General features: G+C 49.0%; 8 protein-coding genes across 9 annotated transcripts in view; 3 read left to right on the plus strand and 5 right to left on the minus strand.

Moving 5' to 3' along the window:
• Positions 1–8,719: 8,719 nt before the first annotated feature.
• Positions 8,720–11,505, minus strand: LOC128335315 (protein shisa-8-like). Its single transcript, XM_053273341.1, has 2 exons — positions 11,106–11,505; positions 8,720–9,982 (listed from the first exon to the last, which is right to left on the minus strand). Exons 1-2 carry the CDS (start codon positions 11,380–11,382, stop codon positions 9,465–9,467), a joined length of 795 nt encoding a protein of 264 aa, XP_053129316.1. The 5' UTR covers positions 11,383–11,505; the 3' UTR covers positions 8,720–9,464.
• Positions 11,506–21,775: 10,270 nt separating this feature from the next.
• LOC128335311 (protein shisa-2-like) lies at positions 21,776–25,440 on the minus strand. The gene is made up of 2 exons (XM_053273333.1): positions 25,047–25,440; positions 21,776–23,321 (listed from the first exon to the last, which is right to left on the minus strand). The coding sequence occupies exons 1-2, from the start codon at positions 25,315–25,317 to the stop codon at positions 22,765–22,767; spliced, it is 828 nt and encodes a 275-aa protein (XP_053129308.1). The 5' UTR covers positions 25,318–25,440; the 3' UTR covers positions 21,776–22,764.
• A 2,177-nt stretch (positions 25,441–27,617) lies between these two features.
• Positions 27,618–31,436, minus strand: LOC128335302 (protein shisa-3-like). Its single transcript, XM_053273321.1, has 2 exons — positions 30,989–31,436; positions 27,618–29,715 (listed from the first exon to the last, which is right to left on the minus strand). The coding sequence occupies exons 1-2, from the start codon at positions 31,281–31,283 to the stop codon at positions 28,937–28,939; spliced, it is 1,074 nt and encodes a 357-aa protein (XP_053129296.1). The 5' UTR covers positions 31,284–31,436; the 3' UTR covers positions 27,618–28,936.
• A 1,611-nt stretch (positions 31,437–33,047) lies between these two features.
• Positions 33,048–37,488, minus strand: LOC128335326 (protein shisa-2 homolog). The gene is made up of 2 exons (XM_053273361.1): positions 37,030–37,488; positions 33,048–34,451 (listed from the first exon to the last, which is right to left on the minus strand). Exons 1-2 carry the CDS (start codon positions 37,319–37,321, stop codon positions 34,201–34,203), a joined length of 543 nt encoding a protein of 180 aa, XP_053129336.1. The 5' UTR covers positions 37,322–37,488; the 3' UTR covers positions 33,048–34,200.
• Positions 37,489–40,398: 2,910 nt separating this feature from the next.
• On the minus strand, positions 40,399–43,608 carry LOC128335623 (protein shisa-3-like). Its single transcript, XM_053274204.1, has 2 exons — positions 43,155–43,608; positions 40,399–41,270 (listed from the first exon to the last, which is right to left on the minus strand). Exons 1-2 carry the CDS (start codon positions 43,447–43,449, stop codon positions 40,588–40,590), a joined length of 978 nt encoding a protein of 325 aa, XP_053130179.1. The 5' UTR covers positions 43,450–43,608; the 3' UTR covers positions 40,399–40,587.
• A 4,474-nt stretch (positions 43,609–48,082) lies between these two features.
• On the plus strand, positions 48,083–53,465 carry LOC128335310 (protein shisa-2-like). Its single transcript, XM_053273332.1, has 2 exons — positions 48,083–48,625; positions 51,589–53,465. The coding sequence occupies exons 1-2, from the start codon at positions 48,283–48,285 to the stop codon at positions 52,029–52,031; spliced, it is 786 nt and encodes a 261-aa protein (XP_053129307.1). The 5' UTR covers positions 48,083–48,282; the 3' UTR covers positions 52,032–53,465.
• A 2,492-nt stretch (positions 53,466–55,957) lies between these two features.
• LOC128335320 (uncharacterized) lies at positions 55,958–60,020 on the plus strand. 2 transcript variants are annotated; one of them, XM_053273353.1, is made up of 3 exons: positions 55,958–56,071; positions 56,243–56,499; positions 58,509–60,020. In XM_053273353.1, exons 2-3 carry the CDS (start codon positions 56,283–56,285, stop codon positions 59,792–59,794), a joined length of 1,503 nt encoding a protein of 500 aa, XP_053129328.1. In that variant the 5' UTR covers positions 55,958–56,071; positions 56,243–56,282; the 3' UTR covers positions 59,795–60,020. The 2 variants fall into 2 exon arrangements, with proteins under 2 accessions (XP_053129328.1, XP_053129327.1); XM_053273352.1 differs by lacking the exon at positions 55,958–56,071 and having other exon boundaries at positions 56,080–56,499.
• A 3,144-nt stretch (positions 60,021–63,164) lies between these two features.
• LOC128335573 (uncharacterized) overlaps positions 63,165–67,910 on the plus strand; it is a 6,515-nt gene continuing 1,769 nt past the window's right edge. The window contains exons 1-4 of the mRNA XM_053274100.1: positions 63,165–63,181; positions 65,410–65,420; positions 66,091–66,303; positions 67,794–67,910. The exon at positions 67,794–67,910 is cut by the window's right edge and continues 1,769 nt beyond it. Of these exons, the coding sequence (XP_053130075.1) occupies positions 63,165–63,181; positions 65,410–65,420; positions 66,091–66,303; positions 67,794–67,910 (358 nt within the window). The remainder of the gene's footprint in view (positions 63,182–65,409; positions 65,421–66,090; positions 66,304–67,793) is intronic.

Below are 67,910 nucleotides of genomic sequence, written 5' to 3' on the forward strand. Positions count from 1 at the left end.
AAAACTTAAAACAATTTAACAATTTAAAAATCACCTACAAATTAAAACCTTAAAATTTTAAAGAACTGAAAAAGCTTGGGTAAAGAGGTGGGTTTTCAAATGCTTTCTAAAAATGGTCAGAGATGGGGAGGATTGTATCTCAGTAGGGAGCGCATTCCACGGTCTCAAGGCAGCAACCGAGAAGGCCCGTCTCCATGTGGCCACCAGCCGAGCTGGCGGCAACTGGAGACGGATCTCTCTGGACCGGATGTTTGCTCTGGTTTTTAACCGTTTGAATGTTTAATTGGTTTTGTTCTGTTTTTATAGTTTTGATTTTCATTGTTAACTGGTTTTAATTGTTTTTATTTTCGTTGTGAGCCATTTTTGGAAGGGCGGTATATAAATCGAATAAATAAATAATAAATGCATAGACAGACACTATGGCAGGTCCCCATTTTCTGCCTCTGGATCCTTCCACTCCAATCACACCAGCAAACCCTCTCCATTGACTTGCCTTTCAGAGGATAGGCAGCAGGACCATCTATTGCTTCACCCACAGCAATGGCTACTGTAGAGCCATTCGGCCCCCTCTTTCCTACTCAGCACTGAAAATCATGCCAGACCCCCATGCGGAGTTCCCAGAGAGGGCCGTGGGAAAGAGACCTGAGCAAAAGCCATTTGCAAGCACCAGTTTGTTGCTTAGGAACCAGGAATCGAGTGGGGAGGCAGAGCTCAGTGGTAAAGGGCGTGCCTCCACACCCCCAGGTCCAGCCTCCCATTTTAAGACAACACATCAAGGACTTCTTGAGACCCTGAAGAGCTGTGCCACTGAATAGGAGAGACTAGGTTAACCCTAACCCCTGAAGGAGAGCTGGTCTTGTGGTCGCAAGCATGACTTGTCCCCTTAGCTAAGCAGGGTCCACCCTGGTTGCATATGAATGGGGGACTTGATGTGTGAGCACTGGAAGATATTCCCCTCAGGGGATGGAGCTGCTCTGGGAAGAGCAGAAGGTTCCAAGTTCCCTCCCTGGCAGCATATCCAAGAGAGGGCTGAGAGAGATTCCTGCCTGCAACCTTGGAAAAACTGCTGTCAGTCTGGGTAGACAATACTAAGCTAGATGGACCTATGGTCTGACTCAGTAGATGGCAGCTTCCTATGTTCCTGAGCAAAGAGACCCTTTAAAGTGGCGATTCTCTTCTATTTAGCAGGGGGGAAGCCACGGGCCCTAGCCATCCCCAGCACAGCATCTTTCCAGTGGCTGCTGGTGGTGTCTGCCTTATGTTTCTGTTTAGATTGTGAGCCCTTTGGGGGTTTTTCCTGCGTATTTTTCCTGTGTAAACCACCTTGAGAACTGGGGTTGAAGAGCGGTATATAAATATCCGTAGTAGTAAATCTTGAAAATTCAGCAGTTGGCCTAAGTCAGCGTCCTAGGATCTCTCTCAAGAAGCAGAAGGTTTTTCCACTCCAAGCAGCCAATCGTAGAACTCAATGGCAGAGCAATAGCTTTGCACGCAGAAAATTCCTGGTCTCTCCGGGCGCTTCCCGAGGCACTGCAGCACTTGAGGAAAGACACGAAATCCTGCCTTGCCCCACACCCCCATGGGGGCCAGCAGCACCTGTTCAAAACCAACCCCTACCCAGGGGTGGATTGAGGGATAGGCAGAGGAAGCACCTGCCTACCGGCGGCAAATTTGGGCCCAACCCCGCTGGACTCCAAAGATCTGGGGGCGGGAAGCAGCCTGGAAGAAGCTTGGCCAGTGGGAGGGGCAGCCATGTTGGCCATCCCATCGGCTTCTCCTGGCAGCTGCCGTGGGGACGGGGCGGGTGGGCCAAGGGGAAAGTTCCCCCATTTAGCAACTCGGGCGAGCGCCTTCCAGCTCCCCTCTTCCCTCTGAACCGAATGTCTGCAGTCCATTATGGGCCTTTCCTTGCACGTCGAGAAAGGCCCGTAACACAGTTATTTCAGAGGGAGTGGGGAGCTGTGAGGAGCTCGCCCTCGCCGCCTGCACAGTGGTGTTGCTAGAGGGGGAAACTTTCCCCTTGGCCCACCACCACCACCACCACCATCTCAGCCACTGCCACCCCATTCTGCCACCAGGGCGACTTTTTAAAGGTAAATGGGGGGGGGACATTCCCCGGGCCCCCCATCCCCGCAGCTGACTTTGCTGACCTCATCCCACTGTGCACAGCAGCGGTTTTTAGAAGGGGGGGGCTTTCCCCTCAGCAGCCCTACCCTCGCTGCGATGGTGAGGGTGGCAAATCCTTGGTTTTATCTGCACAATCCTTGCAAGCTTTGAAAGTGCCAAGGCAAGGGTGGTGAACAGCCTCGTCTTCGCTCCTGGGGCTTCTTGCCAGGCTTGCACACAGAGAGAAGCACTCTTGAAAGGGTCAGATCAGCCCCAAAGGGCTGGCTCTGATAGTAACGGCAGTTGGGGGAAATCCTGCTGCCTTGCTGCTACCCCGAGAATCCCCTGTCTGAGGTGACTGTCTCAGCATGCCTCATGAAAGGCCTGGTGAGACGGACCAGGCAGGGCTGGGAAAGACTCCGGCCTGAAATTTTGGAGAGCTGCTGCCAGTCAGTGTAGACATACTGAGCTAGATGACCCAAAGGTCACCGTCTGACTCAGTATAAGGCGGCTTCCTGGGCTCCTGTGAAGCCACCAGTCCTCTTTCTGCTGCTACAGATCTCCAGCAAGGAAGTGCAGTCAGTATTGACTGGGAGCCAGTGCAGTTCGTTAGGGAATCCTACGTGCAAGACCTGTTCTTAGATTTATGCATTCACATTTATGTGAAAGGAGATCATCATCACTGCAAACATTAGGACCTCTGTTAACCTTTGCAGGTGCTGCAGCTGAAATCCTTGGTTCTGACTATTCAGAAGATCTAATGCTGATGGAGTGGTTGCACTCTGGCATACAAAGGCATACTGCTCGGAAACGTAACAGCCACATGTGCCTTCACACAGTCATTGGATGAGAACCAGACACTTTATATTGGTTTAGCACTGAGGATGTTATTATCCTAATCCAGATCGGAAAGCTGGCCACCTCCAAGAGTGATCTTGAGCTAGAAATTTGGAAGCAACCAAAGAAGAAGAGATTCTTCTAGTGAGAAGTATCACATATATATACCTGCTTTTGTGTAAGAGAGTTGCCTACGGAGAACATAAACTTTATTTCAATGTTAGCTGTAGTCTCCAAGCAAAACAAACACCTGTGCTATTAAGCAAAATTAATCCAAAGATTGCTCAAACGATTGTAGACTTGTTTAACTCTTCTAAACACCTCTCTTTACTGTCAAAGCAAAGTTCAAAGCATTTTGTGCCAAGGTTCATCTCTTTCAAAAGAGCAGATTGCAAGTCACTACAAATCTATCTTCCAGAATAGCTGTCAGTAAAAGGACTGCAAAGATCACATTCCAGCCAAGATGCTATCAATCTGCTTCCCAAGTCTCAAAATGTGAGGGAAACTCTGCCTCTAATTCTCTCTTCCCATCTTGTAAATAGTTCCTTGAAGCTCTGTGCAAAGACTGCATTGTTTTGACTACCTCGGCCTACTGAAGACTGAGCAAGAGCCCATGATTTGAAACAGCAAAAGCAACTGTCATCAAAACTCCTACTTTTCATGTAAAGAGACACCACCACATGGCCTTCTGCTGAGTGAGTTGAGTCAGGTAAAGGTAAAGAGTGCTGTTGAGTCGGCGTGGACTCCTGACAACCACAGAGCCCTGTGGTTGTCTTTGGTAGAATACCGGAGGGGTTTCCCATTGCCTCCTCCCGCGCAGAATGAGATGAGGCCTTTCAGCATCTTCCTATATTGCTGCTGCCCAATATAGGTGTTTCCCATAGTCTGCAGCAGGGATTCTCAACATTGGGTCCCCAGATGTTATTGGACTTCAGCTCCCATAATCCCCAGCCCCAGTAGCCTTTGGTTGGGGATTATGGGAGTTGAAGTCCCATAACATCTGGGGGCCCAACATGGAGAATTCCTGGGCTGGAGCATAGGAAGCTGCCATATACTGAGTCAGACCTTTGGTCTATCTAGCTCACTATTGTCTACACAGAATGGCAGCGGCTTCTCCAAGGTTGCAGGCAGGAATCTCTCTCAGCCCTATCTTGGAGAAGCCAGGGATGGAACTTGGAACCTTCAGATGCTCTTCCCAGAGTGGCTTGGCTCCATCCCTTGAGGGGAATATCTTACAGTGCTCGCACATGTGGTCTCCCATTCAAATGCAACCAGGGCAGACCCTGCTTAGCTAAGGGGACAGGTCATGCTTGCTACCACCAGACCAGCTGTCCTCTCCTAGACCAACTCTCCTCTCTGGGAAACATACCAGTGGGGATTCGAACCGGCCACCTCTGGCTTGTCAGCCAAGTCATTTCCCCGCTGCGCCATTAGGTGGCTGAGTTGAGTCGGACAAGTGCCTAATTACACAAGTGCCAGGTTCCATCCAAGAGGAGAAGCCAAACATGATGGAGGCTTCAACCTTCCTTCACTCATAGCCTACACTCAGGCCACAAGAGCGAAGAAGGTTCTATCTTGACAAGGTGATTCAGATTGACTTAACCAGAAGGGTCTCAAGACCTTGTTGGAAACAAGCTGCATCAACCACTTGGTCACATCTTGAGATCAAAGATGTACCTACTCAAGGAAAGAGTAGGCACCCAAGAGGGAACCACTACCATGAGGGGTGAGATGGTATTTTAGGAAGAAGACAACCGTAGGGAAAGAGAAAAGTGGGTGGTCAAAACACAGGAATTAAAAATACACAGCTATGAGCTCTCCAATCTTGGAGATGCCACCAGATGGCTCTCAGGGCTTAAGCTCAACTGCTCCCACATGGGAAGCTAGAGAAATCTTACCCATTAGCTGCAAAAGGGGCTCAGTTACCCCCTTCAGCTGGCCAGCAAAGAAGCAGCCGGTCTGGTCGAGGGGAGCCTCCCCCGACGAGCAACAAAGGGGCAGGGCGCAGGCCCCACAACAGAATGTGGCGCCCGCCCCGTCCAGACGCTTCAGGCACTGGAAAGCTCCTTCCAAAGGCTCCATCCCATAGGTCCAGCTGCGACAGGCTTTGGCCTCCGTCCTGGCAGTGCAGAGCCGGCAGCAACAGGACCAGGGTGCACCGCAGGGTCTTTCCCATCGCGCACACTTTGCAGGGAAAGCATCTCGGAGCAACTTTCCCCTTCCAGAAAGGCACCAGCCAACCCTCTTCTAAAGGCACTTAAATCTCTGGAAATAGCCAGGCACATGCTGGAGAGTAACCTGTGCACACAGAGAGGCAGCCTTTATCTCACTCCAAGAAGGTCTCCTTAATGAAGCCAGGGAGCGCAGATCTCCTCCTCCAGCTGGACTGGCCGGATCCCCTCCTTCCTCCCAAGAACCGCTTATCAAGATCTTCGGGAGAGGTCCACCTGGGGCTGCCCTCAGCTCCTCTGGTGGTGACTCAGGGCTGGGTTTCTTCTATAGCTGCCCCGAGGCTCTAGAACTAATAACTCTCTGTTGTAAGAGCTTCCCCTTCCCTAGCAGGTTTTAAAGGAGCGCTCTTCTCCCCAGACCTAGCCTCACCCAACACACTGACCAGGACAATATGCTGGCTCTCTCTGTAGGGTCTCTCTATTGTTGGGCCAACATCCACCGTTCTAAAAGATAATGGGAAACGTAGTTCAAGGAGGCCCAAGGTTGGGAACCTAAACAAAAAGGACGGGCCAGCTCAGAGGATACTTTTACATGCACAATTTAGTCTATCTGCAGTTTTTTATACCCATGTGCAGGAAAAGTTCAGATAATACTTTTCAACACATGATTGCATGTGGGGTTCTTGTGAGCTCATGGAATAGGGATTCAAATGAACCCCACTGCCCATTGAGATCATCAGGAGAGGTCCGTCTGCATTTGCCACCCGCTCATCTGGTGGCCACTCAGGGACGGGCCTTCTCCGAGGCTTTGGAATGCGCTCCCTAGTGAAATAAGAGCCTCCCCATCTCTGACAGCTTTTAAAAGGTCTTTAAAGACACATCTGTTCACCCAGGCTTTTAATTAATATTGTTTTAATGCTGTTTTAATGTTGTTCTTAGAATACGGTTTTGAAATTTTAAATTGTCATGTTTTAAATTTCTTGTTTGTTGTTTTTTAACTAATGTTTTACTTTTGTTTTTATCTTGTTGTAAACCACACAGAGACATAAGTTTTGGGCCATATAAAAATATGTCAAATAAATAAATAAATAATGAGCTACCCAATCATCTCCCTGATGTGTTTATTCAGTCCTACTGCCTCAAACTCAGTTGTTAGGGGGTGGGCAGAAAGAGAGCATTTAGCAGTACAAATGATCATTTAATCCAGTGGTTCTCAACCTGGTTTCCTCCAGATGTTGCTGAACTACAATAGGTTGTATCTAGGGATGCTGGGAGTTTTAATTCAGCAACTTCTGGAGGAACCCAGGAACCCACTGATCTAATCCCATGAAGTTGTACCCACATTTAAAACCCCACATTACATCTAGTAGTTAAATCTTGGGTAAGAGATTGAGGTCATTCACCCAAACAAAAACTGTATTCTCCCCGGGGAGATGTGTGTGCTCACAGTTTTTGCTTGTGTGGAAGCAAGATAGGAGCCTGGGTAGCTTTTCCCTCCTACCTTGCTTCCACACAATCACTTCTACCCAGGTTTGCCTCCTACCTTGCAGCCACACAAGTGAAAATTGTGAGCACACACCACTCCCAAACCCAAGTAGAACACAGTTCTTGGTTGTGTGAATGCCCTCAAAGTATGTTTAAACATAAACAAAGTATGTTCAGATAATCATTTGTATCCATGTAGAGGAATCTAATCACAGGTTGAAAGGATCATCTTAGGGAGGAGAGCTGGTCTTGTGGTAGCAAGCATGACTTGTCCCCATAGCTAAGCAGGGTCTGCCCTGGTTGCATATGAAAGGGAGACTAGAAGTGTGAGCCCTGTAAGACATTCCCCTCAGGGGATGGAGCTGCTCTGGGAAGAGCATCTAGGCTCCAAGTTCCCTCCCTGGCGGCATCTCCAAGATGGGGCTGAGAGAGATTCCTGCCTGCAGCCTCGGAGAAGCCACTGCCAGTCTGTGAAGACAATTCTGAGCTAGCTAGACCAAGGGTCTGACTCAGTCTATGGCAGCTTCCTAGGTTCCTATCTGAACTGGCAGCACTGCATTGGTGACAGGTAATGGCAAACTTGATGTTGGAGGAAAAGCATCCCAGTGGGAGGATGCCCACTCCAAGATGCTTCCTTCTCCCTGGCTGTTTGAGGGAGGCCTTCCCTTTTCGCCACCTGTACCCTGCCTGCATCTGAAATGGTACATCCAACTGGCCTCGACTGGAAGGGCCAGGCCCGCCTGAAGCAGCTGTTTGTTGATGCTCTACCATATTTTTATTTTATTTTTTACATTTATATCCCGCTCTTCCTCCAAGGAGCCCAGAGCGGTGTACGACATACTTAAGTTTCTCTTCACAACAACCTTGTGAAGTAGGCTAGGCTAAGAGAGAAGTGACTGGCCCAGAGTCACCCAGCAAGTATCATAGCTGAATGGGGATTTGAACTCGGGTCTCCCCAGTCCTAGTCTAGCACTCTAACCACTACACAACCCTGGCTCTCATGTGTTAGTCACTGTACCATCCATGTTTTGCCAATAACATTAAAACAAACGTGATTTCTAATGTGTAATCATGTTCACAGACTTTTTCATTCAGTGCATGGCAGCTGTGAAAAAGGCAAATTCCATGCTAGGGATCAAGGAGACTGAAAATAAAAGGAGGGCATTGTAGAACTGGGAAAGGTGCAGAAGAGGGCAACCCAGATGATCAGGGGCCTGGAGCACCTTCCTTATGAGGCAAGACGACAGCATCTGGGGCTCTTTAGTTTGGAAAGAGCCGACTACGGGGAGACATGACAGAGAGATAAAAATTATGCATGGAGTAGGAAGAGTGGACCAAGAGAATTTGTTCTCCCCCTCACTATACTAAAACCAGCAGTCATCCCATGAAACTGAAGGTTGGAAAGTTTAGGACTGACCAAAGGACTTCTTCACACAGTGCATAATTAACTTATGGAATTCTCTGCCACAGGATGTGGTGATGGCCACTAGCTTGGATGGCTTTAGAAAGGGGCTTAGACAAATTCATGGAGGACAGGACTATCAATGGCAACTAGTCTGGTGGCTGTAGGCCATCTCCAGCCTCAGAGGCACAATGCCTCTCAATACCAGTTGCAGGAGAACAGCGGCAGAAAATGGGGCATTTGCCTGTGGGCTTCTTGGAGGCATCTGGTGGGCCACTGTGTGGACTAGATGAGCTTGACCCAGCAGGGCTGTTCTTATGTGTAACAAGAACCACCTACAGTGCACGGCTGGACCTCTTTTAGTTTTCATATGCAATATTACATAGCACTGAGGTCAGTCTAGCTCTCCCAACCCAAGTGGGAGGTTCTGCAGTAGCTCAAATATCTGTGCACCTGTGCCAACTCACCCCGCTTTCTCCATTTGAGGAGAGAGGAGGTTATCTGGCCACGCTGCTGATAGCCCAGTAACCTGCTACTCAAGTTGACTACCTCACCTCGCCTCATGGAAGGATTGCCCTTGGCTAGTATGGACCCAGTCATTCCACCGTGCTTAGAACTGCATCCTTCAAGATGGAGGAAATCAGGAGAACTGTGTGGGCCACAGAAAAGCATCTTGTTGCATCAGAGGGCAAAGCAAAGTCACAGCAAGAGGCCAAGATAAAAAAACCACACACATTTTATTGATTTAGTACATATGCTTATAAAAGTATATATATATATATATATATTGGTCAAGTGACTGTGCTAGAAAGGGCTTCTCACGGCAGAAGCCTTTGGACTCCGGAGGTACATGCTGCTGCTTGCCTGTTTTACCTCTTCAGGGTTAACACACACAAGGGGTCGTGATCATACACAAGTTTCAAGTTTTTAAAAAAAGCCTTGGGCAACTAGAGACAGACATTCTTCTAAGACCAGAAGGCAGACATTGCATCTCAGCCAGAAGACTTTTCATCCCAACCAGAGCACCAAAAGGGAGCAACTTCCAAGAATGTGCCCCCTGTGCTTAGCAAATCCAGAGCTTCCAGAAATGCACCCCACCACATGACCATCTGGGGAGCAGGGAGGAGGAGGGAGATGTGGCCCCAGGCAGACCACTGTAGGCCAGGCTGACCCACCCAGATCTCCCTGCCTCAAAACAAAGATTGTTCAAACTTACCACCTGCAAGGGTGCAGCCAAACTGCAGGCGATTACACAGCCCCAACAATATAAAATCCATTCAGTGCTCAAGAGCCCAACCCTCGGATCTTGGAGGATTGTCCAGTCTTGCCCCAGTGAAGGAGCCCACCAGACCAATGAGATCAGACTTGGAGATCTAGCCAGGAGTTTTGCTCTTGTAGATGTATTTGCAAGTAGCACCCCTGATGAAAAGGCTGGCTGGATACCCCACTGACCAGATGAAGCACTAAAGGAAAGGATCAAAGCTGGGCTGGCCAGCTGGAGGAGATGAAACAGTTCTAACCCGAAGAGCTCCTGGAGGCAAGTTGGTTTGCTTAGGGGCTGCAGGATCTGTATGCTGGACAACAGGTGCACTGGCAGAACGGAGAAGAGAGGGACCCCGAGGGTCCTGAGCACCTGAGGATGTTCGGTCCACACCGGATTCACGGCCGGAAGGAGGGTCAGAAGGCAAAGGAGGGGTGCCCTGATGGACCTCAGCTCCTGCAGATGCCTGGCTCACACACGCACCATAGCTATGGGGAGCATCAGTGGCAGGGCGCCTAAAGGGGGAGTGGAAGTCCTCAAACAGGTCCTCGGACTGGGCCAGACGCCGCCGTGCTGCTCTGACTGCTCTGCCTGAGTGCCACACATCAATGAGCCTGGGGCAAATTTGGCAGAAGTACAAGCAGACAAAGCAAGAAACAAGACCGAGGACCAAAACCACGATGTCGGTGGTGGTCATTTCCTCGGCAACTGCCCCGGTCCCTGGAAAGAGAAGAAAGGAAGCGTCGTTATCAATTGCCACAGCCCCTGCCCCCCCCCCCCGCACGCAAGGCCCTCCCTTCTCCCGTATGCAAGGCAAGCCTTCCTTGGCCGCCCTAGTTGTACCTTTGCTCCAGCCCAGCAGCCACCCTAGCCGACCTTCTCCATTTCCTTCCCTTTCAGAAAATTTCACGGGCAGGGGACACCCCCACCCAGCTTCCAGCCCATATATTGTTCAATCCACAGTCACTGCAGCTTTCTGGCTATTCATTCCCTTCCAGGCCACACAAGTTAACAGAACCAGTGTTCCCTTTAACAGGGATTCCCAGACGTTGTGGACTACAACTCCCAGAATCCCCAAGCAAAAGCCATTGCAGCTGGGGATTCTGGGAGTTGTAGTCCACAACGTCTGGGAATCCCTGTTAGAGGGAACAGTGAACAGAACGCTGGACACGGGCACTGGATCAAGGTTTGCAGCCAAGGCCGAAGCAGGAGGTCTCTCCCCACCCCCCCCGCCATTTGCAAGCTCCCAGTTTGATGCTCAAGAACTAGAATTCAGTGTAGAGGCAGAGGTCAGGGCTACAGGACGGGCCAGCTGCATCCGCCAAGTCGTTCTCCAGGATGGAGAAAAGAAACCCAGCAGAGCACTTCTCTTCCTTGAGAACCCACCTCTCTCTCTCTCTCTCCCCCCCCCAGCGATTGTAAAGCCACCAGTCTTCGCTCTACAGGAAGGGAAGGTCATCTAGTATTGGCCAAAAGGTAAGGTAAAGTGTGCCGACTCCTGGCGCCCACAGAGCCCTGTGGTTTTCTTTTGTCGAATACAGGAGGGTTTCCCCATTGTCTCATCCCGCTCAGTGTGAGACGATGCCTTTCAGCATCCTTCCTCCTATCTCGCTGCTGCCCAGCGGGATTCGAACCTGCAACCTTCTGCTTGTTAGTCAACCATTTCTCTGCTGCGCCATTAGATGGTTTGGCTAGGAGGCTCCTCTACCCATTTAGAGCCCCTTCTCAAGTTTGTTCCTCTCTCTCGGCATTAACTGGAGACAGCTAAGAGGTCTCTCTCTAATAATACCCCGCGCTGCTGCGCTCGCCGCTACCCGCCCGCGGGGCTGGAGCAATCTCTCACCTTCGGGTTTCCCCCGAGGCTGCTTTCTCGCTCGTGGCCGGCCGTCAGAGAGACACTGGCGCTGGTCGAGGCGCTCCTTTTCCGACGAGCAGCAATAGGGCAGTTCGCAGGTCCCGCAGCAGAACTGGGCGCCCTTTCCGTCCCGCGTTTTCGGACACCAGAAATCATTTTCCGTCGACTCGGTCCCGTACACCCAGCCACGACACACTTCGCCCGCTTTCTTCGCGGAGCAAACGCCGAGGAGCAGTAACAGCGCAGACCACCGAATGATCCCCATCTGCCTACTTACGGCAAAACAACTCCTTCTGGGTGATTTTCCAAAACGGTGCCAGCCAGCCCTCCTGGAAACGCGATCTCTGAAAACCCTCAAGAGCCCCGCCTTAGTCAAACCTTGCCCGCAACCAGCCTTTATATCCCGGCAGGGAGATCTCCTTAATGAGGGCAGGGAACGCAGCTCACCTCCAGCTGCGTTGGTCCCGATCCCCGCCCTGCTCTCAAGGAGGACCCCGCCGGCCTACGCCTACTCTTCTCCTCTGCTCCGAAGGGGATTAGAATGGTTCCGAAGCGACAGCTCCGGCCCCTGATTAGTGGGCCTCAAGCAGCCGGGATGCTGTGTTTACTCGGAAGTAAACATCTCTTACAACTTCCAAAACGGCAGTCAAGACGCCCAGGCTTTTAATTAGATACTGCTTTAATTGTGTTTTAATAGTTTTAACTTTTTAATTTTAATTGTTGAAATGTTTTAATCTTTTATTGGCTATTTTTATTGTTTTGTAAACCGCCCAGAGAACTTGCGTTTTGGGAGGTATAGAAATGTACTAAATACAATAAAATATGGGACACTAAGTTCAATGAGGCCGACTCTTCAGTAACACAGCCCGGTTCTTTTGCATCCTTCCTTGGAAATGGCTCTCACTTGGTTCAAACAGGACTTACTCCAGAGTAAGTGCTATTGCTATAACCCCCTTGGGAGTAACTCCCCAAGGATAAATCAACTTTACTTCCAAGAAAGCGGCAGTGGGCTCAGGCTGCGAGTCTTACACTTACTCAAGAGTAAGCCTCACTGAAATTACAGGTGAAACTCAAAAAATTAGAATATCGTGCAAAAGTTCATTAATTTCAGTAATGCAAATTAAAAGGTGAAACTGATATATGAGATAGACGCATTACATGCAATGCGAGATAAGTCAAGCCTTAATTTGTTATAATTGTGATGATCATGGCATACAGCTCATGAGAACCCCAAATCCACAATCCCAGAAAATTAGAATATTGTGAAAAGGTTCAACAGTCTAGGCTCCAGGTGTCCCACTCCAATCAGCTAATCAATCCATAACACCTGCAAAGGGTTCCTGAGCCTTTAAATGGTCTCTCAGTCTGGTTCATTAGGAATCACAATCATGGGAAAGACTGCTGACTTGACAGTTGTACAGAAAACCATCATTGACACCCTCCATAAGGAGGGAAAGCCTCAAAAGGTAATTGCAAAAGAAGTTGGATGTTCCCAAAGTGCTGTATCAAAGCACATCAATAGAAAGTTATGTGGAAGGGAAAAGTGTGGAAGAAAAAGGTGCACAAGCAGCAGGGATGACCGCAGCCTGGAGAGGATTGTCAGGAAAAGGCCATTCAAAAGCGTTGGAGACTTTCACAAGGAGTGGACTGAGGCTGGAGTTAGTGCATCAAGAGCCACCACACACAGACGGATCCTGGACATGGGCTTCAAGTGTCATATTCCTCTTGTCCAGCCGCTCCTGAACAACAAACAACGTCAGAAGCGTCTTACCTGGGCTCAAGAAAAAAAGAACTGGTCTGTTGCTCAGTGGTCCAAAGTCCTCTTTTCTGATGAGAGCAACTTTTGCATCTCATTTGGAAACCAAGGACCCAGAGTCTGGAGGAAGAATGGAGAGGCACACAATGCAAGATGCTTGAAGTCCAATGTGAAGTTTCCACAGTCTGTGTTGATTTGGGGAGCCATGTCATCTGCTGGTGTTGGTCCACTGTGCTTCATTAAGTCCAGGGTCAACGCAGCCGTCTATCAGGAGATTTTGGAGCACTTCATGCTTCCTTCCGCAGACGAGCTGTATGGGGATGCTGACTTCATTTTCCAGCAGGACTTGGCACCTGCCCACACTGCCAAAAGTACCAAAACCTGGTGCAATGACCATGGGATTACTGTGCTTGATTGGCCAGCAAACTCGCCTGACCTGAACCCCATAGAGAATCTATGGGGCATTGCCAAGAGAAGAATGAGAGACATGAGACCAAACAATGCAGAATTGCTGAAGGCCGCTAATGAAGCATCCTGGTCTTCCATAACACCTCATCAGTGCCACAGGCTGATAGCATCCATGCCACGCCTCATTGAGGCAGTAATCGCTGCAAAAGGGGCCCAAACCAAGTACTGAATACATATGCATGCTTATACTTTTCAGAGGTCCGATATTGTTCTATTTACAATCCTTGTTTTATTGGTTTCATGTAATATTCTAATTTTCTGGGATTGTGGATTTGGGGTTCTCATGAGCTGTACGCCATGATCATCACAATTATAACAAATTAAAGCTTGACTTATCTCGCTTTGCATGTAATGCGTCTATCTCATATATCAGTTTCACCTTTTAATTTGCATTACTGAAATTAATGAACTTTTGCACGATATTCTAATTTTTTGAGTTTCACCTGTATTGGGCGCTGCTTCTAAATATACATAGGATCGCCTCCTACTGAACTCGGGAAAGAAGACACAGAACTCAGAGGGAACTACTTCTGAGTAAGCAAGCCAAGTATCACGCTGCCCGGCTGTACCCGATGCAGCTGCGTTGCCCAAACCTACGGATGTTTACTCAGAAGTAAGCCCATTGGAGGACCTTTCTTCCCAGTAAATAGAGCCAGAACCGGTCTGGCAGAGATCACACCAATCAGGGACAAGGAGGTCTATTGTCCGATTAAAGGACAGTCTTCACCAATTCCTCCGAGGTTGGAAGGGTGTGTGAGGAAAATGGCTGAAGCGGTGAAAGGACAGGTGGGAATCGTGGCCAAGCCCAGCTGCATTTCTTGACCTTGATAGAGAGGGTTTATTAGCTAACCCAGCAAAGAGACATCTCTTAAAGTGGTGGTTCTCTTATATTTAGCAGGGGGAGAGCAACTGGCCCTCTCCAGCCCCAGCACAGCATCCCTCCAGTGGCTGTTGCTGGTGTCTAGCTTACGTTCCTTTTCAAGATTGTGAGCCCTTTGGGGACAGGGGGCCACCTTATCTATGCATTATTTGTCATCCCCCCCCCCATGTAAACTGCTTTGAGAACTTTGGTTGAAGAGCGGTATATAAGTATTTGCAGTAGTAGGATATAAATATGGTTTGGGGGAAGAGAGTCTGTGTTGAAAGCAGTGCTTAGTTACACAAGGATAACTATTACTAGTGGGTGGGGTGGGATGTGGGGGAGAAGGTGCTTAAATGCAGCCTGGGGAAGTTTGAGGAGGAGTATTCCAACTTATCCCCCACAAGCTGGGGTTCATGTGCCCACAGCAGCTTCTGCTGGGTGCCCTCTTGAGTCACACTAACATCCATGGTCCACTCAATCTCAAAATGAAAACTGTTCAGCAATGTGTTGGAAGTTAAGGACTTTGCGCTGTCTCCTCTCAGACAGTGGAGGACAGACTAGTGAGTCAGAGGCTAGAGGGTCAAGACAGTGGTCATCCCTTCTCCACTGCTCTGACACTATCCCTTTGAAATGTAGATTGGTACTCTCAGGGATTAACTTCCTTCCTCTCTCTCTCTCCCCTACCTGCCCTTCTACCTTGCAACATGGCAAGCCTCTCTCCCTGCACCATATGTGCAGAGAAGATGCAGAATCCATCTGCATCCAGCTAGAGAGACAGATTAGCGATCCTCACTCCTCACTTTCCTATCTAGAATGGAGTTCCTTAATAAATGCCTTATATATTGATTTGAAACTATGAACTGGCTCCAAGTTACTTTACTCTGAGCATACGCACATGCCTAAGCAAATTCCACTGTGTTGTGCCTCTGTGCACTCCGCTATTATGAAAAAGGGATTCTCTCACCACAGAGAATTTCCAACAGGTTATGGGCCCAGCACTGGGCCTCTTTTAGCTGCTGCAGACAATAAACACCATTCAGACGATCCTCTCTCTTTTGCCTCCAAGAAGCCACCTAATGGCAGAGCAGGAAATGACTTGACTAGCAAGCCATAGGTTGCCGGTTCGAAGCCCCGCTGCTATGTTCCCCAGACTACAGTCAACACCTATTGGGGGCAGCAGCGATATAGGAAGATGCTGAATGGCATATTCTCATACTGCACAGGAGAAAGCAATGGGAAACCCCTCCTGTATTCTACCAAAGACAACCACAGGGCTCTGTGGGCGCCAGGAGTCGACACTGACTTGATGGCACACTTTACCCTTAGTTTGAGTCAGACTCCCCTCCCTACAAACACCAGGGCAAGCACAAACCCAGCCCCTCCAGGGAATTGCATCTTGCAAGATGGTGACAGGCAGTAGTGTGGGGCAGCCAGAATTTACAGGGGTGCAGGAAACTATCTCAATGCATCAGATCACATTGCAGCCTTTCTAGCTGAACTAAGTTGCTGCATATAGGTCTGAAATAAGAAACTCGTGCCTGCCTCAGTGCCTTCACACTAAACACAAATGAAATCAAGCCTTCTGCTACATTAGAATCCAGCCATTCCCCACCAGAATCTCCTTTTGAAGTAAGAAGCCAACAGTGGAAAGTCCTGGGAGACTGAAACCTTCTCCCACTTCTGAAGTGGGAGAAGTGTTGCTGGTGTTCAAGGTATGCCCATTTAACCGATGGCAGAGGGCTGGGCTTAGCCAACCTTGGGCTCATCACTGTTGGACTAGTAGTGCAACTCCCATCCAGAGATCTGTGCAGGGCAGCCAAAACCTTTGGCCACAGGAAACCCGCCTCCTTGGAACAGCTGCTAAAATAAAGCTACTCCAGGAGGTCAAAACAAGCATTTTATTGATTTACTATCTACTTACGAAGCATACATTTGACAAGTGGTTGTCCTCTCATGGTGGAAGCATTTGGACCCAGGAGGTACAGATTGCTGCTTGCCTGTTCTTGCTATCCAGGCCTTCTCCCTCTTTCAGCATTTGGAAATTGAGCAACACAAGAAATCCCATAGCCTTCCCAGCTCAGAGTGAAAGAAAACCCTTCAAGTGTCCTTAGGATGGTGAAGAATGTTACCCATGCATGGACACACTTTGCGTTTAAGCAGATGATCTGCAATTAGGGATGTGCATGAATCATTTTTTAAATTCAATTTGTACCCGAATCGAATCAGCCCGATTTGTGTTGGATCTGAATCTGGCCAGCTAGCACAGAGGCTATTTGTTTTATCCACCAATCTCCCCAAACAGGTAGATCTGGGTACAAATCATTTTGTACCCAAATTGATTTGCACCTTCCTATCTGCAATGCTGTACTGGGACAAATGTATAGGACTGTCAGGTCAAACAGTTTCCTACCCTCCTCCAGCACAGCTCCCCAGTCCTTAAGACAGCGGACCGTCGGTGGTGGGGACACAGATTTTGCCCTTCAGGTGGGGTCCCTCAAATTACCCTATTAAACGGGAGCGGGGTGGGGGGGGAGGAGAGCAGCATTCTGAACATGTGCCCTAATCTTGAGGAGACACCAGTCTCTTGTTTAGGGAAAAAAAGGCGAAGGACAGCTTGGACAAAATAACTAAGTTTATTTAAAAACACCTAGTTCATGCACACTCTTAAAATCATCTGTATAGGGTCAGTTGATTCCTTTGATTCTAAAACGTGTGTGTGTGTATGTGTGTAAAAGCAAGGAGTTTTACTCTGGCAGAGTTACTTGACAAACCACCTCCACTGGAGAGGGTGGTTAGACTAACCGTTAGAGGCGAGTTTCCAAGAGAGGGATGAAGATGGGCTCCACAGAAGGAGGCGAAAGGGTTCTAAGCACCTCTGCAGAGGAGTTTGTTTCCTCTGGCTCCAGGGCTCCAGCATCTGCCTGCTGGAATGGCCCCAGAGGTGTTTCAGCAGATGCAGAGGGCAAATGGGAGATGCTTCGAGGGTATCGAGCACCAGAGGATGCTCTGCTCACACAGGTCTCATAGCTGCAAAAAGAGTCATTGTCTGAGGATGAATGAGCAGCACTCTGAGGGTCCTGAGCACCACAGGATGCTCTGCTCACATAGAATCCACAGGGAGGGGGAGAATGAGAGGTGCCTTCCTGGTCCTCAGCACCTCTGCTCACAGAGGTACCATGGCCGGAGGAAGGGTCAGCGTTCTCTGATGAGTTCTGCTTCCCTGCCTCTCTGGGTGAGCCCCACTTAAGTAGGAGCCAGTAACAGAAGCGGGGGAGATAGACTCGGGTTACCACAGCCACCATCAAGATGCACATACCAATAATAATCAACGTCATCGTCATCTCTGGAAAGACAAAAGATCATAGTTAGCAATTGTGACGGACAGCTGGAGAGCGTGCCCCCGCCCAGAGGTGCACCAAGATGATTTGGGCCCCCAGATCTCCCGGATCTCCCCAAAGGGAGCACAATGGCACAAATCCATTCACATTCGGAAGAGCAACAATAGGCGAGGGAGCAGGTCCCACAACAGAACTTGGTGTCCTCTCAGTCAAGGTGCTTCATGCACCAGAGAGCTTCTCCCAACCGTTCCAGGCAACACATCCAGGCCAGACATGACACACTTCGCCCTCAGATGGCATGCCCTCACCTCTTGCACCTGAGCTCCCCAGAGCTATCTGGTGGGACACTATGTGAACCAGGATGCTGCACTAGATCGGATTTGGGCCTGATCCAGCAGGGCTGCTCTTCTGTTCTTATGATGTCAGTATGAATGAACAGAAAAGAGCTTTGGGTGTTCTAGGTATAAGAATGAGACAACGATCAACTCTCCAGTTCCTTGAGGCTGTCATGTTAGGAACAGAGGAAGCTGCCTTCTACCGACTGAGTCAGACTCTTGGTCCATCTAGCTCAGTCTTGTCTACCCAGACTGGTAGCAGATTCTCTCAGGTTGCAGGCAGGAGTCTCTCTCTCAGCCCTATCCTGGAGATGCTGCCAGGGAGGGAACTTGGGACCTTCCGCACGCAAGCGGGCGATGCTCTTCCGGGAGTGGCCCCATCCCCCAAAGGGGAATAGCTGACAGCGCTGCTATGTAGCCCCCCATTCGAATGCAAACCCCTGCTAACTGGGCAAAGAGGCTCCTTTTACCGTGGTGGTTCTCTTTATTCAGCAGGGGGAGAGTAACTGGCCCTCTCCACCCCCAGCACAGGACCTCCAGTGACTGACGCTGGTGTCTATCTTGTGTTTCTTTTTAAATTGTGAGCCCTTTGGGGACAGGGAACCATCTTATTTATTTATTATTTCTCTGTGTAAACCACCCTGAGCCATTTTTGGAAGGGCGGTATAGAAATTGAAACAACCACCACCACCACCACCCAGGGCAGACCCTGCTTAGCAAAGGGGACAAGGCGTGCATGCTACCAGCTCTCTCCACACAATATCTCCTCCAGTCCTCCGGAGAGCTAGAACACGACTCTTACCCAGGGAAAAGCTACTTTCGGCTTGTTTCCGGGCCTCGGAAGCGCACTGGGCCTGGTCGAGCCTGTACTCCTCGGAGGAGCAGCAGTAGGCCAAGTCACAGGTCCCGCAACAGAACGGGGCGTCTTTCCCGCCGGGTTCCTTCTGACACTGGAAAGGGTCCTCCGACGGCTCCCTGTCGTATCTCCAGCCCAGACACACTTCTCCCTCAGGCCTCCCAGAGCAGCCGCCGCCGCCGAGAGCCTCCAGCAGCAGCAGCAGCAGGGCGCAGAACGAAGCCCACCCCATCGCGAGGAAAGCCCGACGGGGCGGCCTTTGCTCTGCCGAAACTAACAGTCCTCTTCCAAGCCGCGAAATCTCCGTCGATATCCAAGCACACGGCAAAGGGGACGCTCTCCGGCAGCCAGCCTTTCTATCTGTCAGCCTGGAAGGCCTATGAGGCCAGGGAACGCAGCGCTTCTGCAACTGGAGCGGCCCCGATCCCCGCCCGTCTACCAAGAAGGACCACGCCCGCGTTTCTCACCCGCTTCTAAAGGATTGGGACAAAACGCTTCCCGGTAGACCTCGCGCGTGCCCTGAGGCCGGTCTTCGTTTCTCTGGGGCGCAACATTCTAGGAGACTGACTCTTGAGTAACTCAGCCCGAGCCTTCGCGTGTTTCCTAGGAAGTGGCTCCCATTGAACAAGGAGGCTCTCAGTTACTTCCCTGTCAGCCTAGCTGATTAATCGACAGTAGTAGGGTCGTTTTGATCCATTCCTCCACAGCATCTGAGATGTTCAAGCCAAAAGGGCCAAAACATGACCAGTACCAGCTGACACTCAACTTCTTTGATCTTTCTTTCTTTATTTAACATTTTTACACCGCCCAAAACTCACGTCTCTGGGCGGTTTGCAACAAGATTTTTAAAAAACCTTTTGCTTGGAAATGTTTAAGACAAGCCTTTGCAGATCCCATCAGGAAAACAGCTACTCTTAGGATTGCTAGACCCGGGGCTCCCAACCCGTGGCAGACTCGAAGATATTGCTGAACTACAACTCCCACCATCTCCAAGCACCATTGCAGCTGAGGCTGATGAGAGGTGTAGATCAGCAACATCTGGAGTTGCAAAGGCTGGGAAGCCCTGCTCTTGACCTTCCTTAAAGAGAAAGGACCCCTTCTGCTGCAAATGGTCCCCGAGGGGCAGTTGTGTTGAAAAGGTAGAAGGTGTGGGATTGAGGGCTGGACACAGCTAGTTGGGGGTCCAGCCCCACCTTTGTGTTGGAGAGAGGGGAGGGGGTATGAATTACAATCATCATTTTGGACTGCCTTTCCAAGCACACACCTGGAGGGGAAGGATCTCCTTCACCGGATCTCCTGTGTTCTCTCTCCCTCCCACCCTCCCTGGGTTAAGCAGCTCCTCTCCTCTCCTCTCCCAGGCAGTAGCTAGTCGCCCATTGTGGGGCTGCCGAGGGAATTTTTTGGTCCCAATGTACCACATTCACCTTGGTCAAGGGTCTTTTTTTATCCTCACTGGGTGGGTGGGGTTTATTCTTGATTGGCAAATGATTGATCTGGTCAGTAATTATTATACAATTCAGTTGCTGATCATATGTCACAACCTTGGTGGGTGGGTTAGCTGGAGGTGGGGGTAAAAAGGGGTAGTTCATAAAGGTAGAGGGCTAAAGGGACCTGGCTGCAATGATGGATGAGGAAGAAGCTGGCCAATGCACTTTGGTCAACCCCCCCCCCCCTCAGTTGGGGGGTGGGATTGACTGTGGCCCATATGCCTGCCAGTCTACTTGCCTGGTCCTGGTCCCAAGAAGGAGTGAAGCCTGCTGATCCTGCTTGGTGATTGGCAGATCAGTCCAGGGAGGCAGAAGGTGCCTTGGTCCAGCTACCTGCAGGAAGCCTGTTGTGGCCTTGTGCCTAGTTCCCAATACTTCTGTGTGTCACCTCTCCCTTCATAGGGGCACAAGTCAGTGTCTGTTGACAGACTGGCCAAGTAGCACCATTCTTTCCGTCAGGTCAGCAAGATGTTTTTGTCTAATATCGGCTGTAACAGGTAATGTGGGAGGTCCTCTACCTCCGTGGCGGAAGCATAGATGGTATGCTGTTTGAATTAATCTTCCTTCCAAAACAGAAGTCATTAATTGGAACTTTGAAAGGGAAAGCTCCTTTCTCAGGCTAAATTTATCTATTTAAAGAGATTCCTCTGGGTTAGGCTAGCATTTTAGAAGAGTATACCAAGGGAATATTCTTACAGATGTTATGTGGACTTGAAATGATGGTATCCTTGATTGACGGGTTGGTTGGTTGGTTAAGTGCCTTCAAGTTGGTGTGGACTCTTAGCGGCCACCATTAATTTTTTTCTTTGACTGGGCCGGTTACTGAGAGAAATATACTTCTGAGCAACCAAAGTATCTCAATTAAACTTATACCAAGACTTCTCTCTGAAAGCTTCTACTTTGCTGTTCCAAAAAACATTGTTTTCTTATAACCCCTGCTAACTTGGCAAATAATAAAAAACAAAAACCAACCCCCTACACCCTGGCATTCCTTTAAATTATATCCAACAACTGAATGGCTGCTGGAAGATCTCCTGTTTCCAGACGTAAATATTAAGCTGGAAAGTATCTAGGAGTCCCCAATTTATGGTTCTTAAAAATTATATTCTGAACCCAGTCCAGAGGAGTCTGAAAACCACAAGACCTGGAACTAGTCAGGCTACTATACTTTAGTCACTTTCCCACATTCACTGTTAATATGAGAAATTTGGTAACTGTGCTGCTGTAAGTAAGAGAGGCCACAGTAGATGGCTGGATTTCCCTAGGTGTTTGGCTGCATTGTCCTTCCCGTTTCCTTTGCCTCGGAGTAGCATCAGCATGGTTGCCCCAGTCCAAGAGGGCGAGTGGACAGGACTCTGGGCCTCCCTGCTGATGCTGAGAATTGCATCCTGCAAAGTGGAGAGGAGAGCCTTGTGGGGCAGCCCAAACCTACATCCTCAAGATACCACCGCCTTTATGTAAAACATTTAACCCCCTACACCACCCCAATACACTACTGATCAGGCTGGCATCAGCTGCTATAGCAGAGACACTGACTGCAAGAGAAGAGGCCACAATCAAAATACAAATTTTTATTACAGTGGTACACACATTTATAAGACACACACATCTGTGTGCTAGGAAGAGCTTCTCATGCCAGAAGCCTTGGGTTCAGGAGGTAGACACTGCTGCTTGCCTGTCTGACCATTTCAGGGTTGACACACAAAGGGTCATATACCACGTCCACAACATCAAGTCTTAAAAGCCTTTGGCAACTAGACAGACATTCCTGTAAGGCCAAGAGGCAGAGATGCTCTCTCAACTTAAAAAACCTAGACTCCTCCCTAAGTTACCCAGCCCAAGAGTACCTTCACCTGTTAGGAAAGCTACTAAAGAGGGGCCCACCCAAGTCCTTCAAGGGCCCCTCCAATAAAACCACTGAGCACAGTTCAGGGACAGCATCTACATCTTGTCTATTCTGAGGTCAAGCTGACAACGAACTCCACTGAGGAGAGAGAGTGCTGTAGGCAAGGCCTTTGAGAAGATCTTGCTATGCAACCCTTCTCTCCCCTCCGAGATTTCGACACAGCACAAGTAATCCCATAGATCTACTGTCTGCTTTTCCTCTCAGACAGGGCCTTCCAAGCTGGGAGTTGAGAAAATCCTTCAAGTGTGGGGCACCTTATCTGCGCATGTGCATTTGAAGGCAAATCACATGGTCTGTGATGCAGTTCTGGAACAAGTAAGTGGTTTATAGGATGGTCACTCTCAACTCAGGTCCCCACCAGTTTAGACAGAAAGATCTAAGGGGGGTAGTGATAATCTGTCTCCAAGGTGCCCCCCCCCCCAAAAAAAAATCAACACACAAGGAAGTGAAATCTTGGACAAGTCAAATGCTAGGTTTTTAGAAAGAGATAGTCCAGTTGACACCTATGCCTAAAAGCATTGTTAATGAAGGTCCATTCAGTCACTACTGGATCCTAAAAGCAATATCTAGCAGGGAGTTCTGCTCTGGTAGGTGTGCTTGGAGAACCGCCTGTGACGAAGAGGCTGGCTAGGGCAAGCATTAGACAGAGGTCTCGGAGATGGGCTCCACAAAAACCGTTCCAGCCTGAAGCCGCTCTGGAGACAAGTGGGTTTCCTCAGACTCCAGAGCTGCAGGGCCCGCCTGCCCCAACTGCACAGCAGGTGTTTCAGCAGAGAGCAGAGCAGTGGTGCTTTGCTGCTCCTCATCACCCAGGAATGCTGGGTTCACACTTAGTTCATCATAGCTGGGAGGAGGGTCGTTGTCCCAGGGCACAGTGGAGCGGCCTCGCTGCTCCCCACCACCCAGGAGTGCTGGGTTCACACAACGTTCATAGCTGGGAGGAGGGTCATTGTCGGAGGAGGTGCTTTGCTGGTCCTCAGCATCTGTGCTCGCATGGGTGCCATCATCAGGGCGACGGTCAATGACAGAGAGCCTGATGGAAGGATCTGCATCCTCAAACTGGTTCCCTGGCCTAAAGTAGGGTAGGCGATCTCTGTGGCGAAAACAGCAGATGCAGAAGTAGAAGCAACACACGACAGCAATAAGAGCTAGGGCAATAAAACCGAAGATCTCAGAATCTTTGTATTTCCTGGTCCCTGGAAAGAGAAAGAGCAGGGTTAGCAATGGCCCTGGACAGGGGCGTAGCAAGGTTGGAGTGGGCCCAGAGACGAGATTTTAAAATGCCCCCCCTCAAAGTCCAGGGCCTCCACACACCCCAGGCCCCCAAGGATTTAAGTCTGATATTTCAAAATAAGTCTGCTGCCTAGAAATACATTTCACTGAATACAGACACACTTCACAATATATAGTGATATACATTGAGAACTATATATTTGTGCTACTTTTAATGCCCAGAACACACTAGAAACACTAATTATTAAAATGGGACCCTTGCTGCAGATTAGCAAAGGAGACTTTCAACCATGCAGGGTGAGCCTATGTCTGTTTTCTCAGAATTTTGAACAAATTCGGTAAAGTTTGATTGCAGGAGGCTTTTCACAGGAGACTTTTAAAGCCCTTTAACACATATCTCTGGAATGGAGGTGCTGCATTCCCATGTTGGCCAGATTGACCCTGAAGTCCCTGCGAGTTATTGGGGAGCAGTTCACACACAAGAAAAATAAAATAAAAGCACCACACATGCTTCACAGTTCTCACTCAGACCTTCTGGGTTGCAAAACAACTTGTACATAATGTGCATTTGTGTCCAGGGGCCCCCTGGACACCGTGACAGAGCCCACCTCTTCAGTGCCAGCCCTGTTTCTGCCCTTGGGTCCTTCCATTCCAGCCACAGCAGCAAATCCTCTCCGATTCCCCCCCCCCGTCGGCCAGTTATAAGACCATCCGAACTCACAGCTTCTGATCTCCAGCAAGACACGCATACAGTATTGACAGGTAAAGGGTGTGCCCTCTAGTCGGTTTCGACTCCTAGCGACCACATGGTCCTCTTTGGTAGGATACAGGAGGAGTTTACCATTGCCATCTCCCGCGCAGTGTGAGACGATGCCTTTGAGCATCTTCTTATATCGCTGCTGCCCGATATAGGAGTTTCCCCAATGTCTGGGAAAGAGACTCACGGGGATTAGAACCGGCAACCTCTGGCTTGATAATCAAGTCATTTCCAAGCTGCGCCATTGATAGGTAGCTAGAGATAGTGAGAAATCCCTGCACATAAGGCCAGTTCTGATATTAGTATATGCACTGATGTGTACACTAAAGCTGTGCAACTTTCTGCTGGACCACAATTCCCATAGCCCCTGGCTACTGGCCACTGTGGCTTTGGGTGATGGGAATTGGGGTCTAGGAATAGCTGGAGGACACTCCCCCATGGAAGACCATCATCCCTGCAAGTGTATCGTTTATTTATAAAATTTGTACACTGCCCACTACCAGAGTCTCTAGGCCATCAGTTGCTATCTTCAAGGGTAATGCAGTTATGAACAATTCACACGTGCTCAGCTTCCCGGGCATAACTCATCCGAAGGTGTCGGGCTAACCGGAGCGGCTGGGCTCTGGCTCACAGACTAAGACAGCCCGGAAGCTGGAGAGCAGGCCCTGCTTCGCACACGCATTACACACGAGCAAGGCACGTCCTCGACGAGCTTTGCACTGCAGCTCCCTTCTCCCCCAAAGGAGGACCAACTCCGCAAGTGATTTATTATTAGTAGCAGCTACATTCATAAAGCGCCCCATCCAGAGGCTCTGGGCGGCGTACAACAATTTCGAGCTGGAGTTTTGCCTTCGGCAGTTGCTTGAGACGAACGCCCCGCTGCTTTCCGGAGAGAGCTCCCCGCTCGCTGCCCTCACGGTCACTTACTTACACTTGGAAGCCGCAGCCGCCGCTCCCAGCCGGCTCTCGGAAGCGCACTGGGCCTGGTCCAGTCGGTCCTCTTCCGACGAGCAGCAGTAGGGCAGGGCGCAGCTCCCGCAACAGAACTGGGAGCCCTCTCCGTCCCGCTCTTTCACACACCGGAAGGCCTCTCCCGAGGGCTCCGTCCCGTAGGCCCAGCCAAGGCACGCTTCGCCCTCAGAGCTCACGGAGCAGACTCCCACGACCACCAGGAACAACCGCAGCAGCAGACTCCTTTCCATCCCGTACACGGGTCGCAAAAAAAGTCGCGTCAGAACGAGTTACGTTTTCCAAAGCCACCCCTCCTCTAAAAACAGTTAAAATGCTGGAAGTAGCCAAGCACACCCTGAAGACAAACCTCGCCCAACCAGCCTTTATATCGCAGGAAGCGCAGATCCCCTCCAGCTGGACCGGCCCCGATCCCCGCCCTTCTGCCAAGGAGAACTCCGCCCAAGTTTCCGGGAGACATCGCTCATGCCCTGGGGCCTACGTTTACTCGGCAGTAAGGGGTACTCATTTCTATGAGACTGACTCTTGAGTAACGCAGCCCGCTCCTTTGCAGGTTTCCTAGGAAGCGGCTCTTTCTTGGTGGTCCAAACCGGACTTACTCCGGAGTGTGTGTGCATAACCCACTTGGGCCTAACTCCCAATGAATCTATCAGTTTAACTTCGGAGAACTTCTTTCACTGGGGCTCTCTTGAGACTAGGCACAGGATCGCGTCCTAGCATACGCAACCTGGGAAGACGTCAATTCAGTCGGAGTTACTTCTGAGTAAGCCTGCTCAGTGTTAACGGTGTGCACGGTTGTGCTTTGATCTGATGCAGCTGTGAGGCCCGAGGTTACGCGTGCAGTTTACTCAATGAGTAAACCTCACTGAGGACAGAGCTTACTTCCCAGTCCACGTAAGTGGAGCTGAGGGGAAATGCTTGACTTTCCCCTCTGGGGAAAGAAGGCTGGCTGTTCGAATCCCCGCTGGTATTTTTCTCAGATTATGGGGAACACCTTTATAGGGCAGCAGCGATATAGGAAAATGCTGAAAGACATCACCTCATACGGCACGTGAGGAGGCAATGGTCAACCCCTCCTGTATCCTATCAAAAGAAATCCACAGGGCTCTGTGGGCGGGTTCCAGGAGTCGAGATCGACTTGAGGGCACACTTTACCTAAACTATGGCATGCACAGCTTCCATTGTCCAAGAATCACAGGATGGTCATTTTGGCCAATTCCTGGGGTGGTGGTGGGGGGGGAGAAGATGAGGGCGACTGTCTGGGATCGGGTTGCGTCTCTCCCTTCAGGGAGCGTTGCTGATTTTAAGAAATAAAGGCGAGGGTTGAGAGAGCCCATAGTCAAAGCATGCTTGGTTACATAGAGAATAATTCTTTGGGTGGGATTGGGAAGATGTTGTGTTTAACAATATTCTGGAGAAGTTTGGGAAACAAGATGGAGCCCCTCTCCAAGTCCCACATATGGGGAAATTTGTGAACCCTCCTTCCCCTGCTGGTTTTCGGTCCCTGTTTTTCTCACTTCCCCCTGCAAACTGTTCTTCTGTATGGGATTCCCCAGTAGATTGCTTGGCCCCCATATTTACAATTCAGCCTATGCCCCTTCCTTTGTCTTCAACCTCAAAGAGAGCAGGAACATGGTTCCTCGCTGCTTGTGCTTTGGACTGTGGAGAAGAGTAGAAGAGCTGCAGCGTGGGCCAGCCAGAACCCTTGGGGTACAGGACGTCATCTTATTTAGTTAAAGTATTTGCACCAGGGTAGCCACCTAACAGCACAGCGGGGAAGTGACTTGACTAGCAAGCCAGAGGTTGCCAGTTCAGGGAGGTGATGAAAGGCATCATCTCACACTGTGCGGAAGGAGGCAATGATCAACCCCTCCTGTATTCTACCAAAGACAGCCACATGGCTCTGTGGGTGTTCCAGTTCCCACAGAATTGGGACAATCGCACAGTGATTGCTAAGAAGGGCAGGCAATCACTGTCCCTAAAACAGTAGGCCCATTACTCCAAAAATGTTGAGAAACACTGGTGTAGACAATACTGAGCTCAGTGAACCAAGGGTCTGACTCAGGAGAAGGTGGCTTCCTATGTAAGCATGCCCTGAGGAGGAGAGTGTGTTGTGATACTGCTAGTGTACCAATGCTACTGCTAGTTCTGGGTACCATATTTTAGTCACCTTTCAGTGCCCTCTGTTACCATCAAAATGGAAACCGTTAACCTGTAAGAGATCCCACAGCAGACCATTGAGCTCTTTTGGCTTCTGAATGCAATATGGACCATTCAGATCACCCCCTTCCTTTGACCAGCATAGTATCAGCCTGGCTGCCCCAACCCAGGAGGAAGCGTGGACACACTTCCTCTGTGTTGAGAACTGCATCCTTCAAAGCAGAAGAGTTATGTAGGACAGACAAGATGATGGGATACTGTCATATTTAAAGTAGATGTGCATTTACCCTTCCAGTACGCTACTGCTCAGAGCAGCTAACAAAATTGTTTCATTCCAATGGCAAAGCAAAGAAGACACTGCAAGAGACCAAGATCAAAATAGACCTTTTATTGACAATGTACATACAATTGTGAAGCATACATTGGATGCGTGTCTGTGCTAGAAAGGGCTTCTCATGCCAGAAGCTTTGGATTCAGGAGGTACACACTGCTGTGTGCCTGTCTTACCTCTTTAGGGTTCCCAAACACACACACACACATTATACACAATCAAGTTCTTAAAAAGCCTTTGCAAACTGCACAGACTTTCCTCTAAGGCCAGCCAGGAGGCATTACATCTCATCTAAAAATATAGACTACTTCTTAGCCACAGCTCAAGACTATATCTTCATCTGTGAGGAAACCTAGCAAAGTGTTGCCTGCTCAAGTCTTTCAAGGGCCCCTCCAACAATAGTGTGTCACATCTTCACTTGCCATGTCAAAGGAGCATCGAATGTCTTTCCTATTCTGTGGTTAAGATCAGGGATTCTCAGTGTTGGGCCCCCAGATGTTATTGGACTTCAACTCCCATAATCCTCAGCCCCAGTGGTCTTTGGTTGGGGCTTATGGGAGTTGGTCCAATAACACGTGTGTATGTGTGTGTGGGGGGGATAATTGAGAATCCAACATTGAGAATCCCTAGTCAAGTTGACTAGGCAAATGGCACCAAATTAGCATGTACACTTTAAGGCAAATCAGGTGGTCTTTGATGCAGTACCAGGAGAAGTGAGCAGTTTATGAGGCCTGCTCAACTTAGGTCTTCCGGCTGTTTTTAGATTACAATGCCCATAATCCCCAGGCACAGTAGCCAATAGGCAGGGATTATGGGAGTTGTAGGCCAACATTTGCAGGAGGGCTGAAGTTGAGCAGGCCTGTTGATCAAGTCAAGTGGACTGTCCATCCTCTCCCAACTCAGTTTTCACCACCAGTTTTACTCTGGCAGAGTTACTTGACAAACCACCTCCACTGGAGAGGGTGATTAGACTAACCGTTAGAGGTGAGTTTCCAAGAGAGGGATGAAGATGGGCTCCACAGAAGGAGGCGAAAGGGTTCTAAGCACCTCTGCAGAGTTTAGACAATGATTTGTGTGATGGTGGCGTTGGTCTCCCGGAAACCCTTCCATTAAATGGGGGAGAGCAGCATTCTGAACAGGTGCTGTAATCATCATGACACCAGCCTCCTGTTTAGAAGAAGGACCGGGGGGAGAGGGACGTTTTAGACAGGACTTCCACTTCATATACACACACTCTCTTCATAGCATGGTTAGATAGGGTCAGTTGCTTTGCTTGGTGCTGAGAGCAATACACAGCACCGGGTTTTAATCTGGTAGGTGTACCTGGCGTACCACTCCAGATGAAGAGGCTGGCTCAACCATTAGAGGCGAGGTTCAGAGAGACAGTCGAAGGTGGGATCCACAGGAGGAGGCAGCAACATATTTCTAGCCTGAACCACACCTGGAGGCAAGTTGATTTCTTCGGGCTCAGGGGCTGCAGCAGGATCTGCCTGCTGGACAACAGGTGCAGTGGGCACAGGAGTGGTGTCCTGAGGGTCCTGAGCCCCTGAGGATGCTTTGCCCTCACAGGATTCATAGCTGGAAGGAGGCTCCCCTGCCAGAAGAGGTGAGCCCTGAGGGACCTCAACTTCAAAGGATGCTGGGCTCACGCAGGATTCGCAGCTGGAAGGAGGATCAGCCGGCAGAGAAGAGAGAAGGTCAAAGATGGGAGCTGGAGGAGGAGAAACATTTCTAACTGGAACCACCACTGGAGGCAGGTTGGTTTCTTCTGGCTCCAGGGCTTGTACAACAGGTGCAGTGGCGGAGGGTTCAGGAGGTGTGCCCTGAGGGTCTTGGGTTCCTGAGGATGTTCTGTCCACACGGGATTCATGGCTGGGAGGAAGAGAACGGCCAGAGGGCAGAGGAGAGGTGCCTTGCTGGCTCTCGGACCCAGAGGAGGAAGCCCTGCTCCTGCAGGATTCATAGGAGGGAGCGGGGTTGTCGTCGAGGAGCGGGATGGAGAGGTCATAATTCTCAGCGTGGTAGCGAACCAAGCGCGGCAAGCAGTAGTCGCAGAGAAAGAGAGTGAAGGCCACAACAATTACGGTGACGAACCCAGCGAAAAGGACGTATGCAGTCCTGCTGTTGAGGGTCCAGCTCCCTGGAAAAAAACGAACACGACTGTCAGCGACACCCTGGCAAGGACCGGCTCCTCTGCAACGCCAACCCCCATTTTCTGTCCCGGCGCCTTCCAGTCAGACGACAACAGCCCCAGCCTCTCCAGTGCCTTCCCTTCCAGAAGGCCGTTTTCCCAGCAAGAGACTCAGCCCCAAATTACATGGTGCTCAGCCCACAGTAACCGCTACGCTTCAGCCATTCATCCCCTCCCCGCACATTGCACTTAAAGCAGGAAGTTCTCACAGCAGAGTGCCCAGATGTTGCTGGACTACAACTCCCATCACCCCAGCCCCAATGGACAAAGCAGGCTGGGGATGATGGGAGTTGTAGTCCAGTGGACTCCCACCCCACCCCCCGCTTTAAAGCAACCTTGGACCCCCAAGACTAGGACGAAGCTTCCAAGTGTTGGACTAGGACCTGGGAGAGTCTAGTTCAAGTCTCCATTCAGCCTTAAAACTCACTGGGTGATTCTGGACCAGTCACTTATCTCTCAGCCTAACCTACCTTACAGGGTTGTTGGGAGGATAAACATGCGCATGTACACGGCTCTCTCCGGGCTCCTTGGAGGAAGAGCGGGATATTAATGTAAAAATAAGTAAATAAGATAAAATAGAGAGGCCTGGGAAGCGGTCTTCTCCCAAGAAGCCACTTGCCAGCTCTCGGTTTGATGCTGGAGAACCAAGATTGAGTAAAGAGGCAGAGCTCAGCGCTGTAGAATCGAAGGGCAAGAGCTGTGGCGTGAGAGGACAGGGCAGTGGGTGTAGCTACAATTGAGCGGATGGGCTCAAAGAGCCTGGGCCCCCCAGCTCCGGAGGGCCCCTCGACTCCTCCCCTCCCTCTTTTCTTCATTTAGCTCCCTCACTCCGCGCCAGGGAGGGGGGCAAGCACGGCCCCCCCTCTCCAATAACGAGGCGCCTGGGTGGGCAGTAGACAGAGGGAACTGCTTCTGCGTGCTCTTGCTGCGGGCTGTTGGTTAGCCCCACCTCTCCTGCAGAACTGGAACCCAAGTCACTCAAGCCCCATTCAAAAGCTGGCCTGGATCCAGGACCGGTCCGAAATAACCCCAAACACCCCACAAGTAGCACAACAGTACATCATGCCAGCAGCTGCACCCGCCCCGCAAGCGCAGCGTGTCGCCTGAAGGCAACGGAGCCCTGCCCTCCGTCTAGGACCTCTCCAGTGTCTGGAAGCTGCCCAAGCAAGCTACCCCCACCCCACCCCGCCCCCTAGCCCAATAGAGGCGAAAGCCCCCTTACCCTCCGACATGGCCGTCGGCTCCTCGGCTGCTTCGGCTTCCAGTTGGAGGCCCGGACAGCACTCTGCCGGGTCGAGGCGGCGCTCCTCGGAGGAGCTGCAGGAGGGCGAGTCGCAGGTCCCGCAGCAGAACGGGGCGTCCTCTCCGTCGCTTTGCTTCACGCACCAGAAAGTGTCTTCCGACGACTGCTCCCCGTACGCCCAGCCGCGACACGCTTCGCCCTCAGCCTTGGCCAAGCCGCAGCCGCCCAAGGCCAGCAGGAGAAACAGAGCGCCGCGGAGCAGAGCCCTCTCCATCGCGCGGCACAAACGCGGCGCACGGCCGCCCCAGTCAGCTCTCTTAAAACCCCAGCTCAGCTCCTGCAGACGGGAAAGGACACACTGAAGCCAAGCCTCCCCTCAGCAGCCTTTATATCGCGGCAGGAAGGTCTCCTTAATGAGGCCAGGAAGCTCGGCTCTCCTCCAGCTAGACCGGCCCCGATCCCCGCCCGTCTCTTCAGAAGGACCCCGCCCACCCCTCTCACCTTCTCCAAGAGCGCATAGGCCAGGTGGTGTTCCAACGGACCAATTCACGCGGGCGCGGCCTTGGGCTATCTACATTTACTCGGAAGTAAGGGACACTGCATTAAATGAGACTGACTCTTTAGTAACAGCACGGTCCGATCCTTGGCATGTTTCCTCGAAACTAACTCATGGTGCCCAGACAGGACTTACTCCGGAGTAAGTGTGCATACTCCCACTTGGGATAAATCTTTACTTCCGAGAAAGCCTCAAAGGGCTTAGGCTGCCGGTCTTGTGATTAATTAGGGGTGGGTCGTCTCACCCGAAATCCTTTCAGAACAGGCATAGGACCGCATACTTAACCTGACCTCAGTGGGAGCTACTTCTGAGTAAACGAGCTAAGTGTTAGAGTCCACGGCTCTGCCTTGAAGCAGATGCGCGCCCGAGCCTACGCCTGGCCTTACTCGGGAGTAAGCCCCTTTGAGCTTCGAATCCCTCCCCAGTCAGCCTAGCGAGCACTGGGCTGTTCATCACCCACATTCATCTTGGGCATGAACTGCTCGCCCCCCTTGGCCAAGTACAGCAGGAGTCATTTTGCCAAGTTCCTCGTGGCTGAGGTGAGAATGGCTGGTGGGGATGGAGACCAGGCTTGCTCCAGAAGAGCCCCCCTCCCTTATTTTGCAACACAAATGTGATTTGGAAATGGACCTATCTAGAGTGTGCTTGGCTATAGGAGGAATAAATAGGATTAGCATGAGAAGGTGCTGAAAAGCATCTCGGGAAGTGTCTGTGAAGGAGAATAGAACACCCCACTGTATCCCCCACCTGGGTAAGTGAGCACTGGGGTGTGTCTGTGTGTGTGTTTATGTGTGTGCACACTGACTCGAGCAGCTGGCAAGTGCTGTAAGATGTTTCCCTTAAGTGGTGGGTCCATAGTTCAGTCGAAGAGCATCTGGTGGGGGGGAGGTACCAGGTGAAATTTCTAGCAGCATCTCCAGGTAAGGCTGTGAAAAACTTATCCCTGAAACTTTGGTGAGCTACTACAACTAACCAGTGCAGACAAGACTGAGCTAGATGGACCAATGGTCTGACTCCGCAGAGGACAGCTTCCTATGCAAGCATGCCCTGTGGAGGAGACTGTGTTGTGTGCCCTGACACTGCTGCTAGTTCTGGGTACCATATTTTCGTCACCTCCCAGTGGCCACTGTTACGACCCAAATGGAAACTGTTAACCTGTAAGATATCCCACAGTTGATGGTTTAACCCTCTTTTGGCTTCTGAATGCAATATGGACCATTCAGATCATCCCGCCTCCTTTGGTCCAGCTTAGTATCAGCCTGGCTGCCCCAACCCAGGAGGACGCATGGACACTGTTCCTCCATGCTCAGAATTACATTTTTTGAAATAGAAGAGCTGTGTAGGGCAGCCTGAACTTTGGGCCACAGGATACCATATAATTTACTTAAAACATATACTTCCCACCCCTCCGCTCCTGCTTGGGGCAGCTAAGTGAGTCAGTTGTATCATATGGCAAAGCCAAGACACAGCAAGAGGCCCAGATCAAAATACACATTTTATTGATCAAGTACATGTGTTTATAAAGCATACATTTTGACATTGTGCTAGAAGGGACTTCCCAGTGCGAAAGCCTTGGAATCAGGAGACAAGACATTGCTGCCTGCCTGTTTTATCTCCTCAGGGTTCACACAAAATTCTAGAGTTTAAAAAAAAAAGCCTTTGGCAATTACACAGGCCAAGAGGAAGATATATGTCTTAACTAGAAACCATCTTGGACTTCTCCCTGGGTTAACCAGCCAAAGGGTATGTTCAGTTCAGCTATGAGGAAAGCTACTGAGTTTTCCATGGGGCAGTCACCATACCATATCAGATCTTCCCTTGATATGTTGAAGGAGCACAGCATCAACTTCTTGCCTGTACATGGTCAAGCTATCCACAAATGACAGAGAGCTAGCTTTGAGGAGAGATAGAGTTATGTGTAAGGCCTTTGAGAAGCGCTTGCTGTCCTGTCCAAATCTGCTCTCTCCTCCAACACGGACACAGCACTAGGAGTCCCATAGGTCTACATGCCGATTCTCTTTACAGACTGAGCCTTCCATGCTCAGAGTTAAAGAAAACCCTCTAAGAGTTTAAGGTGGGGTGCTTGATCTGCACATGTGTACTTTAAGGCAAATCAGATTGTCAGTGACACAGTCTGGGGACAGTTACGCATCAGTTTAGAAGAGGATGGTCAAGTCAAGTCAATTGACTCAGCTCCCATCTTGAAGTATGGGTTGTGGGGAGAACTCCCACACAAGATGGATTCCAAGAAATTAAATGATGGAAAGCAGCATTCTGAACATAATCCTCACAACACACCAGTCAACTTTGCAAGAAGTTGAAAGACAGCTTTGAAAAGTAAAATGCTTCTTTTTATGAGAAGAGAGTGGACACGCTCTCAAAAGCAGTCCTATAGGGTCAATTGTTTCATTTGATTCTAAAACCACTGTAGCATGGTATTTTCTTCTGGTAGGTAGACCTGGCATGCTAATACTGATGAAGAGGTTGGCACAATGCTCTACTAGCTAGAGACCAACCATTTGAGGTGAGGGCCATAGATGGATTCCACAGTAGAATGAGGCAAAATAGTTTTTAAATTGGATGCGCTGCTGGAGAAAATTCGGTTTCCTCAGGCTCAAGGGGTAGCATGCTGGAACTACACAAGTGGTTCACTGTCAGAAGGCACCTGAGAGGTACCATAGCCATTGGGAGGGACGTTGGCATTTAATCTGGTGGAAGGATCTCCATCCTCTGATTCAGTCTCCTGCTGCCTCTCTCTGCAATAATCGAGTAGGCGAAATCTGAGCCAGTAGCAGAAGCGGCAGATAAAGACAGAGATGAACACCACAAGAAGCACAATCACTGCAGCAAGAATGATCAATCCAACCTTGTAAAGATTCCCAGGCCCTGGAAAGAGAAAAAGAGCAGAGTCAGTTCTCAGACACTCATCTCTGATGTGGCCACAGTGGGAGTCCTGTGTATGCAGTTCTGGTCACCAGATCTCAAAAGGTGACTTTATAGAACTGGAGAAGGTGCACAAGATGACCGGGGCCTGGAGCACCTTCCTTATTAGGCAAGGTGACAACACCTGAGGCCTCTTAGTTCAGGGGGGAAGACAACTAAGGGGAGACATGATAGAGGTCTACAGAAGTATGCACAGAGTGGAGAGACACACATTTTTCTCCCTCTCTCATAATACTAGAACCAGGGGCCATCCAATAAAACTGATTGCCAGGAGGTTTAGGACCAAGAAAAAGAAGCCCTGTCTCCCACAGCACATAATTAACCTATGGAATTCTCTGCCACATGATGTGGTGATGGCCACCAGCCTGGATGGCTTTGGAAGGGGCTTAGACAAATGCATGGGGGACAGGTCCCTCGATGGCTACCAGTCTGGTGGCTATAGGTTACCACTTCCAGTCTCAGAGACAAGATGCCTCTCAATACCAGCTGCAGGGGAGCAATAGCAGGGGAGAGGGCACATCATCCCCTCTCTGTGGGCTTCTCATTGTGGGGAACAGGATGCTGGACTAGATGGGTTGTGGACCTGATCCAGCAGGCCTGTTCTTGCAGAAGACCTTGACAGAGCCTCTCTCTCCTACACCGCCCCCTATTTTCTGCCCTTGGATCCTTCCAATCCAACCATACCAGCCAATCCTTTCCAGTTCCTTATCTTTGCCTAGGCAGGAGACTTGCCCCCTTCCAGCCCATGGATTATGTAATCTAATCCGTAACAGCTGCTGCTCTTCAGCTATCCCCCCACCCCTTTCCACCACATTGCAATTGAAGGGGCAGTGGGCACCAACACTAGATCCAAGTTCCCAAAAGGGGTCAGGGGGAGGTGTCTTGTCCAAAAAGGCCACTTGCAAGCGACACATGTGATGCTCCAGAACCAGGAATTCAGAGCTCAGGGGTGCAGCATAAGGATCAGACTCTAGCATTAAGGAGTCTCCAACAGTCTTCTGACCCTCCAGAGCTGCTCCAGTGAGTTCTAGTCTGGATAGATGTAACTGGATTAGGTATCCACTCATAGATCTAGGTCAGCTACTCAAGAACCCAGCTATAAAGCCATTAAGCCTCAATCTCCAGATCTCCACCAAGAAAGTGCATGCAGTATTGACACAACCAAAGGTGCAAATAGCTAGAGATTCTTACAAGGCAGGCTGGGGCCAATTCATAGATGTATGCATTATTCTCACACACGTATGTGCACATGCATGCACGTGCATGCGTGCACGTGCACACACACACAGAGAACACCATTGCAGGTTTAGCACAATTGATAACCTTCACACAGGTGCTACAGCTGAATTATCTGGTCCAAGCTAGTCAGAAGCTAGAATAATGAGAGAAAGTGGTTGAACTTTGGTCAGAGAAAATAATGCCGTAAGGAAACTCTAAGAACCAAGCCTTCATACAGTCACTGTGTCCACACCCTGGATTAATTTAGCACTTGAGATATTGTTTAACCTTCTCCCAAGCATTCTTGAGCTAGGCACCCACCAGAAAAAGTTGTCAGAGTGGGAAATTTTGGCTACCCAGAACAACACACCCAGATGCATGTTGAGAAAACAGGTCCTCTACAAGATAAGCGACTTTGCAACTAACCATCAGGAAGTCGAACTAACCCTCTGATTTCTGTATGGACTCAAAACCTTGCAGGCTGGAACAGCCACATGGGAACAGCTTTGGACACATGCCCTAGGGGGAAGCCACCGAGAGAAATACTACCATAAAGAGAAGAGGTGTTGATTTTAGGAAACAATAAGAAGGCTGGAGAGATTTTTTAGCAGATTACAGGACTATGAGCAAAATGAATAGGAATTCTCAAGTTTCTTGAGGCTACCAGATTGCGCTCCACGTAAAGCTAAATAGGAAGCTACCTTTTTATGCCGGATGAGACCATTGGTTCATCTAGCTCAGTATGGTCTATACAGACTGGCAGCAGCTTATCCAAAGTTACAAGTAGGAGTCTCTCTCTGTCTGGAGATGCCAGGGAGGGAGCTTAGAACCTTCTGCATGCAAGCAGGCAGATGCTCTTCCCAGAGCGGCCCCATCTCCTAAGGAGAACAGGTCGCAGTGCTCATATGTAGTTTCCCATTCAAATGCAAACCAGGGCAGCCCCTGCTTAGCAATTCAGGCTTACATAGGAACATAGGAAGCTGCCATATGGTGAGTCAGACGGTAGGTCCATCTAGCTCAGCATTGTCTACTCAGACTGGCAGCGGCTTCTCCAAGCTTGCAGGCAGGAATCTCTCTCAGCCCTCTCTTGGAGATGCTGCCAGGGAGGGAACTGGGAACCTTCTGCTCTTCCCAGAGCGGCTCCATCCCCTAAGGCGAATATCTTACAGTGCTCACACGTGGTCTCCCATTCAATTGCAACCAGGGCAAACCCTGCTTAGCTAGGGGGACAAGTCATGCTTGCGACCACAAGACCAGCTCTCCTCCCTTCCCGCTATCCTATTGGTGACTAAACTAATCTTACCCTCCGACTTAACCGGGGGCTCAGTTCCGGCTTTCAGCCAACTGTGAGAGTAGCACAGGCTGGGGTCGAGTCGGTCCTCTTCTGACGAGCAACAGTAGGGCAGTGCGCAGGTCCCGCAACAGAACTGGGCGCCCTCCCCGCCTGGTTTGCTCGGACAATAGACAGCTCCCTCCGGTAGCTCCGTTCCGTACGCCCAGCCTCGACAGACTTCTCCCCCAGTCCTCGCAGAACAGCCCTCGAGAGCCAGAAACAGAAGCAGCAGCAGCAGCGTGCAATATAGAATCTTATCCATCACCCACGCTTATCACGACAATATCACGGGGGTGGGGCACGTCTGGTTCCCCAAAGCTTCCCCAAACAACGCGGTCTCTGAAAATAGCCAAGTGCACACTGAAGAACGCAGATCTTCTTTGGAACAATCTCCCCCCCCACACCAGATTCATTCAGTCCTCTTCCGGGCTGCTTTTAAGGCCCTCCTTAGGACACACCTGTTTCCCAGGTGTTTGCCCTTTAATTATTATTATTTTAATTAATTGTTATTGGTATTGTTGTTCACCGCCTAGAGTCTTTGGAGGAGGAGGAGGCATATCATAGGAAAATCTTAATAAATAAAATAAATAATAAATCTCCTCGGCCAGCCAACCTTAATCTCACGCCAGGAAGGTCTCCTTAGCGAGGCCAGGAGGCGCAGTTCTCCAGCTAGACCGGCCCCGATCCCCGCCCGTCTCTCCGTCTGGACCCTGCCCATTCTTCTCACTTCCTCCGAAAGGAGTTAGCCAAAACGGCTCCCTATGAACAATCGACATCCTCATGACCATCCTAAAACAGCCCGGACACCTACGTTTACTTGGAAGAAGGGGCATTAAATTCGATGAGACCGACTCATCCAATCCTTTGCGTGCTTACTAGGAAGTGGCACTGATTTGGTTTAAGTCGGACTTGCTCACGAGTAAGTGTGCATTAATCACTTGGAAGTAAGAGATAATGAATAAATCAGCCGGCCTGACTTCCAAGAAAACCTCCCTGCGTTGCATGTCTTCAAGTGTAAGACAGGTGCCGGTGGTACACTTACTTTGGAGTAAGTCTCATAGAAATAGTTGGGAATTGCTTCTGAATATACACATAGAATGCTTAACCTGGAAGGAAAATGCAGGCATTGAACTCAGTGGGAATTACTTCTGAGTAAACATGTTATTATCCTGAAAGACTGTGCTCAGAAGCAAATGTGTACACAAAAGCTAGCTACTCTAATAAGCAGTCCTCTGCTAAAAAGGAGCAAAATACCTGAAAGCACACATAGAAGGCAATTCTCCCCAACCAGCCTTTATATCACACCATGAAGATCTCCTTAAGGAGGTCGGGCAACCAACGCCTCCCTCATTAAGGCCCAAATCTCCACCCCTCTTTCAAGGAGGACCCCACCCACCTTTCTCACCTCCTCTGAAAGAAATTGGCCAAAATGGTTTCAAATGGACTATGGACCCAGCTCACACAGCTGATAAGGTGGGGTGTAAGTAGCTTGGGCACCTACATTTACTTGGAAGTAAATCACCATCACTGGACACTGACTTGACAGCACTCACTCACTCAATCAAAGGACACTACACTGACAGAGAGGGACTCTCAGTAACAAACACAGTCTGCTTTGCCTTCTTATGTGGAAGTGGCTCTTACTTAGGAACACAGGAAGCTGCCTTATGTTGAGTCAGGACATTGATCCATCCAGCTCACTATTGTCTACACTGACTGGCAGCAGCAGTCTGTGGTTTCAGGCAGGAGTCTCCCTCAGTCCTTTTTGGAGATGCTGCCAGGGAGTGAACCTGGGACTTTCTGTGTGCAAGCAGGCAGGTGCTCTCCCCAAAGCAGCCCCATCCCCTAAGGGGAAATCTTGACAGAGCTCACATGTAGTCACCCATCTAAATGCAAACCAGAGTGAGCCCTTCTTAGCAAAGGGGTCATAGTCACTACCACAAGACCAGCTCTTTCCCCTACTTAATTCATTCTGGAATTACTCTGGAGTAAGTGTGCACAACCCACTTAGGAGTATATCCCATTGAATAAATTAGCCTTACTTTGAAGAAAGCCTCAGTGGGCTGGGACTTGTGTCTTACACTTACTCAGGAGTAAGTTTCACTAGAATAATTGAGTGATGCACAGGCTCCCCTCTTAGCATACTTATTCTGAGAAAACCCATTGAACTCAGTGGGAGTACATGAGGGAGGAGGCAATGGTAAACCCCTCCTATATTCTACCAAAGATAACCACAGGGCTCTGTGGTTGCCTTTACCTTTATGTAAGCGAAGTATTAGCTTCATGGCTGTGCTCTGATGCAGATGCACCTGTGCCCCACTGGAAGCTACAGTGCTTACTTGAGAGTAAGCCCCATTGAGCTTAGAGTCTCCTATGTCCCAGTGCTGGCCAGTTCCTGTTGACTCATTTGGGGCGTGGAATACACCCATTGTCCAAGCACAGCAGGAGTCATTTTAGCTAACAATTCCCCACCCACCCCCTGCAGGATGAGCTGAGAATGATTGACAGGGATCAGGGTGAAGCCAACTAAAGAGGAGCTGCATTTCCTGGCCTTTTCAGGGAGAGGAATTGGTTATTCTGTAAAATATAGTGGTGGTGGGGGTTTTGAGAGAGTCTAAATTTAAATTATGCTTGGCTACAGAGGCACCCTTTGGACCAGATGTCCGGGTAAAAGTCCAGTCTCACACACTGTGCCCCCCCCCTCAAAAAAAAGTCCTGCTGGGAGTAGAAGGGGGTGCAGTGCTGCCATCTCATGCTGGGTGGGGGGCTGTGGACTCACCACAGCCATCCTCAGAGTCATGTGCTTGGTCAGGTATGGCCCCCCTGCAGTGTGGCCACCCCAGTCCCAGTGGGACATTTGGGGGGTGTACAAAATTATGTGTGGAGAGGGTGGACAGAGAAATTTCTCTCTCTCACAACACTAGAACCAGGGGTCATCCCATGAAACTGAAGGCTGGAAAATTTAGAGCCAACAAGAGGAAGTACTTTTTCACAACACACGTAATTAATCTATGGAATTATTTGCCACTGGATGTGGCCATGGACACTAGTTCGGATGGCTTTAAGAGGGGCTTAGACAAATTCATGGAGGACAGGTCCATCGATGGTGGTGATAGGCTACCTCCAGCCTCAGAGGCCAGATACCTCAAAATACCAATTGCAGGGGAGCAACAGCAGGAGAGAGGGCCTGCCCTCACCTCTTGCCTGTGGGCTTCTCAGAGGCATCTGGTGGGCCACTGTGTGAAACAGGATGCCCGACTAGATAGGTCTTGGGCCCAATCCAACAGGTCTGTCCTTAAGGCTCTTGTTTGCAAGACGGTGAAGGACAGCTTGGACAAGTGGAATTCCAAGTTTTATTTTTTTTTAAAAAAGACTAGTCAATACACATTCTTAAAAGCATATTGATATAGGGCCAGGTTATTCCCTTGGTCCCAGAAGCACAGTAATATGTTGCAGGCAGTTCTGCTGCAATAGATGTACAAGTTGGCAAACCACTGTTATCAAGAGGCTGGCACGATACTCCACTGACTAGTTTAAGAACTTGCGGAGAGATGTGGAGATGGGCTCAAAGATGGGCTGCACAGTTGGAGGAGATGAAAGAGTTCTAACCCGAAGTGCCTCTGGAGACAAGGTGGTTTCCTCAGGTTCAAGGGCTGTGGGATCTGCATGCTGGGACTGCACAGGCTGTGCAGATGCAGAAGGCAAAGGAGAAATGCCTTGAGGGTCCTCAGCACCCGCAGATGCTGTTCTTCTCACACAGGATTCATAGCTGGGAGGAAGCTCAGTGCAAGAGGGCCAATGAGAGATGCCTGGATGGTTCTCAGCCCCCGAGGATGCACTGCTCACACAGAATTCATAGCTGGGAGGAGGGTCAGTGCCAGAGGAAGAAGGAGTAGTACTTTGCTGGTCTTGAGCACCAGAGGATGCTGTGCCCACACTGACATCATAGCTGGGAGGATAAATATGGGAGGGCAAGGGCGACGTTCCTTGTGGGTCCTCCTCGGCACCTGTTCTCACACAGGTACCATAGTCAGGGGGAGGGTCAATGACCGAGAGCCTAAAGTCAGTAGCCTCCATCTGGGTCTGCGGCCGGCCCTCTCTGCAGCGGGGCAGGAGACCTCTGAAGTAGAAGTAGGCATGGAGGACACAGGTCAACATGAGCAGGACATAAAGAATGATGAGGGCTGTTAGGTAAGGTGTCATCATGAACCCTGGAAGGAGAGAGGACCATTAGCAACAGTCAGGCACCATGGCAGTTCCCATCTTTTCTACCCCAGTCCCATTTCCTGACCTTAGGTCCTTCCATTCCAACCACACCAGCAAATCCTCCTAAGTTTTTTTTCTTTCAGGAAACCACTTTGCCTAGGCACGAGATTCTCTTCCATTCAGCCCATAGATTAGGTAATCCATGGTAACGGCTTCTCTTGGAGCATATTTCCCCTTTCCCACATGGCAATTAGAGACATTGGACTCCCTCGCTGGATCAAAGTTCCCGAGACGGGCTGTGGAAGAAGACTTGCTCTCATATGCATTTGCAAGCTCCCAGTTCGATGGCCAAGCACTAGGAATTCAGTGCAGAGCTCAGCGATACAGCCAGTGCTAGCTGCATCCTCAGGTTCAGCCTCCCATATTAAGGCAACTCAAGCCATGACCTCTTGTGACCTTGTACAGCTGCAACATGGAGCTCTTGTCCGGATCAATGGGACTGGTCTAGGTATCCAGAATGGATTCATTCGTCTCGGCCAACTCCTTAGGATCTTTTCCAAGAACCCAACTCCTTCTGTTCCCAGTAACCAGTTCCAAAAAGCTATGAATACTCACACTACAGCACAGCACATGGTTCCCACCCAATAGATGTTGAACTACAAGCCCCATCATCCCTAGCCATAGCGGCCAATAGTCAGGGGTGATGGGAGCTGTAGTCCACCACAATCTTCAGGAGGGTCAAAGTTGTGCAGCTCTGCTCTACAGTCCTTCAGCAAGGAAGTGCGTGCAGTATGGAGAGGTTACCAGTGGATATAGCTGGAGGATCCTACATTGATGGCAGGCACCTGCACACACCCCAGCCCATTAAGCATATCACCACTGCAAGTTTTAGAGACACAGTTCTTTACCTCCACAGGTGCTGTAGCCAAAATCCCTGGTTCTAGCTTAAGGCTGCTCAACTTTGGCCCTCCTGCAGATGTTGGCCTACAAATCCCATAATCCCTGGCTATGGGCCACTGTGGCTAGGGATTATGAGAGCTGTAGTCCAAAATCAGCAGGAGGGGCCTAAATTGAGCAGGCCTGTTCTGGCTATTCAGAGTGCTCATGGGGAATGCTTAGGTTCCGACATACAGAAACAACACAGCTGGAAACTCAAAAGCAACTTCCCAAGATATCTTAGATAGTACTGGGGATATCATAGCCTAGCGTGGGAAAGCAGGCGCTCTCTGAGGGTCATCTCCAGTTAGGAATCAGGGAAGCAGCCAGAGGAGAAGGGGCTGTCATAATTAAAGGGTTGCACGCAGCGGGGAAATGCTTGACTAACAAGCAGAAGGTTGCTGGTTCGAATCCCGCTGGTACTATATCTATATGGTACTAAAGTAAAGAGTGCAGATGAGTTGGTGTGGACCTGGTGTGGTTGTCTTTAGGGAGGGATTTACCATTCTCTCCCCCCCGCCCCGGCGCAGTATGAGATGATGGCTTTCAGCATCTTCCTATATCGTGGCTGCCCGATATAGACCAGCGGGGACTCGAACCGGCAACCTTCAGCTTGTTACTCAAGCAGTTCCCTGCTGTGCCACTTAAGGTGGTTGCTGCCTGGTCTACCTCTTTCGAAATGCAAGTTGCCTCCATCATGTGGGGACAGTTTGGACTTCAGCATGTACCCAAAGGGAAGATGTCAAGAGAATCGTGACTTTAAAAAGTGAGGGGCGCCGTGAGTTAGGAAGACAGTGGAACTAGAGAGAGCGAGAGAGAGAAGGTGGTCAAGATACAGAAGTTAGGAGCAGAGCGGTCTAAGTTCGCCAGTTTCTTGAGACGACCAGATGGCTCTCCGTTTAAAGATTTCCCCACTCCGACGGCGGCGGCGGCGGCGGCTAGAGCGACCTTACCGTCGCCTGGCTCGACCAGAACCTCCGTTCTTCCTTCCAGCCGGCCCCTGGAAAGGCACTGGACCTGGTCGAGGCGCGCTCCTCTAGTCGAGCAGCAGTAGGGCAGGGCGCAGGAGCCGCAGCAGAACTTGGCGTTGGCCCTGCCAGGATGCTTCGGGCATTGGAAGGCTCCATCCGACGGCCCCATCCGGGACGTCCTCCAGCCGCCACACCCTTCGCCCTCAGCAGCCTCCACCACGGAACAGCTTCGGAGAGCCAACAGGACGACCGGAGCGCACAACAGAATCCTTCCCATCGCGCACCCCTATTGCGGAGGAGAAACCGCGTTGGAGCGCTTTCCCTTTTCTAAAATTACGCCACCCAAATGCTCTATTTAAAACAACCCAACCTCACTCTGATACCCGCCAGCTTTTATATCAGTCCGAGGAGATCTCCTTATTAGTGAAGCCAGGAAACACTTCCTTAGGGCCCCGATCCCCGCCCACCTACCCAGACCCCACCCACCCTTCTCGCCTCCTCGGACTGGATTGGCCAAAGCTGTTCCCAGTGGACAGTCGACCCTCCTCCTGCTCTGAGGCTCGCAACATTTTACTCGGAAGTAAAAGACACTAAATTCAATGAGACTTACTCTTTAGCAACAGCTTGGTCAATCGCGTAATTAGAAGTGACTCTTACTTGGTTCAAAAGAGGACTTACTCCCAGGTAGGTGCGCATAACTCACTTGGGAGTGAGTCCCGATGAATAAATCAGGCTTACTTCTGAGAAAGCCTCAGTGGTCTGGGGTGCCGGACTTACACTTACTCGAGAGTAGGTCTCACTGAAGTAATCAGGGAGTTGCTTCTGAAAATGCATAGGATCGGGGATCTTAGCATACTCAGCCTTGAAGACGAATTGGCCTCAGTGGGCCTTGCTTCTGAGTAAACATGCATAATAATGCTACATGCCTGTACTTTGATGCAGGAGTGTGGACTGAGCTTACACAAGTTTACTCAGGAGTAAGCCCCATAGAGCTTAGAGGCCCTTACTTCCCAGTATTCTAACAGGGATTTCCCAGATGTTGTTGACTACAACTCCCATAATCCCCAAGTAAAATAAAACCCCAAGTGAAATAAAACACCATTGGGGGTTCTGGGAGCTGTAGTCAACAACATATGAGAATCCCTGTTAGAGGGAACACTGCTGGGGTATATATGCATGTACTGATTATTATTATTTTTTCAAATTTGCAGACCACCCCAAACTTCTGTCTCTGGGCAGTTTGCAGCAAAATAAAAGAGAGTAAAATGAAAATTGCAAGTTATGTAAAGGATCCAAGGCAGGGCGTAGCTGCCCTCCAGAGTGAGGGAGATAATGAAGAAAATAGGGAAGAGTGGGGCTGGAGGGCCCTCAGGAGCTGGGGCCCTGTGTTCTTTGAACCCTTTCGCTCAGTTATAGTTGTTACTGGCCTATGCCAGTAACAACTCCAACCTTAATAATTAAACTCAAACATAGCACCCTCCCTAATATTAACCCTGCATCTATGAAGCTGGAGGCCACAGAGAGTGAGGTGAGCCTTGGAACTCTTTCCCCAGCTCTCTGCAGGTGTCTGCACAGCTGCACTTCTTTGCTGGAAGAGGAGGAAGATGATCAATGAGATTCAGGGTCCTGTGCAATTCATGGGGGGGCCCTGTCTATGCCCCATGGGCCACCCCATAATGCTGCCCCTGCCAGACACTGTCACCTGAACTGTCCTGTCAGCAACCAAGTAAAGTGGGTCGTGAATGGTACTCATTGTCCAAGTACAACAGGGATCATTTTGTGTCTGGGCAAAATACAAAATGCTGGTTATCACCTATAAAGCCCGGAACAGCTTGGGCCCAGTGTATTTCAGAGACTGCCTTCTTCATGAACCCCACTGTCTACTAAGGCGGTCTGGCTGGGGTCACCACCGGCTCTTTAAAAACACCACCACAGATATTTATATGCTGCTTTTCAACCCAAAGTTCCCAAAGTGGTTTACATAGATATGTAAATCTATTTGCATAGATACGTAAATTCTGGACTTTGGAATGTGTTTCCTCTTGAAATAAGAGCCTCCCCAACTCTGGCAGCTTTTAAAAAGACACTGAAGACACATTTATTCACCCAGGCTTTTAATTAGATTCATAGTTGTAAGATTTTAATATTGGGTTTTAAACATTTTAAATGATTTTAATCGTAACCACCCAGAGATGCAAGTTATAAGTGGTATAGAAAATATTTTAAATAAATAAATAAAATATAAATAAATAAAATGGCTCCCCATCCCCAAAGGGCTCACAATCTAAAAAAGAAACATAGACACCAGCAACAGCCACTGGAGGGATGCTGTGCTGGGGTTGGATAGGGCCAGTTGCTCTCCTACTGCTAAATAAAGAAAATCACCACTTTTTAAAAGGTGTCTCTTTGTTCAGTTAGCAGAGGGCGGTGGTGACCATTAACTGAGCTTTCTCAAGGGCTGCCCTAGATCTCTGCACCATACTTCCAAATGAAATCAGACCTCCCCATCACTATTTTTAGCAACTCTTGAAAATACACCTATTTTATTTTAGTTTATTATGTTGTAAAGTTTTGATTGTTACCTAAACTTTTTCTGAGATTTAAAGTGTTAGTTCTTGCTGTGTTTTAATTTGCAGGAATTTCATATGGAGTGGTATATAAATGGATTAAAATACATTTTTAAAAGGGCCAGATATACCTCATGAAAATGACTAGGAAGGGTCAGGCTAGTTGAAGCCAAGTTTCATTCCTAGACCTAGTGAAGGAGAGCTTTATGGGTTGGAAGAAGAGTCTGGATTTTAAGAATGCTGCTTGATGATACCAAGGCATTAGGATTAGGGTGGGGGGACAGGAGTAGCCTAGAGGTGTTTGGGAAGGAGGAAGGCACACCCCACTGTATCCTGCACCTGCAGGGAGTGTGTGCACCATGGAGAAGGCTGTGCTTTGTGCTCTGCTGCTCCTGTGCTGCTTTCTGGTTTTCTGCTGGTTCTGAATGACATATTTTAGTTATGGTATTTTCCACTGTTGACCTATCATAATGAAATATAAACTAAAGAGCACTGGGTCTGGCGATGATGGGAGATATATCAGATGAAAAAAGCAAAGACACTGTAGAGGCCGGTGCAATATGTCACTGGCTAGTTCTAACCATTTGCAGAGAGACACATGAGGCTGGGCTACACACAGTCAGGGGATATACAGAGTTCTAACCCAGAGTGCCTCATGGAGACAAGGTGGTTTTCCTTAGGATCAAGGGCTGCAAGACCTCCTGCATGCTGGAATAGCCCAACTTGGGTGAACTGTCAGGTGCAGAGATGCTCCCAGGGTCTCCAGCACCTGCAGAGGTCCTGCTGGACCTCACCATGGTCAGGCATGACCGAGAGCTTTGAGGCAGGCTACGCATCCTTCGTCTGGGTCCGCTGCTGCAATCTGTAGGAGCCCCACAAGCCTTTGGCACACATGTAGAGGGCAATGGAGATCAGTGCCTCATAAGCCGTGTTCCCTAGAAGGGAAGAGATGAGTTAGCAATCCTGTGACAGAGTTCTACACCAACCCCAGTTTTCTGCCCTTAGATCCTTGTTAAGTCAATAAGTCCTTCTTTGATTATTTATTTAATTAATTTTATATCCCGGTCTTTCTCCAAGAAGCCCAGAGTGGTGTACTACATACTTGATTTTCTCCTCACAACAACCCTGTGAAGTAGGTTAGGCTGAGAGAGAAGTGACTGGCCCAGAGTCACCCAGCAAGTCTCATGACTGAATGGGGATTTGAACTCGGGTCTCCCCGGTCCTAGTCCAGCACTCTACTCACTACACCACGGTAGCCCTCCAGCTATGAGTTCTTCAGCTAGAGGCTACTCTGATCGTCCACCAGTCTTACCATGATGGGACATAACCCGAGGCTCAGTTATCGTTTTCAGCCGGTGGACAAGGAAACACCCAGCTTGGTGCAGTCGGTCTTCTCACGTCGAACAACAGTAAGGTCAGTCACACGTCCCACAGCAAAACTTGTCATTCGTCCCGTCGAGCTCCCTAGGACACCAGAAAGCTCCCTCCGATGGCTCCAGCCCGTACGTCCAGTTTCCACATCTCTCTCTCTCTCTCTCTCTCTCTCTCTCTCTCTCTCTCTCTCTCTCTCTCTCAGCCTTCCCAGAGGAGTTCCCGAGAATCCGCAGCAGGAGAACAAAGAGGCAAAGGAGAGTCCCTTTCATCCCGCAATTTTGTCGCCGGAAAAGCATGACGAGATGATTTTTGTTTCTAAAGTTAAGCTACCAGGTTTCTTCTCAAACTAGCTAATCAGATACTAAAGTCAAGCACCCACCAACCAGCCTTTATTTCCCGTCAGAAGAATGAGGACAGGAAACGCAGTTCTCCACCTGCTGGACGGGCCCCGATCCCCACCGGGGATCACGACAGGCCACGCCCACTAAGCAAACCTGTATTGCGCTGCATGGCCGTTCTCCGATGCAGATATATGTGTGCCCGATTCTAAGCATGTTTACTCGGAAGTAGCTCCCACTAAACTCAAAGGGGCTAAGCAGACTCACGTGCTTCGGCTGCTACTGATGAGCAACCAACTCCCATCAAACTCAGCAAGAACTAACTTCCGAGTGATGCGCAGGATCGGGCTGTTATTAAGGAGTAAATTGGACCCAGTGAAACTGACTTCCAAGTAAACCTAGAGAGGCTCAGGTTATAATTAAGCTGCTCCATTGTTGAATATAGTGGATCTGACTTCTGGGAAAACATACACAAACTATTACTACGGAGTAAGCCTCACCGAGTTTAGAGAACCTTCTTCCTTCCCAACCAATGGCCAGAATTATCCACTCATCAGTTAATGATCCACTCACCAGGACAGCAGCTGCGCCCATGGCCCCATTCCAGCGAGGACCATTTTGGCCAATTTCTCACGCTGGGAGGCGAGAATGGCTGAAAAGGGCCTTGCTGATGGATGGGAGGGGATCGGGGCCAGGCCTGATAGAGACTAGTTGCCTAATTGGAAAGAGCCTGTTGGTGGCCTATAAAGTGTGGATTGGGGCGAGTCTGCTTGGCTATACAAGAACTAATTGTTAGGTGGGAAGCGGGGTTGGGAGTGAAAACTTTTGGAGATGTTTGGGGAGAAAAATGCAGCCCCCCGACGTGTTCCTCCGCAGCTAGGACGAGTGAGCGCCGTGGCGAAGGCTTTGCGATGCGCCTTGCTATTATCACCGGCTCCGGGGAGCGTCTCTGAGAGGACTGGCGGTGAATTCTGCCGGCTCTGGATCTACGACTTGGCTCCTCCACGGGGCGTCTTTCGCTGCCCAGGTGTCTTCGACCCAGACAACGCCACGTTATGCTGCGGGACCTGCCGTCTGCCGTCCTGTTGCGTCGCTCGGGAGGACCGGTTAGACCAGGTGGTGTGTCACAGGGAGCTGCGAGGCTTCAGCAACCCGCCGCCTCGCGAGGAGCCATGTAAGAAGTTCCTACCCACCACCAGCTTCGGGGTAGTTTGGAGAGGAGCTTGACTCCAGAAATTCCGGATGTCCTCAGTTTGGGGGTTTATAGTAGGCTTCTTCTCCTTTGAGAGGCAGCGTGGTGTAGTGGTCAGAGTGCTGGACTAGGACCGGGGAGACCCGAGTTCAAGTCCCCTTTCAACCATGATACTAGGTGACCCTTCTCTCTCAGCCTAGCCTACTTCACAGGGTTGTTGTGAAAGAGAAACTCAAGTATGTAGTACACCGCTCTGGGCTCCTTGGAGGAAGAGAGGGATATAAATGTAATAATAACCATAATATACTTTGGCTAGCCAAGGCCTCTCTCTGTAGGTCTGTCTTGCACATATGCCCCATGTCTACTCGTGTGTAGTTGGGCAATTTCCTGCCTGAGAGCCTGGAGAACTGCTGCTAGCTAGTGAAAGTGTAAGCAATAGTAGTGAGCAGTGTCCTCTCTCTAACTTTTCTTCTGTGTGTGGAATGAGTCTTGTTCTGGGCAGCAGGATCAAGGCAGTGTGTGCACAAGTGTTTTCAAAGTGGGACCATCCTGATTCAACCTGAGCGGGATCTAAAATTAACTGAGCTGACATCAAAGAATGTGTGTGCACGTGCACATTAGAGGGAACACTGGTAGTGAGTCAAACGTGCCTTGGTCTGACTCTGTGTAAGGCTGTTTCCTATGTTGATAATTGGCATCCAGAATAATAAGCAATCACAATTGCCTTCCTAGGCCAACATAAGAAGCTGCCTTATACTGAGTCAGACTGTTGGTCCATCTAGCTCAGTATTGTCTTCACAGACTGGCAGAGGCTTCTCCAAGGGTGCAGGCAGAAATCTCTCTCAGCCCTGTCTTGGAGATGCTGCCAGGGAGGGAACTGGGAACCTTCTGCTCTTCCCAGAGCGACCCCATCCCCTGAAGGGAACATCTTCCAGTGCTCACACATCAAGTCTCCCATTCATATGCAACCAGGGTGGACCCTGCTTAGCTAAGGGGACAATTCATGCTTGCTACCACAAGACCAGCTCTCCTTCATCTATGTTGTGAGATGATAAACCAGAATCAAATCCTAGATACACTCCAGTTTAGTATTGGAGTCTCCCTTTTGAAGTTCCTTCCTTGTGGAAAGGTTGAGGGTGTCCTAAAAAACTGAAGTGTTCTCCCTCTGGCTTCTGCATGTTGTTCTTCAAACTGTTGGGGAGGAGAACTGCTCTTGTGGTATGAGCATGAGTTGTCCCCTTTGCAAAGCAGCATCCATCATGGTTTGCATTTGGACGGGAGACTACATGTGAGCCCTGTAAGATATTCCCCTTAGGGGATTGTACTGTAGCTCAGTGGAAGAACATCTGTATGCCTGCATGCAGGTTCACTCCCTGGCATCTCCAGGCAAGGCTGCCAGTTGGTGTAGAGACAATACTGAGCTAGATGGACCAACAGTCTGACTCAGTATGGCAGCTGCCTATGCTCTGAAGTTAGTGTGCTGACAATCTGTTCACATCGATCGACTCTTTCACAGACGAGGGGTTCCCAATATTGGTCGCTCCCTGATTCTGTTGGAATACAACTCCCATCATCCCCAGTCACAACAGTCTTTGGAATGATGGGAACTGTCATTCAGCAAGATCTGGAGAGCAAGGTTGGCTACACCCGGCATAACGAAGTCCAGTTGTTTTACTGTATTCAGTAGCAAGGCATTGTTGGCAGTGGATGGTATATCTCTCATGTTGGAGGAAGAACATCCCGGTTGGAGGGTGCCCATCCTGAACAAGGATTCTTCCTTCTCACAGGCTGTGGGATGGTAGGCATGTCTTTTCAGCCACTGGAGTCCCATCTTTACTGATGAATGGGCCCCCAGCCACGCTCTCCTTATATTGTTAGGCTCCCTTTTGTCAAATGGACCCCAAAGTAGCTTCCAACAACTAAAGTCCATAACTAACAAAGAGGACAACAAAAAAGAAAATCCACTTGGACAACATAACAGCAGGACCTAATAAAATCAATGATATTTCAGGGGCTCATCCATCAGTGTGTTATCACCTGCCATCAATGGCCTTTGCCTGCCTGCAGAAGACAAATCAGTCAAAAGATATTTCTCGCTTTAGGGACTTTAGCCATGTGTGGATACACTCTCAATATGCACATTCTTGTCCTGCCTTTCAGTGCAGGAGTTTGAAGATGGTGAATATATAGTAAAACAAAGACTTGAAATGTTTTGCAAACATGCCCCTCTTTTCAATTGTGAGCACGGAACAGAAGACTTTAAGGTGGTCAAATAGCATGATATCCCCCTGCTTCACAAACTCTGTGCACATTCATCTTGATGATGAAACTACCACCACTACAAATATTTATATACTGCTTTTCAACAAAAGGTTCTTGGCAAGGTTTAGGAACAATTAAGCTGGCTCCCTGTCCCAAAAGGGCTCACATTTACAGTCTAAAAAGAAACCTAAAGTAGACCCACCAGCAACCACCACTGGAGGGATGCTGTGCTGGGGTTGGATGGGGCCAGTTGCTCTCCCTCTGCTACATATAAAAGATCCGCCACTCGGAATTGTCTCTTATCTCAGTTCACAGAGAACAGACTGTAATTCTAATGGATTATTGTTTGAGAGCAGTCATAATTCATGCTTAACTCCTCTTGGGTGTGTGTATTTTACCTACCTAAAATCCTGCCCCCAAAAGGGGAGGGTGAAAGTGGATTATAGGGGCATCTTCAGTTACTCCTGTATCTACCTGAATCAAAGATGCCTCTGAATTTAAGATTATTCCATTTTAAAAAGTAGAGTTGTAAAACACCGGCCATATCTACATTGCTTCAAAAGGAACAGGACTCTGAATTTAAGATGACCCCTTGATTTCTAATATCAAAAATCTTGGAAAAATCCTAGTCTTGGATTGAGGCAAATACTGTGTTTAATGACTGGCCTTTCTTTTGTTTCTAGATAACTGGGACTACTACTTTCTCTGGTTTGTTCTGGTGTCTCTTGTGTTGATTCTCCTCTTTCTGGGTCTTGGGTCCTTCTGCACCAATATCCAGGATTGTCTCTGGTCATGTCTACTGAGGCAATGCCAGCAAACCCCACCAGAGGCCAATAACTCCCCTGCAAGGCTCCAGATTACTTGTCCTCAGATCTCCTATGTCCACAGGAGCTCAGCTTCACCACCTTCAGATGATGGGAGACCTCACAGCTCTTGGGTTTTGCCCTGCATGAATGAAGGCAATCTGCCTAGTGTGCTTTTCCAGCGTTCATACAATGGCGACTTGGAAGATACCGTCACGATAGTGTCACCAACAATGACTCCTTCAGACTTGATTGCTTCTGAAATCCCCGAGCCTGAATCAGGTTTGGAACTGGGACCCTCCTCTGAGTTCAGCACACAATAGACTTGAAGACATGCCTGCACTGAAGGGGTGAGGTACATCTGCGAAAGCACAAAACAGCCTATACAACCTCCACTTCCTCTTAGGATCAAGGGAATGAATGAAATCTTTCTGATCATGCTTTTAAGAGTGCTTTTTAACTAGACTGATTCCTTTTTTAAAAATTAAAAAATGTAGTTCTTGGCTTGTCCAAATCTTGTCGTTCACCTTCTTGCAAACAAAATGCTGGTGTGTCTTGGTAAGCAGTCAGTGCAGGATTTGTGCTGAAGCAATCTCTGTACGTACCTACCTACCCAATCAAGTCCTTGAAGAAGCCTGGATGTGTCCTTTCTGTGATCATGATGGACAAAGTTGAAAGAGGGGATTGTTCTCTAACCATACAGGAAGCAAGTCTCTTGGAATTGATCACCACACCTAGTTTACCATTTGCCCCGGGACTGTATGGTACATCAAATCGTAGTCTGGAATGCACAGTTAATATGCAACTCCTCTTCCAAATCTAATTACTTGTGGTGTTGTGCTACTTTCCTTGAGAAGCCATGCCTTTTAGTTCAGAGAAGATCCTTCTGGTCCTCTTGGATACTGGAAGGATCCATGACTCTGAGCTAGAAGGCTTGGCCTCTAAGGCAGGGGTCTTGAACTATAGCCCCCTTGCAGCCCTACAACACCCATCTTCCTTGGCTACTGGCCACTGTAACTGGGGTGGATGAGAGTTTGATTCTAACAGCTGGATGGCTGCAGTTTGGGACCCCTGCACTAAAGAGGCATGGATACAATATTAAAGTAACCCATAACTTTGGATGGGGAGGATGAATAGCAACCTGTTAGGCCTATGCCAGGAGTGTCAAGCTGTGGCCTTCCAGGTGTTGTTGGCCTACATCTCCCATCATCCCTCGCTTCTGGTCACTGTGACTGGGGATGATGGAAGTTGTAGTCCAACAGCTGACACCCCTGGCCTATGCCACACATCTTGACAAGTCTATCTAGTTCTACAGAACTAGATAGAGCTAATTCTGTGCTACTGGCTTAGACATCAGCAGAGATGCCCCTGAATATAGGCAAAGCATATCCTGAAAGCAACATCTTGCATATTGCCATTGGACATATTGCCATTGGTAGGCAATCCCTTGGCATGTTTCCTCTGAGGTGAATGTACTTTGGGGCTGCCTACCTACAAATAATTGTCTCTGTAGCTCTTCCTCCTTGAGATGTAATGGCTGCCTATTGGCCTAAGCCACAGGGGGCATGGTTCCATAGCTCCTGTGGACGAAATGGCTGCATACCAACAGCTTTTTGACTCCTCTGTATTAATCGATCCCAAAGAGGTAAAACAGGGAAACACTGTGTGCTTCTGGGGATGCACAAAACTGTTTTTAGCAGATATGTACTCTACAAATGTATGTTCCGATTGACCAATAAATGCATGCAGTAGTTTGACTCTGATGTCTGGAAACTGCTGAGCTCCCAACAAGTTGCTCTCGTCCTTGGTCTTCTACAGTTGATAATTTGGTTGCCCCCAATAGAGGCACCTGTCTGGGTTTGTCTCTTGGGATAGGATTTATCATAATTTATACTGCCTGATATGCAAATCTCTAGGCGGTGTCCAAATCTCAACATTAAAAATCACAGGTTAAAATACATAAAACACAAACAATATAAAACAAATTATTAAAATGATGATTACCATTCTAATTAAAAGCTTGCAAGAACAGGAAAGTCTTGAGGGACTCTATGGTCAAGCAGTCTGGTATAATCCATTCTGTTTCTGGATGATGCTTACGAGGCAAAGGGGTGGGGAAATTGATTTTTAAAAAGGCAAAGATTCCACCAGTCCAGAGAAATCACAGGTTTTCTCTGCTTGTGATTACAGGACACCAGGGCCCAAGGCTACCATCTTTTTAAAAACCAACTGCTGCTGTATCTTTAACACCAGCAGCTTCTGCCTTCATTGCCAGGTGATAGTGCTTGTCTTCATGAACTGGCAAGTGAAATCTCCCCTGCCATTTACTTTATAGCAAGTGGTAGTTAAAGGCCCAGCAGCAGGCACAGCCCATTTTGTCTAGTCAGTTGGCAACACTAGCCACATCAACTGATAGCCGGTGTGAATGGCCAAAAGGGTCCCAACGCTTCTCATTCTCTCACGTCAGTTCACACATTTAAGTTGGCAATCAAGTGTCCAGCAGTCAGTTGCAATCAAGCTTATGCATGCATATGTGTGAACCAGGTTTTAAACAGCAGCAACATGTGAATTGTCCTTAGTGGAAAACTTGGTGTGGAAATCATATAAAAGGAGATATGTGTGTGGTCCTATACCCATGACAGCCCAATCACCACTTGATGGCAGAGGTGAACCTAGGTAATTTTGGAGCCCCCCCGCCCCCCCCCCCCAAGTTAAGCATCATCCCCCTACACACACACACACCCCACCCATGAGACAGGGAGTATTTTTAACTCATGGATTCTCAAGGGTACAATCAACAACTGAACTCACAAGAATGTAAGGATATCCAACAGATATATTTATGCATTAGCAGAAACATGTCAAAACACAATTTAACATATCCCCATCCCACATATTTCTTTCTCCACTCTCCCCTCTGTCTCTAAAGCACCCTGAGCAGGTCACAATCCCATCTGGCCGCTGGGCTCAGCACAGGCTGGTGGAAAGGTGCAGGGACTACACCACCCACGACAGCCTAAAGAGGATTTGGGGGCCACCAGGAGGTGTGGAGGTCCTGGACTTCAGGCCCTGAAGTCCAGGGGCAAGAGCGCCTCTGCTCGATGGTGGGTGTGGGTCTCATCAGCATTGCCACTCCCACTGAAGCAACCCCACCCATCCACTCACAGGCACCCCTTTTACGCCTTGCTCTGGTTCCTTCTGCTTCCCTTGGTTATGTCTCCTACACTGTTAACAAGGAGACAACAAGCTCCTCAGAGTAATCTACGAAGGATCATGTGAAGTGCTAGTTAGCCCCATAGCAGGAGCTGAGGAGGGTTCCCAGATGTTGGATTACAGCTCCCATCAAAGCCCACCAGAAGGGCCCCGAAGGCTTTGTATAGAATTGCAGGATTCACAGCAGGATTAGCAGCAGCAGCACCTGTGAGTGAACTGGGAGGCTGTTGGGGCTTGGTGGGAGTTGTAGGCCAACCACATCTGAGGATCCAAAGTTAGGAACCCTCTCCTACGCCTACTGCTATATACTACTTATATACCACTTTCAACAGAAGTTCCCAAAGCGGTTTACATAGATATAAATAAATAAATAAATAAATACAATGGCTCCCTGTCCCCAAAGAGCTCATAGTCTAAAAAACAACAACAGGCAACATAAGAGAGACCCCAGCAACAGCCACTGGAGGGATGCTGTGATGGGGATGGATAGGGCCAGTTGATCTTCTCCTGCTCAATAAAGAAAATCACCACTTTAAAAAGGTGCCTCTTTGCTCACTTACCAGGGGAATCTTGTCCTATGAGTTATGTTTGCATTCTCCTCTGAGAGTGACAGGTCAGGCAAACATTCACCAGGTGCATCCTTCTCATGGCAAAGCTAAAGTTGTCCCTGTTGATTCATTCGTTTCCAATGAATCATTCTTCTTGAAGTCGAAATGACTTCCTTTCAAGGCAGCGTAAGACCTGCAGCCCGATCCCATCATGCATGTCTCCTCGGAAGGAAATTCAACTCCGCACATCTGAGCTTACTCCCGAGTAGGAATAAACTCCGTTCGGCATTGCAGGGGGGCAATTTGTTTCCAAGGGCAGCGCCCGTCTTACGACCTCGCTGTAATTTAGTAGTCAGCTGGAACACAGTGGCCATTACTTCCGAGTAGACAGAGTCGGGCTGGGAGAGGCGCACTAATCAAGACAGTGAGCGATGCCTGTTATTGGTTTGCCTCTAGGGAGAGCCATTTAGGCTAATTCCCAGCACGGGAGGTGGGAAAGGAGGGAGGGGTCCTGGCTGATGGACGGGCGGGGATCGGGACCAGTCAAGTGGAGGCGGGTTGCAGGACGCCAAGTATATAATGGCTGCTTGGGAATACGGAAGGTTTGTATACGGAACAACTTTGGTTGCTTGTAAAGGCTTATTTTAACTTTCAGACGGGGTGGTCGTGGTTGGCTTTAGCCAACTAAGGGAAAGTTTTCTTGACGGTCCCTTTGTGGGCGAGTTCTGCTAAGGGGAGGGCTATTGTGAGCGTCCTTGTCTTGCTACTGGCAGAGACTCCGGTGGGGCCGAGGGCGAACCGTGCTGCGGCTAGATGGATCGAGCCCCGAATCATGGCGCCTTCCAAGGTTCTCCTTCGCTCGACGGGGCGGACGCCAAATTCTGTGGCGGAACTTGCAGCTCTCCTAGTAGCTGCTCGTCTGGCGAGGCCCGACTAGACACGACACAGCACCCCACTGCTGGTCCGGAGGAGCAGCGCGCCACCGAAGACCCGGAAGAAGTCACTGTCCCATTTTCAAGTGAATTGCCATGTAAGATTGCTGTCCTGGTCTCTAGCTCTTGGGGAAACCTAGAGGGATCCGTGGTGGTGGTGTGCTGCTTTTCACTTTACAAAGGAGAGGAAAAAGTCTTCCATTGTGTTTGACCCGTAAAAACAAAACTAAAAGACTCCCTGGCCTGTCCCAAAATGGGCTCAACCTCTTGAAAGAGAATCTCTGGGCACCGACCATAGTTGCTGGGAAGATGCTGTCCAGGTGCTGAATAGGGACAATGTTTCCCCTTGCTAAGGATAAGCGAATCGCCTCTCAAAGTGGGATGGTGTTTGTTTGTTTTTTAGCTGTTAGCCAGGTGGGATGGTGGAGGGGAATTCGGATATAGTTGGGAAACCAGGGAAATGTTGTTTCTCTTTCTACATGTTGAGTAACTAAACCCCTGTCCCCATCTCTGCAATAGTGTCTTTTCTAGGAGAGGAGAGCTGGTCTTGTGGTAGCAAGCATGATTTGTCCCCTTAGCTAAGCAGGGTCAGCCCTGGTTGCATTTGAATGGGAGACTAGATGTGTGAGCACTGGAAGAGATTCCCTTTGGGGGAGCAGAAGGTTCCAAGTTCCTTCCCTGGCCGCATCTCCAAGATAGGGCTGAGAGAGATTCCTGCCTGCAACTTTGGAGAAGCCGCTGCCAGTCTGGGTAGACAGTACTGAGCTAGATGGGTCTATGGTCTGACTCAGTATATGGCAGCTTCCTAGGTTGTTCTTGGGTCCAGAATAACTTCCTCCTTGATGCTTTGGCCACTTTCTTCTACATAGGTTTGCTGGAACTGGGCTGTGGTTAATTGGTCCCGAGTAGTCAATATTGGTAATTCACACAGGGTTTTCAGGGATTCTTGGGTCAAGTGAGAAGTGGCCCAATGTTTCTGTTCTGATAGGATCAGATGCCTTATCCAGTTACCTAGCTGAAGTTGCCCATTATTGAACTGCTAGGCCTATTAAAGTCCCACAGTCTTAATATTTTGGGGTTACAGGGATGTGTTGAGAGCTGGAAAAGCTAAATGTGTCCTGGCTGTAAAAAACAAAACTTAAAGCCAGTACTTGATAGCACTGTGGCAAGAACTGGATGTCCCTGCATAGGCTGTCCTGATGCTTTCACAGAAGAGGAATGATGCCTCGTGGTTGAGGAATTAACCTACTGAAATGGAAAGCATGAATTTTGCTGGTATCAGACCCTGGGTTCAGCTAGTCCAGTGTAATCTAGTGTGACCAGCAGCAGCTTTCCATGGTGCTGGACAGAGGTCTCCTTCTCAGCCCTGCCACCTGCTCTGGTGACGGCTGAACTTGGGACCCCCAGAATGCAAAGTCCCTAGTCCTGGATGGTGCTTCTTCTTAGGTGTGTCTGTCTTCCACTCCTTCTCCCCCCCCCCCCGCAAAAAAACCCCTAGATTGTTGAGTGTTCATGTGTGGATGATCTATTCAAATATTTGGTGTACCTTAAGTGAAGAAAGGGTTTGGCTAGACTGTGATACTGAGTGGGTTCATTTGGGCAGTGGTGGGTAGAGTGGCTAATCTGGGGGGTGAGTGGGAAGAGAGGTGAGTTTGTTGCATATGAGAAGACATGAAAGGAAAAGCTACCAGGTTTGGTGTGGGAGGGAGGGAACAAATAGGGGAAGATAAGAACATAGGAAGCTGCTATATACTGAGTCTATCTAGCTCAGTATTGTCTACCCAGACTGATAGTGGCTCCTCCAAGGTTTCAGGCACATCAAGAACCTCTCTCAGCCCTATCTTGGAGAAGCCAGGGAGGGAACTTTGAACCTTGTTGCTCTTCCCAGAGCGGCTCCATCCCCTGAGGGGAATATCTTGCAGTGCTCAACATCAAGTCTCCCATTCATATGCAACCAGGGCAGACCCTGCTTAGCTAAGGGGACAAGTCATGCTTGCTACCACCAGACTAGCTCTCCTCTCCCTCCACCAACATGGTTGGTGGGCAACCATGTGAGGAAGCCTCTGGAGGCATCTGACAACTGCCTGTCCCTCTCTTCTGTTTTCAGTTTGGCTCATCATACCGGGTTTCTTGCTTCTCCTGTGTGCTGCTGTCTGCCTGGTTCAATACGGGCGCCACTGTTGTAGGCGATTCAGGTGCTGGCTGAGACCCCTCTGGGTGTACCCAGTGTGGGCCCTACAGCATATGCAGATCCTGCTCCAGAACTTCCGTGCTCGTCCTGTGGGTCCTCGCCGCTTCCCCCAGACTCCGCCTTACTGGGTGGAGCTGCTTCCCTATAGTGCCGAGGACTCTTGTCACGCCACCGCCTCCCACTCCACACCAGGACATTCACGTGCCCAGCCTGCCCATCGAGAGACCGAGGGGATCATTTTGACTCCAGCTGCTCTGGAAGATCCTGCAGTCCCTGGTCCCACTTCACAGCGTGCCTTGGAAACAGAGAACCCCCCTCGGGTCCATCTCGTGAGTCCAGCTTCACCATCCCTTGGAGCTGAGGCAGCTCATAATCCCGGAACCCAGCCCCATGCTTGCGCAGATCTTTGCATTCCTTCCTACAGGGATAACCCACTGCCCCATGGTTTTGTGGATCCCCTAGGTGCTTCTGCTTTGGACAATCCACGGGCTGAGCAGGAGGGGCATGGTGGTACTCCAATGCACTCTGTCGCTCCCCCCACCGACCAGGGGGATCTGCCACCCTGCAAGCCCCAGGGAACCCCTGGGCGTGGGCTTCTGCATCATGCCCTGGACAACCCACTTGTTCTGCGAGCACTTCCTGCCAATGTTGCAGTCAGAAAGGGCGAGGGCTCCATCATGCTGCCGACGGTTCTTCAGGACACAGCTCCAGGGACTCCTGCCTGCAGTTCTCAGCCTGCCTTGGAAATGGAGAACACCTCTCTGGCCCATCTGATCAGTTCAGCTTCACCGTCTTCTGGGCCTTGGGCAGCTCATGGCTTAGGAGCTCGGCCTCGTAACTGGTCAAGGCGTGTTGCTGCAAGAAGCTCTCTTTCAACTCCCTTTTACAGTGATGGCCCACCACCCTACAGGCGCAGGGACCCCCTAGGTCATGCTGCCTCTGCCTTACCCCCTGCCTTGGACAATCCACAGGCTGAGCTGGAAGGGTATAGCCTTGGTCCGAGGTGCTCTGTCCCTCTCTTCTCTGACCGTGGGGATTCACCACCTTGCAATCCTGAGGGAGCTCATGGCCCTGTGGTTCTGCCTTCTGCACGGGACATCTTGCCTGTTGTGCGATTCCGTGTGCCACGGGGTCGTCGGGACGGGAGGACTGTTTCTGGTCCCATCTTAGAGCCTCCCTTGAAAACGGAAGACTTTCCTTAGTCTTGCAAGCTATACTTAGATATACATACTTAGAGAGCCTCCTAATAAAGATGCCAAAAACACCAGCTAAAGAACTCCATACTAGATAGCTGTAGCTCGATTTTAGAATTAAGATAATGAAACAACCCTATATTATTGCTTTTAAGAGTGTTTTGGCTGAACTAGCTAGTTGTTGGGTTTTTTGTTTTGTTTTTTAAAAAAGGCAAATAAAGTTAGACTACTTGCCCGAAGTTGTCCTTCACTGTTCTGCAGACATGATGTTGGCCTATTCATGGTGAGCATTTGTACAAAGGTATCCATTCCATCCTTGGCTACCCCAAATCCATGCAGTAGGTTAAGGAAATTTCTCTTGGAACTGAAGTCACGGTTGCCAATTTGAAGTGGGAGCAGAGTTGAGAAAAGGTGCTTAATTAATATCGGCTCCTCCTTCTTTCTCACAGGAAGCATGTTGGATGGGCATTATTGTCCTGTGCCCCTTACCACTTTCCCTAGGATGGTGTGGCAGTCTTTTGAATGCCTTGCCCTAAAATACAAATGCACAATCAACTCAACCTTTCCCCCATTTTGAATGTGTTGGTTGATGGAGCTTCTCTAGCTTGGCTGGAAGGCTCTATCTCTAAAGGAATATATTGTGTGTGTGTGTGTGTGTGTGTGTGTGTGTGTGTGTGTGTGTGCACTGATAAATATGTAAGTGAAGAGAAGGAATGGATAGGAAGAAGTAACTAGCTATGTCATTCATTTTGACAAAGCTTTCCTTCATGGACAGAGGCTAGCTAGGCCTGTGCTATTGGCTTGTAACACAAAGATCCTAGAACATTGTACAGCATAGATGTTGTCCCTGAAATGCATTCTTTAACGATTGTCAGTGAAATTTCTCAGTGTTGAGCTTCCCTGTGGAAATCGGTCAGGCTGGCTTATCTATGAAGCACTCTCTGATTGTCACTGTTCCTAGTTGAGATTTTAGTTGCATCAGTCAGGGCTGCTCAACTCTGGCCCTCCTGCAGATGTTGGCCTACAACTCCCATAATCCCTGGCTATTGGCCATTGTGGCTGAGGATTATGGGAGCTGTAGTCCAAAAACAGCTGGCGGGGGGCCTAAGTTGAGCAGGCCTGCAACTTTAACTCCTCTGGGGTAATATGGCACATGGTTCACCAGCCAAAGGCTTTTTAGAAGTGTGTAAGGGGTAACAGGCAAACAGCAATGTTACCTCCTGAGACACATGCTTCTGTGTTGAGAAGCTGTTTAGCACAGACACTTGTAAATGTATCTACCAAATCTTCAATAATTTTTTTTGTGGAGTATACCAACACTTGCCTCCTGCAATGGCTTTTAATTTCTGACTACATGTTATCTTCTGTGTGTGCAGCCTTCTTTGATCAAGGCTTTAGCCTCCTTCTGTAGCCCTGCTCTTTTGAGCATCTCTGCAATTCTAGACCCACAGAGTGTGGGCCTGCTCACATGATCAGAGTAATACCAGGAAAAGAAAATTCTCAAATGCATTTAATAGAAGAATTCTGACATATTTTCTTCCATTATAATTAATGCACTACAAATATTCTTTTCCAAATCTACATGGCACACACTTGTCCCCGTGATGCATATAGTGTGCTCAGTTCCAGATTTATGCCATGTCCTGTTGATATCTAGCTGGGATTGTTGATCTGAACTCCATTGGACAATCCTGGTGAAATGTCAGTAGGATGCAGCCTCAATCTGGAGCTAAGAGGGTGTTTTTGTTCTTTGTTTTGCAAGGCACACTACTTGCTCAGCAGAGAGTGCATGTCTAGGATATCTAGGAGTTTCTCTTCAGCCCACCTTACTTTTGTTTGGAAAACAGGCCTCAAGTTTACCTACAAGCCAATTGTTCTTGGGGCTCCTTGAGCATTCAACTGTCCGCTGCTTCCCTCAACTAATACACTGATTTTGCATTTTATATCCTGCTCTTCCTCCAAGATGTATACATGGTTATATTTATCCTTGCAACAAACTAGTGCGGAGGTTAGGCTGAGAGAGAAGTGACTGGCCCAGAGTCATCCAGTGAGTTTCATGTCTGAGTAGGGATTTGACCTCTGATCTCCCCAGTCTTGGGCCAATACCCTAACCACTACACCACACTGGCTCTAATCTTAGTATTGATCTAGAGTTACAACCTCTGTAAAACTGACCACAGAGATTTGGTTGTTTAAAAAACAAGTCAAGTAAGTTTCTCAAAACAAGGTGTCTAGTTACCTAGCAACCTAAATGCTGAAGCAAGTATGGATCATGGTGCCACCACAACTCAAGACGATATCTCCAGGTACCTTAAGTGCCGCAGTGGGGAAATGCTTGACAAACAAGCAGACGGTTGCTGGTTTGAATCCCCACTGGTACGGTTTTGGGCAGCAGCAATATAGGAAGGTGCTGAAAGGCATCATCTCATACTGTGTGGGAGGAGGCAATGGTAAACTCCTCCTGTATTCTACCAAAGACAACCACAGGGCTCTGTGGGCACCAGGAGTCAACACCAACTCAACAGCATGCTTTACCTTTAACCTATCTTTGGACTTCTGCCCCCATTTAAAGCACTGGAGAGTCAGGATAAATCCCTGTTCTGCTGGGAACACAGGGCAGAAAAGGAATTAGGGTGGCCCTCCAAAACCCTGGCTGCAAGTGCTTAGACAGTCCACAAAACAGGAACCCTGGAGTGCCAAAGCAGTGCTTGCCAGTTGCCACTAGGCCTCAGCTGTTGAACTAAAACTCCCATCATCCTCAGCTGGAATTGATGGGCGTTGTAGTTCAGCAAGAGCTGGAGAGTCAAGCCTGCCTACCCTTTCAATGGAGAGATGCAGAAAACCATCTAGCCAAACTGCTCAGAAGCCTGTGCAAATAAAAATAAATAAATAGCTTTTTGGTGTCCAAAAAAGATAAAGAGTTTAATGCCTGGGAGGAGCATAGCAAGCTTGGGGTGGGACACCTGCTTGCAGTGTGTGCTCTAAATTTCTTTCCATCTGTGTGCAGAATGAGTTTTGTTCTGGGCGGCAGTACCAAGGCTGTGTGTGAGCACAAATATTCAGAGTGGAACTTTCCAGATTCAATCTGAGCGGGATCTAAAATGAACTGAGTGGACATAAAAAAGATATAGAAATCAAATAAATAAATAAAAACTTGTGTGCATGCCTTAGAGGGAACACTGCCTGCTTGCCTCAAGTGCGCGCGCACACACACACACACACACACACACACACACACACACACACCTGCTACATTTTTCTTAAATCCTGCCCCCCCATCTTTGCTGCAGGAGCACCATATAGACATGGTGAAGCACAAAGTGTTTGTGGCAGCAGGCCCTTACTTTGGCTTCCATGCCAATAAAGTCACACGCTAGCCATGCATGAGAGTGAAGGGTGAGCCAGCACACTCCCCCACCCCCAATATTTGCCCCACCTTCTTCAGTTATAGCTATGCCTCTGCTGTCTAAGAAGCCTCTCTTGGGAGGGTTGGTGGTATTCCCGGTCCGTGGTGCCTCCTCCCTGTCTCCAGTCATCTATGCTCAGATGGTTTCAGGGACACAACCCCCATTCGCAGGATGTCATGGTCCATTGCAGGATGTGAGGATCAGAATGTAGCACATGTTGGTGCATGAATGCTCGCTGTTAATTCAGGAGGGCTGTGACTGCACATGGTAGCTCACTGATATTAATACAGGTAGCTAGGACAGAGCACTGCTCCAAGAACTCAGCTCTCAAGGTCAGAAAGCAGAGTGGAGGCAAAAGGCAAAGCAAAGTTCTTCCTAGTCCCATGATAGCCTATTGCCTCCAAGGCATAGGAGGGAGGGGTCGGTAGAAAAAAGATAGCAACAGAATGTTGACCAATGTGGGTCTTTGGTCCAACAGAAATAAAAAACAACCCACCCACCACATATAGTATTCTATAGATCCTAGTCTGTTATGAACATGAAAACCACAATTTTATTTTCACTACGTACATTGCAAACATGTGAAATCACAAGGATAAAAGTACTAATCAAATAAAATTCTATAGAATAATTATTCTGCCATTCCTATACATTCCAAAAATCTAATCAAAATAAAATTCACTAATCAAATAAAATTCTATAGAATAATTATTCTGCCATTCCTATACATTCCAAAAATCTAATCAAAATAAAATTCACTAATCAAATAAAATTCTATAGAATAATTATTCTGCCATTCCTATACATTCCAAAAATCTAATCAAAATAAAATTCACTAATCAAATAAAATTCCATAGAATAATTATACTGCCATTCTATACATTCAAAAATGTATGTTAAAAAGTGGACTGTAATTGTGCTTGTTGGAGCTTTGCCAAAAGTCTGTGCTCTTATTGTTGGAATAATTCCTCTGAAGAGTATGTAGTCAAAGTAGTTCCTTTATGCCAGCCAAAGTGTTTCGATCCTCCTGATCTTCCTCAGTGGCTTTTGGAGCAACCCTTGTATAGCTTCTTCCTCCACCACAGCACTATAGAAAAATCATACCATAAAGCTACTACACAGTATATTCATTCTTACTGAGCATCTTGAATTGTAATCTTAAATTACTGGCAATCCTATAGAATGAAGATGTAAATTGGGGAGTGATGTTATGAGGTGTTGACATGAAATGATCTTTTCTTTCTGCTTGATGTGCTTTGATGTAGATGGATTGTGGAACTAGCTATAATACATAGATTGCCAGGAATTATTCTTATGATATAAAACAGGGATTCTCAACGTTGGGTTCCCAGATGTTATTGGACTTCAATTCCCATAAGCCCCAAACAAAGGTCACTGGGGCTGGGGGTTATGGGAGCTGAAGTCCAATAACATTGGACCCAACGTTGAGAATCCCTGATATAAAACACCCTAAATGTTTGCAGAATTGGGTCCTTTTAAGAGTTATATGGTGATACCAATCTACAACAGCTGGGGTTAATTTGTTCACTGTACTATAGGACAATTAAATGCTAATATGGTTCTCAAAAATAGTCTTAGGTAGAGCAATATGTTTGAAAACACATTAAAAGTGATATCATTAGAAAATTGCTACCCCTGATTCAAATGCGAGTTATAACCTGGTAAATTTCATAAAGCTGCCATTTATTGTGTAGTACTGACAATTTAAGTATTCTGAAAACCCCTTAACAGAATGGAGAAGGAATGTTGGCTTGACTATTTGAGAGCTACATCAGAGTTGAGCATTTATGCTTACTATTTTCTGAAGGATACAATTCAATTCAAGGATACAGACTTAAAGTTTAAAAGTACTTTTCACTTGGAGAATGCCATGTATGTAATGATGTTTAACATTTATAAGTATGTATGTACAATTTCAGATGCTCAGCCCCATGTACAACACTTTACAGAGGTCTAGTCATCTGGAAGTTACCAGCAATATGTGCCACTGTTTGGAGGTCCTTTATCTCCAGAAATTTAACCTCCAACACAGGTGTTCCCAGCTCTTAGCCCACAAATACTCTGTTGGACTACAAATCCCACCAACCCCTGCCACAATGACCTTTGGAGGTGATGGGCATTGTGCTCCAACAGCATCTGGGACCCAAGGTCAGGAATCCCTGTCTTACTGATTACATCTTAATTCTCCACTTTCAGTGGCAGGACAGGTAAGCATCCACCAGATGCATTATTCGTATCTTTGCAAGTTCTCCCTGCTGAGTTTCTTTCCAAAGGATCATTTTCAATGAATACTACAACGGACTTCCTTTCAAATCCATGTAAGACGTGCAGCCCAATCCCATCTGTGTCTCCTCGAAAGGAAATCCAGCGCTGTTCAGCTGGGCTTACTCCGGAGTAGGAATAAGCTCCGTTTCACAAAACAGCGGGCGATGTTACTCCAAACGCACCCCTCTTAAAGCTGAGCTATTGTTGAGGAGAAAGTTGGAACCCCCTGACCATTACTTCCGAGTAGACCTCGCTAGCATCGAGCCGTGAGAGACCCCCTAATCAAGACTGTGAGCGTGTCAATTATCGGTTTCCCTCCCAGCGTGGGAGGTGGGACTGGGGGTGGGGAGGGGTCCTGGCTGCTGGAGGGGCGGGGATCGGGACCAGCCAGGCGGAGACGAGTTGCGGGATATCCAGTAAGTATATAAGGGCTGCTTGGGAGGGTTTGTCTTTCGAACAGCTTATCCGTACTAGTCAATGAGTGTCTTCCTAGAGAGGGAGGCTGGGTTTTAAAGAGCGAGAGGGAAGTTTTCTCGAGGAATCCTTGAGTGGGGCGGGCTGTGCTAGGGGGAGGGCTCTTGTGAACATCCTTGTCTTGTTGCTGGCTGCAAGGGGTGGTGGCAGCAGCAGCAGCACCGGTGGAGCTAGGGGTAAAGTGCATCATCTGGGTGGATGAGGCGCCGGACGGGGCGGATGCCAAGTTCTGTTGTGGAAACTGCAGTGCGCCCTCCTGTTGCTCCTCTGAGAAGGACCAACTAGACCAGACACAGTGCCCCACCGAGGAGGGCCTGGAGCAGGCGGTCACCAAAGGCCTGGAGCTGATTGGTACCCCACCTTCAGATGAATTTCTATGTAAGATGGTTGCTCTTGAAATGGTTGCCCCTCGTAAAAAATGTAGAGGGGTCCTTGGTGGTGGTGGTGGTGGTGGTGGTGGTGTACTGCTTTGCACTTTAAAAGTCTTCCAATGTGGTCCTGCCCACCAAAATAAAAATAAAAATAAATCCCCTGTCTCCAAAGGGGCTCAAAATCTTAAAACAGAATTTGGACATCAGCCATAGCTACTGTTCGGGAGCTAAACAGGGACACTGCTAAGTATAAGAGAATTGTCCCTCAAAACTGGTTTTCTTTGTGTAGTTACCAGGGTGTGAATGTGGTGGAGGGGGATTCTGATATATTTAGGAAACAGAGAAACATTCTCTGGCCCTCTCTCCTTCTACATGTTGAGTAGCTAAACTCCTGTCCCCATCTCTGAAATACTGGCTTGCCTCTTGGGTCCAGAATAACTCTCTCCTTGAGGCTTGGGCCACTTTCTTCCACATAGGCTTGCTGGAACTGGGCTGTGGTTAACTGGTCCCAAGAAACTAATATTCTATCATTCACATGGGGTCTTGGGGGATGCTCAGATCCCGTGAGAAGAAGTTGCCCAATGCTTCTTTGTAGACTTCCTGTTTTGATGCTTTATCTAGTCACCTAGTTTTAAGGGAGCTGAAGTTGCCCATTATTGAATTGCTGGACTCACAAAGGTCCACCATCTTAATCTTTTGGGTTGCTGGTGTGTATTAAGAGCTGAGGGTGCTAGCAAAAGAATAAAAGCCAGGAGCTGACGGCACGGTATATTTGGCAAGTATTCAATCACCCTCCTTGTCTTGCATAGGCTGTCCTGATACTTTCAAAGTAGAGTGATGATGGAGGTTGGGGGTTTAGGAATTAACCTCTTGAAATAGAAAGCAGGAAGTTGTCTGCTGTCTGAATCTGGGTTCAACTGTGTGGGTGTGGTCTAGTCCAGGGGTGGGCAGATGGTGGTTGAACTACTAGGAGAGGAGAGCTGGTCTTGTGGTAGCAAGCATGACTTGTCCCCATAGCTAAGCAGGGTCTGCCCTGGTTGCATATGAATGGGAGACTTGATGTGTGAGCACCACAAGATATTCCCCTCAGGGGATGGAGCTGCTCTGGGAAGAGCAGAAGGTTTCAAGTTCCCTCCCTGGCTTCTCCAAGATAGGGCTGAGAAAGATTCCTGCCTGCAACCTTGGAGAAGCTGCTGCTAGTCTGTGTAGACAATACTGAGCTAGATAGGCCAATGGTCTGACTCAGTATATGGCAGCTTCCTATGTTCCTAATGGGGAGGGGACCTCCTGGTGTGGCATGGAAGGAACAAAAGGCAGAAGCTCCAGGCTGGAGAGGTTATCTTCCCCAGATGTTATTGGACTTCAGCTCCCATAATCCCCAGCCAAAGGTAGCTAAGTCCAATAACGTTTGGGGACCCAGAATCCATGCCAAAGAGGCATTCTTGACTGACGAGCTGCTTCTTCTTTCAGTCTGGGCCATACCAGTGGCTGTCTTCAGCATTTTCGCATTCTACTGTGCAGCCCAGTATTACTATAAATGCTGCCAACTGAGAGCCCATAATGGCATCCTGCAGCGGGCACTGCTGC

This window comes from Hemicordylus capensis, chromosome 11, assembly GCF_027244095.1.
Source record: "Hemicordylus capensis ecotype Gifberg chromosome 11, rHemCap1.1.pri, whole genome shotgun sequence".
Lineage (NCBI taxonomy): Eukaryota > Metazoa > Chordata > Lepidosauria > Squamata > Cordylidae > Hemicordylus > Hemicordylus capensis.

What these genes read in the sequence shown, in the direction of transcription:
- LOC128335302 (XM_053273321.1), bottom strand. Translation starts at nt 31,283, where the DNA reads ATGGAGAGGGCTCTGCTCCGCGGCGCTCTGTTTCTCCTGCTGGCCTTG. An exon ending in GCCGACGGCCATGTCGGAGG is followed by an intron (nt 29,716 to 30,988) that starts GTAAGGGGGCTT and finishes GTTTTTTTCCAG; the next exon opens with GGAGCTGGACCCTCAACAGC.
- LOC128335320 (XM_053273353.1), top strand. Translation starts at nt 56,283, where the DNA reads ATGGATCGAGCCCCGAATCATGGCGCCTTCCAAGGTTCTCCTTCGCTC. An exon ending in ATTTTCAAGTGAATTGCCAT is followed by an intron (nt 56,500 to 58,508) that starts GTAAGATTGCTG and finishes TTCTGTTTTCAG; the next exon opens with TTTGGCTCATCATACCGGGT.
- LOC128335326 (XM_053273361.1), bottom strand. Translation starts at nt 37,321, where the DNA reads ATGGATAAGATTCTATATTGCACGCTGCTGCTGCTGCTTCTGTTTCTG. An exon ending in GCCCCCGGTTAAGTCGGAGG is followed by an intron (nt 34,452 to 37,029) that starts GTAAGATTAGTT and finishes TTCTCTTTCCAG; the next exon opens with GGCCTGGGAATCTTTACAAG.
- LOC128335315 (XM_053273341.1), bottom strand. Translation starts at nt 11,382, where the DNA reads ATGGGGATCATTCGGTGGTCTGCGCTGTTACTGCTCCTCGGCGTTTGC. An exon ending in GCCTCGGGGGAAACCCGAAG is followed by an intron (nt 9,983 to 11,105) that starts GTGAGAGATTGC and finishes TTCTCTTTCCAG; the next exon opens with GGACCGGGGCAGTTGCCGAG.
- LOC128335311 (XM_053273333.1), bottom strand. Translation starts at nt 25,317, where the DNA reads ATGGAAAGGAGTCTGCTGCTGCGGTTGTTCCTGGTGGTCGTGGGAGTC. An exon ending in GGCGGCTGCGGCTTCCAAGT is followed by an intron (nt 23,322 to 25,046) that starts GTAAGTAAGTGA and finishes TTCTCTTTCCAG; the next exon opens with GGACCAGGAAATACAAAGAT.
- LOC128335310 (XM_053273332.1), top strand. Translation starts at nt 48,283, where the DNA reads ATGTTTGGGGAGAAAAATGCAGCCCCCCGACGTGTTCCTCCGCAGCTA. An exon ending in GCCGCCTCGCGAGGAGCCAT is followed by an intron (nt 48,626 to 51,588) that starts GTAAGAAGTTCC and finishes TTTTGTTTCTAG; the next exon opens with ATAACTGGGACTACTACTTT.
- LOC128335623 (XM_053274204.1), bottom strand. Translation starts at nt 43,449, where the DNA reads ATGGGAAGGATTCTGTTGTGCGCTCCGGTCGTCCTGTTGGCTCTCCGA. An exon ending in TCTGGTCGAGCCAGGCGACG is followed by an intron (nt 41,271 to 43,154) that starts GTAAGGTCGCTC and finishes CTCTCCTTCCAG; the next exon opens with GGTTCATGATGACACCTTAC.